At 47.3% G+C, this 72,089-nt stretch overlaps 2 long non-coding RNA genes and 1 pseudogene across 3 annotated transcripts in view; 1 reads left to right on the forward strand and 2 right to left on the reverse strand.

Annotated features, from left to right (window-relative positions):
- LOC143663967 (uncharacterized) overlaps positions 1-6,518 on the reverse strand; it is a 9,955-nt gene extending 3,437 nt beyond the window's left edge. The window contains exon 1 of the long non-coding RNA XR_013166258.1: positions 6,398-6,518. This is a non-coding gene — a long non-coding RNA (uncharacterized LOC143663967). The remainder of the gene's footprint in view (positions 1-6,397) is intronic.
- Positions 4,112-6,879, forward strand: LOC143663970 (uncharacterized). 2 transcript variants are annotated; one of them, XR_013166262.1, is made up of 4 exons: positions 4,112-4,560; positions 4,672-4,763; positions 5,716-5,925; positions 6,668-6,879. It is a non-coding gene; the product is annotated as an uncharacterized LOC143663970 (long non-coding RNA). The 2 variants fall into 2 exon arrangements; XR_013166260.1 differs by having other exon boundaries at positions 4,112-4,763.
- Positions 6,880-40,669: 33,790 nt separating this feature from the next.
- On the reverse strand, positions 40,670-50,833 carry LOC143658468 (integrin alpha-9 pseudogene; annotated as a pseudogene).
- Positions 50,834-72,089: the final 21,256 nt, after the last annotated feature.

Raw genomic sequence — 72,089 nt, forward strand, 5'->3', positions numbered from 1 at the left:
TTAGTTCCCACATCTGTAACTAGGGCAACAGTCCCAGTGACACCAGCCTCGCAGGGATTAAATGAGAATAAAATGATGTAAACTCTGCAAACGCTTCTCTCCTAAGATGAAAGGAGGGCGAATACTGGTCCTGAACTCTTATTGGTCATCAGTGTTACCTTGGAAGAATCGTAACCTCTTTTTGGTCTCATTTTTAAATGGGGGAAACTAACTTATCTTGCAAAAGGTAAGACTGTTCACAGGAAAGACATTCATGTGTGAGTACAGGATGATGGGTAGTCTATACCAGGGACACTGATGATCACAGCCCCCAGCACGTGAAGCCAGCAAGGCCCAGTGCTGTTGTGGGGAGAGCTTTATATTGGGAGCCTTTCACCTGGAACACTCTGCCTGCCTTGGAAAGGCCCTTCCTTCCATGGGCCTCAGTTTCCCCCTCCCTTGTAAAAGGCAGGGTTTTGACCAAATGACCAGGAAGGGTCACACCATCTTTCCTACTCTTACAGTTGTTTCTCTTTTCACAGACCCACATAAAGGAGGAAGTGGGTGGCAGAGATTAGCGCCAGCCATAAGATTGGAGCATGAGGTGTGAAGGATCACCGCATTTTACCAGGGAGGTCACCAGGCAGGCCCAGCTGTGGACATCAGCTGAGACAGTATCTACCAGTGTTGGGGAGAGGGCACAGATGAGGACAGGGCAGTGATGAGGACATGGTCCCCTTTCCCTTCTACCCAGGCAGGTGGACTCTGGCCCAAGCAGTACTTGCCTGGGCTTGAAGAGGGCAAGGCTCACCCTGTAGGGAGTTCAGTGTAATTCAAAACAGCCCTGACAAAATAAACACCCACTGGAATGAGCTCTGTCTGGGAAGACCCAGGTCTTCCACTAAGAGCTCTGTGACCTTGAGACAGTCACTTAACCCCTCTGGGTCTCTAATGCTTTATCTGTAAATGTGAAGGTATCAGACCAGGTACTTTTGAAGGTCCTTCTGACGCTAAGATCTAGGATTCTAAACTTTAGGATAATAGTTGCAATCTCATTAGATTATTGGGAAGATGAAATTAACCATGTTCCATGGATATCAGGATTTTCTCTTCCCTCTGTCCCTTGGTTTCTGCTAACATATCTGCTTTTCTTGTCCTCCACCCCAACCCCCAGTAGAGGATATCCATGGGTTTTTACTGCTCAATTCCCATGCATCCTTTTACTGGTAAAGCTGAGCCCAGAATTTCTCACTGCCCTTCTCTCAGCCCACTTCTGGTTTAAACTGGGTGACCCTCCCTTGTTCCCACCAGATTTCCAGGATTGGTCCTGACTGAATTAATCAAGCAGTACATTCCATCACATTGGCCTTCACAATTGTTTTAGTGGTGGCAATTTGACCCTTAGAGCCAATAGGAGTTAGCCCAGGACATTTATTATTATTATTATTATTATTATTATTATTATTATTATTATTATACTGAACTTGTGGGTTATAGAACAATCATGCATAAAATACAGGATTTCCATACACCGCCTGTACCAGTTTGAAAAGATTAAGTGCCCTAGAAAAACCATGTTTTAATCCTGATCCATCTTGTAGAGACAGCTTCTTTTAATCCCTATTCAGTACTGTAGGTTGGAAACTTGATTAGGTTATCTCCACAGAGATGTCATGCCCAATTGTGGGGTCCATTTGATTAGAGGGAGATGTGACTCCACATTCCAGGTGGGTCTTGATTTGCTTACTGAAATCCTTTAAAGGAGGAAACATTTTGGAAAGAGCCATGAGAATCACAAGAGCCCACACAGCCAGACCTTTGGGGAGGAAGAAGGAAAATGCCCCTGTGGGAGCTTCACAAAACAAGAAACCTGGAGAGAAAGCTAGCAGACTTCGCCATGTTCACCATGTGGCTTGAGAGAGAAACCCTGAACATCATTGGCCTTCTTGAGCCAAGGTATCTTTCCCTGGATGCCTTAGATTGGACATTTCTGTAGCCTTGCTTTAGTTGGGATATTTTCACAACCTTAGAACTCTGGACTTGCAACTTAATAAATTCCCTGTTTTAATAGCCATTCTGCTTCTGGTATATCACATTCTGGAAGCTAGCAAACTAGAACACCACCCAATTATTAACATGCTGCATTGGTGTGATACATTTGCTACAACTGATGAAAGAATTTTTATGATTTTTTTTATGACTATTAACAATAGTCCATGGGTTTTTTATTAGCTATTGGGGAACAGAAGCTCTCTTTTCTCTGTTGGACTTTAGTCTGGATGGAAACCATCAGGCCACCAAGAATGGGGACCTGAGAGTGGCCTTTCACAGGAGAGAGATGCTAAATGACAGAGAAGGTCTCAGTGGCATCATTTGAGCCTCTGTAACAAACTCTAACTAAAGGCCCCTCCGTCCTTCCTGAGCTTTTCAGTGGCATAAATCAATCAATCCCCTCCTGAGCTCAAGCCAGCTTGGCAGAGTTTTCTGTCACAGGATATGAAAGAGCCCCTGACGGCTCTCCCCGCTTCCTCCCCCACCCCTCTCATCCAACACTGAAGTCTCTAAACTGAAGCCTACATAAACCTTTGCTCTCTCCGCCTTTTCTCTGGGGGTTAGTCACATTCCTCTCCTGTGGCCCCCTTCCCCCTTTTCTTCCCTCCCACAGAGGAAGCCACAGAAACCACCCTGTAATAACATCGCCAAGGGCGAGGGCGCATTAACGCAGCACTCTAATGAACAGAGCAGCTCTGTGGCTGCCAGACCTGGCCCCACACAGCGACAGGGAGAGCTGCTGAGTTAGCACTGTGGGTTCTGGCCTTGACTTGCTTTCCTCCAGCAGGAGGCTGGTTTAGCTGTGAGGCCACTGGCCAGATTTGTAAGGCACTGGAGAGGGGCATTAAGCAAGCAATGCGGAGTCAAGGCCAGATTTAGAAGAGGTCTTAGAGAGAACACATTCTACAGATACGTAGAAAGCCCAGAGAGGGTCAGAGAATTGCCCCAGGCTACACGGTGACTTTGAGCCAGAGTTGGGCCCAGAACTTAGATTCCCAGTTCTGAGTCCAGTTTCTCCTTTTACTCTGCCCATTGGCCTCCAAGGATTAGATCTATTTCTTCCCCAATCCCCTCCTTCTCCTTTCCTTCTTTATGATTCTGAATATAGCTGTAAGCAGCTCCTCCCATAATATGCCTAGAAATCTATGCCACGCTGAACACCCCCCCATCAAGTCTGCTCGGTCCTTCTCCCATTAGCAAGTCCTGCAATGGTAGATGCAGAGAGGATATGTTGGGGCAGTGGCAGCATTGGCTACACTGATTCCCAGGCCCTGGGCCCCTCATTCTGAGCTACCTGGAGCCATGCTCCTTTTCTCATACTTTACAGACCCTGATCCAACCCTATAATGCTAGCCAGGATCCCTCATCAGCACTAGCCCCTGGGTCCCCATGGTGGATGGAGTTTTGCCCGTAGGACACACCCATGTTCTCTCCCTTTCGTTGGCCTGATCTTTCTGGCCATCTCTCACCTGCCCCAAAGTCTCTCTAAATATTGAGTCTTATTTCCCATCATCTAAGGCTGGGGTTGCCCCAAAGCTTTCTTGCCTACTCTGGCAGGAAAGTCTATTGCCCGAACCCCTGATTCTCCACATCTGGCTCACGTCCATCTCCCCATCTTCCTGGTGCCCCGTGGTACCCAAAGCATCTCAAGTGATCAGCAATGGGACAGATGAGGGTCGGAAGGCAGGGGTCTCCACCACTGCCACCAAGCACAGCAAGCCATCTGCATACCCTAAGCAACTCAATGACAACTTGCTTCTTTTAAGCACCTACTGTGTACTAGGTACTGTGCTGGGAGCTACCCGTCAATCCTCCCCTGTGACCCTCACAGCTACCTGGGAGGGAGGGTTTGTCAGGTCTCCTTTCCAAGTGGGGAGACTGAGTTCTGAGAGGTTATGTCACTGGCCCAGGTCACCCACCTGACCCCTGAGGAACTCTGAAGAGGCTCTTATAGAAAAAGAAAGTGAATACACAGTTGCCTCTGCCTGCAGAGATGTGGTTTTCAGTAAGTTGCAGATACAACCCCTTCATAAATCTTTCCTGGCTGTTGTTTGCATGGAATCATTCCAGCGATCCTGGTGAGTAAATGTCAGAGATTGTCTCTTGGAGTCATAGGCCAGTGGCCATCTGGCTGGCAGACACTGTTGGGAAGGCCCAGCTCTGCTCCCCAAGGGGGACTTGTTTAACTGACAGTCATTGGTGCATTGTGTCTCAAGGGAGGCTTGCTTTACTTAGGACTTCCTGATGATCACAAGATGGTTTGTTATCAAAATTGATATATGGAGGTTAAAAGCCTTTGGGTGAAGACCTCAATGTTGGACTGCTGGACTCAGGCAAAAATGCAAGGCCAACAATTAACCATTTGGGTTAAATATAATGACTGTCATGAAATTTTAATTGAGCTCTTATTTGTGTGAATAATTGAGCCAGAATTCAAGTGAGCTGACTTCCTCAGGCCTGCTCTTGAAAGAAAGCTGGAGCCACCACTGCTTCAGGAGCAGCATTGGTGGAAATCTGCAAAGGCTCCAGGTACTGAGGGAACAAAGACGGTCTTCACCCTTGCCAGACCCAGGAGCTACACCATTGTATCTCTTTCCCAGGAGATCATTTTCTCCCCCTTTCCTTCTCTGATTGACCCAGCAGGAAGTGGCAGGTGAGAGGAGGAGATGGAAGGAAGAGATAGAAAAGCATGTGGCTTGGAGGTTGGAGCTTGGAGTCCAGTTGATCCTAAGGTATAAGTCATGACTCCATACCTTGGTACCTGCCTGATCTCAAACAACTTCACTTTGCCTCTTTGGGCTTCAATTTCTTTCTCTGAAAAATAAGGACTAGAGCCAGAGGGTGACCTCTCTGAGAGGAGTGAAACAGGGCAAGGGGCGGGGAGAACGCAGGGCTGGTTGGGGTTGAGGGGCCCCCCGCTATGCAGGGGCTGAGGGGGAGCAGGGCCCGGCCTTTCCCCTCTGCAGCCCCCACCCAGGGCCGGCCTTCATAGAAGCAAGCACAGGGCCTCGCCTCAGTGCCCCCCTCTCTGGAGAGATCCCGCTACACCGACACCCTCCTCTGCACCCCCTTTTTCCCAGTGTCTTGGGGCTCATCCCTCAGTAGATGGCCCGTGAGAGAGGGAGCTGAGGAGAGAGCAGGAGCGTCCCCCCATCCCCCTCCAGGCAAAGCTGTCATCCCCAGGTGGGAGGACAGTAACCCCAACACCAGATCTCCCTGAGAGGGGCAGACGAGGTGGGGACCGGAGCAGGGAAAGCCATATCACGCAGCCCAGAAAATGACCCAGAACCCAGTAGTCCCCTCCAGAAACAAGTGCCCTAGAGAGTAAGAAGATCAAGGCACACGGCCCTCGCTTTGCCCTCCAGTCTGGAGCCCCCAGCCCTTCTTCCCCCCCAGCACGGGTTTCAAGTGCATTGTTTTTCTCTGCTTGATGAAGCGTAATTCATGTAAGGCTCTCTGATGGTTATTTCATGTCTCCAAAGCATACTCTTCATGGGAAGATCAATTCCAAGAAAGCACTTAAAATCTGTGGAAGTCAGACCTGGTAACAAGTGCTAAGTGGCCCATCCCTCACCCAGGGGTCTTTGACTAAGACCAAAAGATGATGAAATCTGAGCAAGCTGCTCTGCAGGGGCGCTGGCATTTACAACAAGGCTTTACAAGTTTTAATTATTTTTCTTCCAGCTGAAATTAAAGTTCATGTACAAGTCCAGAGAGGATGGTTAAGAGGGCAGAGAGCCAGTCAGCTCTAGGCAGTGTAGAGAGGTCACCTCTGGAGAGGGGGCTCCACTCCTCAAAGACGGTGACAGCGTCAGGGATGCCGTGGATCCCAGCGCTGCGTGGGCAGGGGGAATGAGGACTCCCCAAAGGCCACCTCCGTGCCACGTTCACTGGGTAAGTAATGGAAGAACAGGTAGAGGATTCATTCTAAACCCAGAAGCCATTTCTGGGGAAAGAGAGAGGGCCTAGGAGCAAAGCTTGGAGGGGGAGGAACAGACCCCAAATTCTGAAAGATTCATGATGGGGTTGCTAAAAGGAAGCAAAATCCAAATTCTCATCTGATATCAGAATCCCTTCAATGAAAATAAAATGTAACGACATCCTTTTCCAGCCACCAGGATCTTATAGGTTAATGCTTTTTATGTGTTACTTCATTTAAACCTCATCATTACTCAGTGGGTTAGGTGATTATTATAACTCCACATTACAAATGAGGAAACTGAGTCTCAGAAAGGGGAAATCCTTTGCCTTAAAACACATAAGATGTGGTTCAAATCCAGATCTGTCTGAGGCCAGAACCTGAGCATTGCACTGTTATGTCTCCTCCTAACTCATGCTTGCATACCTCCAAGGATGGGGAGCTCACCTCCTCTCAAAGTAGAGGGACTCCATCTTCCAAGAGCCTTGACTGTTGGAAAGTCCCTTCCTTCAGGCTGAGGGCATCTACTTCCTCCTCCACGTGGCAACCCTTTTCTGTATTCAAAGACAACTACCTCATTCTTCCAGAAATGTTCTATTCCCAGGTTCTACAATCCTACCCCTTCAGAGTTCCTTATCAAATAGACCCTTCACCAACCAGCTGGTGTTCCTTTGGCCAAACTCTAGTCTCCTGTCTCCCTTTGACATTGTTTGACAGAACTGGATGCAGTTCTCCAGGGAATGACTGCCTAGGGCTGGGCATAAATGAAGCGCTGTCTGTCCCAAGGATCCAGCAGGGCCCTGGGCCAAGTTCCCCCCTTTTTCTGCAGACTTCCTGAATGAGGATGCCTCTACCCAGTCATGGGGCAGGTTGTAGCCCACTGAATAAACTCTCTGATCCCCTGCCCTGGTCACCTGATTCTTGTTAGTAAGGCCATTGAAATGATTTTTTAAATAATTGACATAAAATAAATGACATGTATTTAAAATGTACAATGTGAGTTTGACGTAAGTGTATGTCCATGAAACCAACACCACAATCAAGATGATCAACATATCCATCACCCCAAAAGTCTCCTCGTGCCCCTCGATAAGCCTCTGTCCTGCCCTCCCCTGGCTTCTCCCTGTTACCACCCCTGGGCAATCCCAATTTGCTCTCTGTCACTAGATGATTTTCCATTTTCTAGAATCTCTTGTAGGTGGAATCGCATGGAAGGTAGCCATTTTGGGGGAGGGGGGGGCATGGGCAGGCACCAGAAATCGAACCCGGGTCTCCGTCACGGCAGCCGAGAACTCTGCCTGCTGAGCTACCGTGGCCCACCCTAGAATGTAGCCTTTTATGTCTGGCTTCAGTGTATTTATTTTGAGTTTCATGCATGTTTTTGCATTAATTTAATTATTGCTGAGCAGTTGCCATTGTATGGATTGACCACAGTTTGCTAATTCCTTCATTTACCGATGGACATTTGGGTTGTTTCTAGTTTGGAGCTATCATGGATAAAGTTGCTATGGACATCCATGTTCCATTGTGCAAACAAGTAGGAGTAGAATGGCTGGACTGTAGGGCATGTGTTTAACTTTTTATGAAATTGCTGAACTGTTCTCTAAAGCATTTGTATAATGTTACATTCCCACTGGCAGAATATGATAGTTCCATTTCCTTCACATCTTTACCAAAACTAAGTGTGATCTATCTTTTTAATTTTCACCATTCTAGTAGATGTATAGAAGTATGTCATTGTGGTTTTAATTTATGTTTTTCTAATACTAAAGGAGCTCAGCGTATTTTCATGTGCTTATTTATTTGCCATTCATACATCTTCTTTGATGAAGTAGTCAAATCCTTTGCCTATTTATTATTGGGTTGTTTGTCTTGAAAATTTTTATATTCCCTAGATATAAGTCTTTTATCAGATGTATGCTTTGTAAATTTTTCTCCTAGTATAGGCTTGTATTTTACTTCAAAAAGAAGTTTTTAATTTTTATAAAGTCCTATTTACCAGTTTTTCTATTATGGATCACGTTTTTGAGTCATATCTAAGAAAGCTTTTCCTAACCCAAGGTTACAGAGGCATTTTATTAATATTGAGTCCTCCAACCATGAATAATGATAATGATTCACGAATATACATGAAAATGTATATCTCTGCATTTATTTGGGTTTTCTATAACGTCTCTCAACAATGTTTTTAGTTCAGAGTGTACATCTTACACATCAGATTTGTCCCTAATTATTTCATATTTTTAAGTTGTTATAAATGGCACTTTTTTCAATCTCTAATATTCATTACTAATATAGAATATAGAACTACAATTGATTTTTCTAAATTGATCTTCTATCCTGAAACTTTGCCCACTTATTAGTTCTAACAACTTATTTTGGATTTTCCAAAGGAAAATGATCGTCATATTGTGTGAAAATTAAGTTCTACGTTTTCCTTATCCAAATACGTTTTATTTATTTTTCTTGCTTTATTGCACTGGCTGGAATTCCCAGAACAATATTCAATAGAAATGTGGAATGCAGACATCCTTGTCTTTCTCTAGATCTTAAGTAGACAATCTTTCACCATTAAATATGTATGATGCTAGCTTTAGGTTTTCATAGATGCTTTTTATCAGTTTGCAGAAGATGCCCTCTTTTCCCAGTTTGCTGAGAGTTTTTATAAGGAATAAATGTTGGATAAAAATGAGATTTCAAAATATGAAAAATATGTTGGAAAAATGACCACAATACTTACCAACTATCTGTATCCCGGTCCTTTGAAATGTGACTTTGGAGCTCCTCCCATCACTGGGTGAGTTCTATTTCTCCAACTCTTAAATCTGGCCTTGTCCTGTGATTTGCTTAGGCCCACAGAATGTGGAAGAAGTGGTGTATCAGTTCCCAGTCTATGCCTTTCTTTTGAACTTTTGTGTGTTTCCACCCTCTCCTTTGAACTTTTGTCTTTACAATGAGGATGCATTTGAGCTGGGCTGCTATAGGATGAGGCCACATGAAACAGAAGTGAGCCATCCCAGCTGAGGCCATTCTAAACCAGCCAGCACCCAGCCAGTCTACCAGCTGGCTGCAGGCACATGAGCACATTCAACCAAGATCAGCCAAACCCTCCCCAATCAGCAAAACCACCTCCAAACTACTGAGCTTAAAAAAAAATACTTCTTATTTTAAGCCAATAGATTTTGGGATGTTTATTATGCAGCAACAACTGATTGATACACTATCTATCTTTCACTGCAAAGCTGTCAGACTCCCTACTCATACATTTCATTTAGTGCCTTAACTCTTCTGAATTCTCTCTTCATCACCGTCTTTGTTTCTGAAATTCCACTGGAGTTTCTCCAACACTTGGAGAAACTATAATTAGGTTGCTAGAACCTATTTCTCCCTTTCATATGTCCTTTATTCAATGTTTAATGTGTACCTACTTTATATGCCAAGCAAAAAGAATAGTGAATGAATATTCACTATTCATTTTGGTGGCCCTGCCACCAAAGAACTTACAGGGAATATGAGAATTAAATAAATAATTGCAGAAATAATTACAGTGAAATTAAATGTAGCTTTTCACCCAGAATTCGTGCTTTTTAGCATGTGAGGTACACCAACCTGAAATTAAGTTGCAGCAACACTGCTCAGCCAGAATGCTAAGAGCCCACTTTATGAAAAAGCAGCTGCTCACAGGAAGGGGAGCTCACCCAGAGAAATAAATAGGTGGGCTCATTCTGCATGGTGGGAAATCAGCTTCAAGAACAGGGGTCATACACAGGGCTATGCCAGGTTCCTTGGGCTTCTGCTGACATATGAGCAAGATTAGGAAGAGTCAAGTCTACTTCATCCCTCCCACCCTGGAGTCATAGCCTGTCTTAGAGTCAAAGCAGGGGGTAGAAGATCTGGCAGCCATTTTCCAGATACCTGTCGCTTGCAGGGAAAACAAATACTGTCCAGTGGGACCTGGTGATGTGAAAGGCAATGTGGCAAGGAGGGAAATCATCATCCTTTGGGCCAGACAGGTCTGGGTGTGAATCTTGGCTCTTATGAGCTGTGTGACCCTGGGACAGCCACTCAGCATCTCTGAGCCTCAGTTTCTTCACTTGACACATGGGGCTAATAATAAGTTATCTCAGGGATAACTTGCAAGAAATAAATGAGATTTTGAACATGAATGTCCATTCCCTTATTAATGAATGGAGTAGCAGACACTGAGATGAGAGTTTGGGGCTATAAATATATGAATTTCCTTTTTTTTTTTTTTCTAATCTTAGTTCAACCTTGGACCAGGCTCCTAGCTGTCCCCAGGAGAAGGCAACTAGCCCAGCACACACAAGTAGAAGTCACCTACTCCATGCCACAACCAAATTGTCTTCTGTGCCTCTCCAGTGGCTCTGCTTCTGTCTCAAATCCTTCCCACTCTTCTCTGTTCCCACTTTTGGACCTGAACTCTCTCCATTGCCCTAAGGTCATCTCCCCCACTTGGCTGTGACCTTTTTTGATGTGGGACACCATGTTGAGGTCACCTTGTATCCTCATGGCACCCAGAACGTGTGTGTGTGGTTGTGGGACCTGGGACTGTCCCTCACTGCTGGTCTGAACATCAAGAAGGGTAAGTCTCCTCTTCCACACCCCACCAGCTCTAATTCAGCCTCTTTCCAAGGACCAAATCCAGCTGGATGGACCAGGAGCCCATGCACAGAAGGAAGGACTCGTGCTTTCTGGGCGCCCACTTGGGAAATGCACCTTGATTGGCTCATTCCATCCTCACAAGAGGAAAGGCCTGTAGGTTGGCAACACACATTTCTGTTTTGTTGTTAAAGACACTGAAACTCAGAGAAGTAACTAGCCCAAGGCTCACGCTAGAATATTTCTGATCCAGGATTTAATTCAAGGTCTCTCTGGCTCCCAAGCCCTGTGATTTGCTTTATACCTTCTGGCTTCTTTGTGTGGTCATGGAGAGAGTTTGTCCCCACACAGTTATAATTAAGATAGCACAGAGTCCTGGAGTGGTGGAGTCGGAGAGCTTTGCAGACAGACCACCCGGAGGGAGGCCACGTGGGGCTGGGCCGAGTCTCAGCACTCCCGCTCCCCAGCGGGGTGATATAGGGAAGACGCCAACCCCCTCTCGGACTCATCTGCGATCCTGAGTCAAAATTCCTATCTACCCAGTTTTGTTTTGTTTTTTTAGGGTCTCGGGAGAATAATAATGGGAAAGCACCAGCATGGTGCTTGGCGCAGTAAGGATGGGCTGAAACTGGACCCAGTCTATGGGATGGGGGTGGGGAGACCTGGGACCAGGGTCTGGTGTCCTGATGCCTAAATACTGACCCTCCGGCGGACCCCAGTGCCCTATTTCAGAGGCTAAAACAAGCTGCTTCATCGGGCCACCAAGAGTGAATCCTATCAAGGCAGCTCTTCCCTGGGCCACATGCTCTTTGACAAACTTTTGCACATGCTGGAATCAGGGCTCCATCCCCTGGGGTAATTGTAGCCCCGCCCCACCCCACCCCCAGCAGCCCAGCAGCAGCCCTTTCTCCACCCACCTCCCTCCTTCCCTCCCTGGAGGATTCCAGACCAAGGCCCTCTGGGGACTATTGCGTGTTCCTCGTGATGACATCCATTAGTCTATCTGGCATCAATACTGTTCTCAGTTTAATACGTTCAACTTAATGCAGCATCTATTTTCTGTTAGAAAACTCCTGAAGAAGCATGTTTTCTCCTGAGAAGCTAAACTGATGAATAGGTTAATCCTAGGCTTGAAAAGCTGACCAAGAAAATGAATCTAACAGGCTCCTTCTTCTTCAGATATGGGCTGAGCTTGAATTGATGTGAGTTAAACTTGTCATTTCTTAGAGAAGAAGCGGGAAGAAGCTCCCACTTGGGTGTGTGATTTATCCTCATTCACCTGCTCACTTCCCTCTCCCTCTCCCCATCCCACCTCCAGCTCCAAGTCCAAGATGAGAACAGGCCGAGGACCAGTGAACAAGGAGGGAGAAAGCCCCTGATACTGAGCAGCCAGAAAGTCTAGAACAGAAAAGGGGTGCCCTCACGTGACAGCAGAGTCAGCAACCCCAGTAACCCAGCTCTGTGGGGTTCACTGTTGCAGCCACAGTGCCTGGTACCTGGTGGGCATTCCATGGATATTTCTTGAATGAATGAAATTGATGCACCACCCATGGTGATTCTTACTGTTATTCAAGGAATCCCATAACCCTAAGAAAGAGGAGATGCCCAGTGTCCCAGACACAGCTATGGGATGAGCCAGCATTCGGTGACTCGTGGACCAAGGGCCAAGGATGACCCAAAGGCCAATTTTCCTTGGTGGCTGACCAGTGGCTACACCCACATCCCTCTCCCTGAAGCCTCTGGGAACCACTGCAGCCATAAGAGATGGCAGCCAGCACACACTACCCTTCCTCCCAGAAATTGTCCTCAGGCCATGCTGATTTGATGTCAATCCCTACCTAGAAGTCAGGCAGCGAGAAGGGGCTCAGCACCCTGCCTGTACCCACTGTACTTACTCATGGACCAAAACTCACTCAGGGCAAGTCGAGCTCTGTTCTCGATGCATTCATAGTCAGGGGTGGGGTAGTTTGCCAACTCTCACAGAGCATTGAAATGGTCTTCAGGTTAAGAAAACTGCTCCCACAGTCTGAGAATGTTCTAAATGAAGTACTTTGGCAATTGTTTCATCCAAACTCCTGCATTTTACAGATGAGGAAACTTGGCCCAAGGATAGGAAATGACCTGCGCAGGGTCCGTTTGAGAGTTTACTGGCAGAACTGGGACCAGAACCAAGATCAGTCAGCTCTAGGCCCCCAGCCAATGGCCATGTCCACTTCCCTCTGACAGTGCTGGAGAAATCAGCCCAAAGCATTCCAGTCCCATCCCTGGGCTGAAGACCCTAAAAATAAGTCTTCCTATGGTGTTAGCAAATAGCAGCACAGATGCTGCCTTTAATTGAGAATCACTATATAGTATCCACTTTGCACTCATCATCCAATTGACTCCGAAAACAGACTTTATGATCTAGGCCCCAGTGTTAAGACCATTTTAAAAAGAAGGAAATTGAGGGTAAAATGACCTTGGGCTGGTTGGTGGGAGATATGAAATCCATAACCGAATCCTCCTTGCATCAAACCCTGAACTCTTAACCACTCTGCTCTTCATTCCTCTAAGGCCCTCCATGCCAAATCTTGCTTTACCCTCACTCCACCCCCTGACGTCACCATAACCCTCACCAACCCCCAAATCTCTTCTTCTCCAGTTGGTAGAGTCCCAGGCACAGCACTTCTTTGAACCATATGCCACCCTTCCTAGAACATAAATATTACTCAAAGATTTGGTGCAAGGTTTTTTTTTTAATCCAAGTAAATACAAACATATTGTGGAATGGAATGCAAAGATAACATGGCTTTTTAAATAGAAGTAAGCATCCCTCAAAATGTTCTAGCTTGCAGTGGCTCATTTCTGGCAATGCCCGCAGCCTCCCAAAGCCTGCCCTAAGGGGATTTACAGGAAAAGTTTCAGGAGTGCTGCTCTGAACACCAGCCAGCAGTCCAAAGCTCCACCAAGCCCTCTGGAACCCTGATCACTAGAAGTCAGCATCATCATAAAAGGTGTAATCCGTGTGTAACCCTGGGGAAAGCATTCCAGACAGAAGGAACCAAAAGTGCCAAAGCCCAGGGGTGGGTCACCCTTGAGGATCAACCAAGAGCCCATGTGGCTTGAGCTGATTTAAGGGAGTTAGAGAAGGTAAGAGGAGAGGTCACAGGGCCAATAAAGGACTCTGGCTTTACTTTGGGGGAGACGGAAGCCATGGAGGGTGTGAGGAGAAGAGCCTGGTCAAGCTGGCATTTTTGCAGGTTCTCTCCTGCTGCTCCATGGAAAAGAGATGAGCAGGGCAAAAGTGGAAGTAGGGAGATGGGTCAGGAAACTCTTGGAACAATCCAGGCACATGGTTGCTGTGATTAGGGTGGGAGTTTAGTAAAGGTTGTGGATAATGAATAATAGTTGAAGTAAAACAACACACCAGCTCAGCACATGGCACATAGTAGGTTCCCAGTGATGGCAGCTACTATTATCAGTATTTGGAAGGTGCTGATAAATCTGAAATCAAATCTTGTAGCTGCCTGGCCCCTTTCTTCAGAGTCCAGCAGCGTCATGCCAGTTTTTTGGATGGAATTGAAAAAGTCACCCTCAGTCTGTAAAGAGAAACTGTCTGTCACTCTGTGCATATATGCTTGTTTGGGGAGAGAGGATGGTGGTCCCTTGCCAAGATCTTTGTCACAGTGGAGAAAGACTTAGGTAAGTGAAAAAAGACTCTCATTTCATACATTCAACATGTGTTTGAGTGACATGCACTGGAGTATTTTTAAGGGAACAGTAGCCTCTACAAATGATTTGTGCTTTCTTAGTTTCAAAATTAAATAAAATGTTTGGAGGCAAATATAACACATATATATAAACTTGAATCTTCCCTAATTAAACCCCTACCTTTATAATACACTTTTTCGAAAGACTTTTAAAACTGGATATAATTACATCAATAGCATGCTGTGTTCACACGGGTAATAGATCAAGTGTGCTTTCTTTAGAGTGAAACTGAAAACCTATTGAGATCAGAAAATGTGGCTTTTGCTGTACTTGGTGGAGTCTAAAGAGAAAATACAGCCCCAGGGCAAATTGGCCTCAAGCTTTTTCAAAGGCAGTGCTCGCTTGTTGGTTTTTGCTTTTGTTGAGAACCTCCGTCAGAAAATTCCCAGACAAGAGGGAGCATCTCCTTGGAGAGTAGAAAGTAGGAGTCACAGCAGAGCAAAGACATTCATTGTTCTGGGGCTGGCACTCCTGTGTGAAGGTCGGAGCTCAAACAGAGCTGTCTGGTGACCTTGAGCTCCTCCTATCTGGAACTCGGTTCCTCCAGTTTGTAAAATAAGGGGGCTTGAACCCCAAGTTGGTCTTGAGCCAAACATCTGAGTCTAAAATTATAATAAATTAAAGGGAGACCCTGATGAAGGAAGATAAATGAACTGCAAGCAGACAGGAGAAGTATAACCCCGAAAGATAATGCAAAGAACAAAAGGCAGGGTAGCACATCTTCAGTAAGAGTGAGATGACTCGTGCCTGGGCGAGTGAGACATCGATGTGTGTCAAACCCCTTTGCCTCCATTGCCTCGTTTAACCCTCTCTCTTGTCCCAGGAGGTGAATATTATCACTGTCAATTCATAAATATGGAACTCGCGACTCGAAGATGTGACTTTCCCAAGGTCAAGAAGCTGATGAGTCAAAGAAAACAGCAAGTGAAGTGAATTCATCAGGTTAAGCCCCCACAGAGCATCCTCGAGGCAGGACTCCACCCCAGATCTTCCAGCTCCAGTCACAGGGCCCTACCAGTTCTGTATTTCTAATAGCCTGCACATCAGATTCAACATATCTAAAGTCACCATGTTCAGAATTGAACTTAGCAACTTTCCACTCCAGCCTGCACCTCACCTGTGTCCTAATCACCAAGATCAGTGCTCTGTATAACCTGGTTGTCCCCTGACACTTTGGGTATTTGTGTGACACCTGAGATTCAGAGAGCGCTGAAGCTATGGAAGTCAGCAGTACCCCATTCAGCAACTATTTAATAAGTTGAAAAAGTAGACAGACTTCAACTAGAGATATGAATGAAGCTGATCTGGACAAGACTAAGGTAAATCAGAACATAGGGTAAAGGATGATACGGTCCATATTTTAAAATTGCAACTTCTGTTTGAGACCAAAGGGAGAGATTATTATTTGGTGCAAAATTTAAATTTGGAGTAACACATTATCTAATTTAGCTTGTATGTTCGGCTTATTCAAACACCATAATTACCTGGAATCTTGAATAGGATGTGAGAGCTTGTTGGTTTGTACAGGTTGGTGTGGTGCCCTGCTACATCTCAGAGTAATTTGGGCAGAGAATAAAAAAATATTTCAAGTCTCCTTGGGGGTCTGGGGAGAAAGGAGGAAATATTAAACTTCCCCATCTGGGGACTTCCTGTTATTCTTGCAAGCAGTGGGGATAACCAATTCAATAGGCAGAGCAATTTTGGGGGTTGCCCTATGAGACTTGTTCCTGCAGAGAAGAAGCTAAGCCTACTTATAATTATGCCCAAGAGTCATCCCCAGAGAACCTCTTTTGTTGCTCAGAAATGGCCTCTCTCTCTGAGCCAGCTCAGCAAGTGAACTCACTGCTCTCTCCCCTACATGGGACATAACTCCCTGGGATGTAAAATCTCCCTGGCAACATGGGAAAAGACTTCCAGGATGAGCCAGGACATGGCATCATGGGAATGAGAAAGACTTCTTGGCCAAAAGAAGTAAGAGAGAAATGAGACAAAATAAAGAGACCATGACTGAGAGATTTCAAACAAAGTCAAGAGTTATTCTGGTCATTCTCATGCATTATACAAATATTCCATTTTAGCTTGTGGTGTATTGGAGAGGCTGGAGCAAAGTACCTGAAACTGTTGAGCTGTGTTCCAGTAGTCTTGATTCTTGAAGATGATTGTATAATGATATAGAGCTTTTTTACAATGTGAACATGCGATTGTGAAAACGTTGTGTCTGATGCTCCTTTCATCTAGGGAATGGACAGATAAGTAAAAAAAAAAAAAAAAAAAGGATAAAAATAAATAAATAATAGTGGGGATAAAGGTAAAAAAAAAAGTTGGGTAGATTGAAAAACTAGTGTTCAATGAGGAGTAGTAAGGTGTATGGGATGCACTAGTCTTTTTCTTTTTCTTTTTCTTGAGAGATGCAAATGTTCTAAAAAAGGATCATAGTGATGAATGCACAGCTATGTGATGATATTGTGAGCCATTCATTGTATATTTTGGATGAACTGTATATATATGAAGATTTCTCAATAAAAGTACTTTTTAAATAAAGACTGGTAGGCGGTACCACAGTAGCTCAGCAGCAGAATTCTCATCTCCATGCTAGAGACCCAGGTTCAATTTCCAGAGTCTGCCCATGCAAAAAAAAAAAAGACTGGTGCTCTCACCCTCCAATCACACAACTAGAATGGATGACTTGGGATTTGAGTCCAAGTGCAACTGATTGTAAAGTTCAGATCCTTTCTGAGCTATGACATCACCACTCACAGTAAATCAGTTATCAAGGTCCCTGAGTTCTCTCTGTGTAAAGTTCCCTCTGTTTGTCTCTTCCTCTCAGAATCGACTGTTCATCCTTGAATCAGAGAAGGAGAAGCCCAGGCTCCATCTCCAACACCAGTCTGTGAACCCCGTGAGGGCAGGAGCCACCCCTGGTTTATCACTATGATCCCAGCACCTAGCAAAGGGTCTGACTTGTGGGCCAGGTCTCCAGTAAGCCTGTCTCCTTAAAAAGGCTCCCGGGTGAGAAAGGCAGCCAGGCCAGACTAGTCCCAGAGGACATCACCCAAAGTGGCCTGAGGATAGGTCTCCAGAATAGACAGGACCAGGGTCTGGAGGAGCCAAGGTCAATTCCAGGGAGGAGAAACACCTGCACAGAAGCCCAAGGGAGGGCAAAGACTCCAGGAAATCTGAGCATCTAAGCCAGAAAAACCTCCATACAGCCTAGGAAGGCGGGGGTGGGGAGTGGCTCAGGGGCAAGACTGGGGCACAGGGTCCCCTTCCCTGTTAGTGGAAGTATAAATTGAAATACCCACCTCAGAAAACCATTTGGCAGTACCTCCTGAAGCAGAACATATGTATCATCCATGAGCCAGCAATTCCACTCTTAAATGTCTGCACGGCAGAAATTCATCCATATGTTCACCAAAAGATGTGTGCCAGAACTGTATAGCAGCCTGTTTATAATAGCCCCAAACTGGAAACTACTCAAATTTCATCTAGATTTAGATGGGTAAATAGTCACATATTCATACAATAAAACATACATCAAAAAGAATAAACAACTGACAACTTAACACAACAACTTGAGTAAATCACACAAATAGAAAGCTGCACAAAGGCACACATGAAGGAGCACAAGACAGTGTGAATCCATTTGCAGGAAGCTCTGGAGCAGGCAGGCATAGGTGACCCTGACTTGGAGAGACAGTGCAGGCAGCAGAAGCAAGGAGGCTTCTAGGATAGTGGTGATGTTCTCTTGTTTGACTTGGGTGCTAGCCCCATTGGTGTGCTCACTTTAGGAAAGTTCATCTGCCTGCACACCTATGCTTTGTGTACTTTCCTCAAGGTAAATTTTACTTTACATTCTGCTATAATAAAAGCTTGTTTAAAAAAAAATAATAAGCCTAAGGTCTATATTTACCAAAATGCCCAGAATATGCCAGAGAGATGGGTGCAGCTGCAGTCACATCAGACAGACACATCTGACTTATTGTAAATTTGCAAAGCATTCGTTGTTGAATGATGAATGAATGAATGAACTGACAACCACATGTACCGCTAAGTAAACCAAGGAATGACTGAATGAATTAATGAATGAAAGAGCACATTCATGAATGAATGAATGAACTAGTGAAATAAAGGATGAAAGAATGAAGAAATCACTCCTTGCTGAGTGAGAAACAGTGCATAAATGAACAGGAAAAAAAATGAAAGGACAATCAAAGGAAGTAGGCATCATTAAAACAAAGTGGAAATCAAGAGATACATTAATACATGAATGTGTGAATAAATGAATGAAAGAAATAAGAAATCAATGGGGAAAAATTAGTGAAAAATGGGGTGCAAGGGCAGTTCAGTAGTAGAATTCTCATCTGACATGTGGGAGACCTGGGTTTGATTCCCAGTCTATGCACTTCCCAAAAAACAAACAAGCCAAACAAACAAACAAAAATTCAATAAATGTGCTGCAATAACAGAACACTCATATGAAAAAATAATGAAATGTGACCCTGCCATACAGCATACAAAAAAAAAATTGGTGAAAGAAGCAAATGAATGCATGAATAGATTTAAGAACATAAAAAATAAGCAAATGGGGATGACATCATCAACATGACAACATAAGACATCTACTGAAACCTCTCTCCAGAAAATCAGCAAAAATAGGGACAAATCTCATTTGCTCACAACCAAGAAGGAAGACCCCACAAACACTGAATCCAAGAAAGAGAAAAATATCAGGTAGGAAACTTCCATCTCAAAAGATTGGTCCTCTTTCCTCCCCCTCACTCAGGCTCACACAGCTTGGGAAGTGCCCAGAGGCACTTTTCTCGGGGAAATGATTGACACCACAATGCCACAAACATGCATCAGGGGTGTCCTAGAAGGGGAAGAGAAAGGAAAAGGGCCAGGAAGAATATTTGAGAAAGTCAAGGATGAAAATTTCCCAACCTTCATAGAAGTCATAAATATGCAAATTCGAGAAACCCAATGTACCCCAAACAGAATCAATCCAAATAGACCCACTTCAAGACACATACTAATCAGACTGCCAAATGTCAGAGAGAAGGATTAACCATATGCTAGCACAAAACAGGTTTTGATAAATTTTCAAAGATTGAAATTATACAAAGTACTTAAATCATAATGGAATGAAGCTGGAAATTAATAACAACTAGAAAACCAGAAAATTCACAAATGTATGGAGATTAAACACACTCTTAAACAATCAGTGTGTCAAAGAAGAAATTGTAAGAGAAATCAGTAAATATCTCGAGACAAATTAAAATGAAATAGATATATTGATCAATGGAATTGAATTGAGAGTTCAGAAATAGAACCTTAGATTTATGGTTAATCGATTTTTGACAAGGCTCCCATGTCCAAAAGAACGAAAGAAGACCCCTGCCTCACACTCACTGCAAAAATTAACTAAAAATGGATCAAAGACCTAAATATAAGAGCTAGTATCATAAAACTCCTAGAAGAAATGTAGGGCAACTTCTTCAAGATCTAGTGACAGTCCTCTCGCTTCTCTCACCTCTGTCTTTGTGAAAGTGTCCGCATGTCCTCTCACATGTGTTATCAATAAATTTTCTACCTCCTTACTCCAAGAAAAAAAAGATCTAGTGATAGGCAGTTTTTTTCTTAGACCTTACACCCAAAGTACAAGCAACGAAAGAAAAAATACATAAATGGGACCTCCTGAAAACTGAATACTTCTGTGCTTCAAAGGACTTTGTCAAAAGGGTGAAAAGGCAGCTGGCTCAATGGGAGAAAATAATTGGGAACCACATACCTAATAAAGGTTTGATATCCAGACTATAAAAAGAAATTCTAAATCAACAATAAAAAGGCAAACAGCCTAATTGAAAAACGAATATGAATAGACATTTTTCCAAAGAGGAAATACAAATGGCTAAAAAGCACATGAAAATAATGCTCAACATCACTAGCTATTAGGGAAATGCACATCGAAACCACATTAAGATATCATTTCACACCTACTAGAATGGCCACTATTAAAAAGGAAACTCCAATTGTTAGAGAGGATGTGGAGAAATAGGAACGCTATTCCACTGCTGGTGGAAGTATTAAATGGTGCAGCCGCTGTAGAGGATGGTTTAGCCATTCTCAGAAAGCCAAGTGTAGAGTTGCCTTACAACCCAGCAATCTTGCCACTCTATCTATACCCAGGAGATCTGAAAGCAGCGATGAGAACAGACATTTGCACACTAATGTTCATAGCGACATTTTTCACAATTGTCAAAAGATGGAAACAACCCAAGTGTCCATCCATAGATGCATGAATAAACAAAATGTAGTATATACACATGATGGAACATTATTCAGCCATAGGAAGAAATGAAGTCCTGATGCATGCGACCACGTGGATGAAACTTGAGGACATTTATGTTAAGTGAGATAAGCCCTACGCAAAAGGACAAATATTGTATAATCTCCCTAATATGAACTAATTATAAAATGTAAACTGATGAAAATAAAATCTAGAATATCGGTTACTAGGATATAGACTGAGGCTAAAGAATGGAGAGTGGATGCTTAATGTGTGCAGAATGGTTAGCTAGGTTGAACTGAAACGTTTGGAAATGGATGGAGGTGCTGGTAGCACATTACTGTGAGTGTAATTCACAGTGTTAAATTGCAGGTGAAGTGGTTGAAAGGGGAAGTGAAGAGTCATATATGTCGCCAGAAGACAAGCTGGAGATTAAAACATGGGGATGTAGTGGACAATGACTGTGATTAAAAATACAAATATAAAAAATTCTTCCATGAACTAGAGCAAATGTACAATACCATTACAGGGAGTTAATAATAGAGGGGTATTTGGGGAAAAAATGCACCTATCGCAAACTATGAAATATAGTCAATACTAATATCTTAATATTCTTTCATCAACAGTTACAAATATACCACACCTATACTAGGAGTCAATAATAGAAGGGAGATAAGAGATACAGGATGTTTTCAGTTTTCTTTTTATTTCTTTTTCTGGAGTAATGAAAATGCTCTAAAACTGATCATGCTTATGAATGCACAACTATGTGATGATATTGTGAGCCATTGAATGTATCCTTCGGAAGGTTCATACAGTGTGTGAATATATAAAATTACATTTAAAAATAAGTGTATGGGGCGGGCCGCGGTGGCTCAGCGGGCAAAGTGCTTGCCTGCCATGCCGGAGGACCTCGGTTCGATTCCCGGCCCCAGCCCATGTAAAAAACAAACAAATAAACAAAATACAATAAAACAAGAAAATGTTTAAAGATGTTTCCCTTTCTTCCTCCCTTCCTTCCTTCTTTCTCTCTGTCTTTCCTTCCCTTCCTCCCTCTCTCTTTAAAAAAAAAAAAAAAAAAAAAAAATAAGTGTATGAATAATTATACAAATGGACAAATGTGTTCTGGCTGGACTTGATGGGGAGTACATTGTAGAGCAGAAACTCCTCGCTCCAAGGAAAGTCTCCCCATTCAGAACCCTGGGACCAGCCACATTCCTTTCAGGGAAGGTTCCTAAGTGATTTCAATTCAGATGTAATAAGAATATGATTGAACAAATATCACTAATGCCACTGGGCATGCCGATCTCTTGCCAGGATTAAGTCTGGGTTCTGTGGAAATAACCAAATGGAATTGACTGTGTTGTTTTCCCAATGAGGTTGCAGATAATTACCTATTATGCAGCAAAACCTCAGCATGATTTTAATAATCGCTATTTAAATAACACAATTTTCACCATCTCCTGACAAATTAACCTCTGGGAAGTGTAATTAACGTTGGCCTGGGAAGGCTTGCGGGTGGCCTGCAAACGAAGAATGGGGTGGAAGCTGCCCCTGTGATCGCCCTGGGGCTGGGGGAGGCTGTGGGCAGAGCTCAGGTTCACAGACTCAGAAAATGTGGGGCCAGGACCTCAGGCAAGTCCCCATCTGGGCCTCAGTCACCTCCCCTGTAAAATGAGGGTGGCTCCCCAACTATTGGGGGAATACTGGGGAGCTCTCACTCCAGACCTGCATCAGAGTCAGAACTGGTCCTCCCCAACGGTGCCCCCTCATCACAGGGTAACGGGTCTCGTCTTGGAAGAAGAGGAGACTACATCCCATGCCTCAACACGTCCTCAACCCCCAGCTCAATACCTGGCACCTAGTAGGTGCTCAACTAACGTTGGCCAAAGAAATGAATTCACCTTATCATATAGTGTGTATTTTACAAACTGCCTTAAATTCCTTTGTAAACAGACTGACAAAAAACCAGACAGCCAGGCCCCCCTTGTGGTTGCTCAGCTCCCCCTCACTTCCAGGCCACCATTCTCTCTTCCTCCACCAGTGGCTGTCTAACTCGGTCCCTCCCTCACTTCTAGCAGCTGCCTCTAGCATGGGCCTAAAGAGTTTAGGAAAATAACTATCAGTGGGCTTTGAATGAGGGGCCAAGGGGGGGTCTCTTTGGAATAGAAGGGTGATCCTGGCATAGAGCCAGCTGGGACAAGAGGTCAGCCCAGACGTCTAGCAAATAGCCCAGCCCTTGTCTTATACTGCCCACAGGGGGACAGCAACCTACCCTAGTCCCCTGCAATGACTGAAAGAGTTGGGAATGGAAACCAAGTCCCCTGACAACTGACTCAACGACGATGCTGCTGTCCTATCACATGACTTTGGATGCTGGATATCTAATTTATCATTTCTTATTCTAGAATTTCTTGCTGCTTCCAGAAGAGATGGAACCTGCTAGAGAAGGACAGTACAGGAGGAGGCAGGAGATAACCAGTGCTAAGGCAGGTGGACTTTCTCCCATAAGAACCGAGGAGCAGGTGGGGTTTCAGAGGTGGGAGTGCTACAGTCAGACCCACAAGGCAAGTGATGCCTCCACTTGGCAGGGCGGCCAGGAACCCAGAGGGCGCCCCTGGACAGCCCCCACGGGGTATAGCCACGAGTTACCTTGGGGCCTCTCGTCCCAACAACTAGTTGTGGAACCCCCAACTAGTCTCCAAATTTATAGGTCTTCCAACTTCAGCTGATGGACCTGGGCACAGAAATCCAGTGACTATCCCAGCAGTCATCTAGTTGGGCTCTGCCCAGTGGGAATATCCTGACTTGGATCCCTGCCTCCTTCCCCAACCCCCCCCCCCCCCCACCCAGAGCAAGTCCAGCCTTACAGGGGCAGCCCTAGCAGGTGCCCCAGGAGCTGGATCAAGAGATATCTGCTCCCCTTTACAAGCCCCCAAGGACATCTCTGGGCCACCTGAGGGTGGAGGAACCACAGGCAGCCCAGGGACCTCTTCTTAAGTTTGCTACATTGTTCTAATTGTCCTTCATCATTACAAATTGCTCCTAGATATGAGGGGAGGGGGAGTTACAAAAATAAAAGAGGAATAGAAGCATTCCTATGAAATGAGGTCAAATTCCTTTGACAGAATTAAATGTGGGCATTTGGCATGTCATTTTTACGTGACACACTGACTCCTACTATGGTGGATTCTTCAATAATGAAGGGACTGGAGGTTTCTGACTGTTACGGTGGTATCACGATTTTGGCTTCTCAGATGTCTACGTTCAGACGAGTCTCACACCTTCACAGGACAGGAAACAAATCTTCACTGTTGTCAGTGTCACAGGATCCCTTTCAGATCTCTTTCTTAATAAATGTGGAACCTCATGAGAAACTTCGGGAGGGATACAGAGATGGTTAAAGAGGAAGAGCCAATTGGTCCCATGGAGGGAGGATGATGGTGGCATAATAATATTTATTATTCAAATTAATTCACAGTAAATGTCATAGCTCACATCTACTGAGAGGTTCTATGTACCAGGCATTGTTCTGTGTACTAATCTATGTCGTCTTCACAACAAACTCATAAGGTAAGTACCATTATCATCCCCATTTGCAGATGAAAAAACTGAGGCACAGAGGAATCAAGTCAACCAAGGAAAGGCCGATGGGTAGAGTGTGTGGCACAGACTTGGGAGTCAAGTGGGCCAGAGTTTATATTACCATTTGGCCCTTCACCAGCCATGTGACCTTGAAACAAATGACTCCATGTCTCTGAGCCTCAGTTTTCTTTCTGTAAAATGGGAGGATGAGATATGACATGTTCAGGACCTGGGGTGAGGGAGGAGCTGGAAAGATGAGATGCCCATCTCCTTCCCTGAAGCCGGAGTGAGTGACAAGCACCGCGCCAGTTGGCTCCAGGCACATTCAGTTCTGGGGACGCCTAGAGGAAGACACCAGTCTCTTCGCAAGAGATGAATTGTGAGACACCTTCTGGGGACTGCAGAATGACCAGAGACACGTAATCCAGTGTCATTTCCCAGGAACAAACTCCATCCCAGCAGGGAGTGATCGATGCTCAACACCTATTCTGAAAATCTGTTTAGCAGAAGAGTCCACAGTCAAGACAAGAATCTCGGTAAACGCCTAGGAGCAAAAGCAATGGATTGTGTAGGTGTATGTTTCATCACTTAAGAGGCCACCAGACTGTTTCCCATGGTAGTTGTAACATTTTGCATTCCCACCAGCAGTGCCTGAGTGTTCCAGTTTCTCCATATCTTCGCCGATACGTTTTATTTTCAGTCTGTTGCACTTTAGCCGTTCTAGCGGCTGTGTAATGGCGCCACGTTAGGGCTTTAATTTGCATTTCCTTGATGACTAACGATGTTGAGCATCTTTTCTTGTGTTTATTGGCCATTCATATATCTTCTTCTTTGATTACTTTTTAATGAAAACACATTTGCATCCAAACTGAAATTATATTGTCAGCAGTTAATTATCACTTGTCAAACAAGTGTGTGCCCAGATTGTGGGTTTAATTTTCATGTAGGTTTGCAAACGCCTCCTTCTTTATATTTGATGAGAGCGCTCTGAAAAAAGAGACATTTATTGTTGGAAATGGTGCTTTTTTAAAAAGCGGTTTTAAAAATAAATAGGTTTCCTTGGTATTCTGAGTCAGGGCTCTTTGCAAGGAACAGAAAATCATTTAGTTTAGTTTAGGCAAAGAGAAATTGCGTGGAGGGGCATTTTACCAGGTTCCAAAGCGTGTGCTTGTTGGTATAGGGGAAGGTTCTCTTGGAACTTGCAGACAACCGGGCCTCCCCAGAAACTAGAACTGGGAGCTGAAACTTCCAGCGGGACCCCAGGCAGCCACCCACCCACCCAACCTGGGGCTCATTGCAGCTTCTCCCTGTGCATCTGTTTCATTCTTGTTTCTAAGGCCAGCTTTCCCCTGCTGCTCTCCTCTGGGTGCAGGAGTGACTGCCCCTCCTCTCTGACATACACATCCGCAGGTAAAGAACCAGCAGACACTGGCCTGACCGGTGGGTCACAGCCTCGTGGGGCCACCAGCCCCCAGTGCCCTGGCAGGTTCGAGCCTCTCTTGTCCATCTGCCTCCAGGGCCCATCCTTGCCTGGCCGGGTTGCGGAGGCTGTGTCTATGGTGCATGCCCCCACGCAAGCAGAACTCGATGTCCAGAGACCTCTCTGGCCCAGAAGCCCAGAAGGGCAGTGTCTGTGCCTGTCACTCAGCAGCAGGCAGTGGGGAGGGCAGGAGGCCCGCGGCTAGGGGTGATGGGGATGCAGAATCCATTCTCAATGCCTAGAAGACCAGTCAGGTCAGCTCCACCCTCTTGCATCCCCTCTGTCCAAAGGAGAGCTGGGTGGGCAGGGAACAGGGGCCAGGGGTTGAATTGACACTCACACATATACTCCACTCTCCTCTGCCTTACAAGCCTTGAGGCCTCATCGCCCCCCACCCCTCAGAACAGGATTCTAAAGCTCCCTCTGCCTCTGACACAGGAACCTGATCTGTGTGGGGGGTGAGTGCATCTCTGTGCATCAGGAAGGGGGGAGGGTGTTTGTATATGAGTCCCGTGTATCTGCGTGAGTCTGTGGGGGTGGGTAGGCGTGCCTCTCTGTGTGTGCCTGTGTGTGTACTGCACGTCTGCACACCCATATGCACATCTGGAGGGGTTTGGGAGGAACCCACGGGGGACACCAAGATCCAGGACCCAGCAGAGCCAAAGCCTCCGGCCCTCGGTCCAGAGCTCCTTCTCCTGCCCAGCCTGCCGCCCACTACCTAGGAGGATTAGGGACCCCCTGCCCCTCCGGGCCCCTAGACCACCTCTTCCTCCATCTCCAGCTATAATTGATGCAAATGCTGTTCTAATTTCTCATCACTTCCTGTAATTTGCAAAATGGTTTCTTTGGTTCCTGTAAAGGGAGATACAGTCAGCTCTGCTATGTCTCCCCCTCTCCTCTCCCTGGAGACTCTTTATGAAAATGATGTGGCGAAAAGTGTGGTCTTTAGTTAAGCAGAAAGGAAAAATAATAATAATAAAGCATCATGCGAGGGAAGGAGGATGGGGAGAAGAGAAAGGCAACCACGAAGCATGATAGTGATTACAGGATGATGATGTGAGCAAGTCATTGAACCAAATTATTTCCTAACTAAGGATTAGCTCTGTTCATTTCTTAATAGACTAACCTCACCATCCCCTGTGATAGGAATGTTTTTCTTTTCTTTCCTCTATCTAGCCCTGGGGGCTTCAGTTCCCCATAATCCCTGCCTAAGAAAATGAGGCTGATGCCAGCAGAAAACTCAGACTGTTCCGTGGAAAAGCAGAATTGCTCCGAGGAACCTTCCATCGGGCTATGAGCAGAGGCAGAACTTGGCCATGCAGGGGGCAGGGGCCAAATTTGGCCCAGATGTCCCTGGAGATGGTGACGGAGGCCAGAGCAACTCTGTCTGCCTCTGACCCTTCCCTGCCCACGTGCGTGCTCGGCCTCTCCTGTTGGGGACACTGGCGGTTCTCCTACAGCCTCTCCCAGCACAGGGCACCCAGGGTTCTCTTCCTTTTACTATGATTTTTGATCTGGCCTTGCATAAAGATAACTATTTCACGACTTCCCCGGGGTTTGGTGGGCACCTGGGAACTGGTCATGCTTACAACAGCCCCCACCCTTTCCGCTGCTCCTGGGAAGGGTCTGGTCCCCTCCAGGCCCCTGTGGAGCCTCTGATGTGCTGCCCCAAATGAGAGCCCCTGGTGGGAGGGCGAGCTCCGCCCCGCCCTGCCTCCACACTGCAGAGGTCCCAGGCTGTCCCCTGCCCTAATAAAGGGTGGCCCGGCACCGGGTCCTTCGTTTCACCAAACTCCTCACAAATCCCCCTTGCTGAAGAGTGCGTGGGGAAGATGTCACCATGACCACCTGATCACCCTTTAACCAGCAGGGCTCCCAAATAGTGCACCTCGGAGGAAAGGTGAGCGCAAAGCCTGCAGGCGGGACCCTGCGGAGGGCTGTGGGGCAGGAAGGACCCCGCAGGTGGAGCCAGGGCTGAGGGGACGTGGGGTGGGCCGGGAGGTGTGGGGCGGGGACTGCGGGGCCCGAGTCACTGTCGGCGGGACTGTGCCGGGGGGTGGGGGGGTGGGGGGGTGGGGGGGTGGGGGGGTGGGGGGGGTGGGGGGGGGGGGGGGGGGGTGGGGGGGTGGGGGGGTGGGGGGGGTGGGGGGTGGGGGGGGTGGGGCATTGGGAGCAGAGGCAGCTCCGCCCTGAGCCGCACGGGGTCCCCGGGGGCTGCTGAGAGCGGCAGGGGCAGGGCGGGCGGGGCGCGGACCACCCAGGTGGCTGCAGGTGAGGGCGGGGTGACGGCGGCTCGGACCAGGTGGTAGTCAGGAGAGCGCGACAAGAAAGCGGATCCGGGTGAGCTTCAAGGTCGCGCCAGCAGGACTGGAGCATGGCCCAGGGCCTTGGTGTCAGGGGTACCCAAATGACTTGGGGCCAGTGGGATGTGAATAGAGGTGGTGAGGTTGCTTCCAGGAGGGAGCTTTCAAGAGCCAGTGCCCAGTCTCCCGTCCTTTCTTCTTCCGCAGCCGTGCTTGGAGAAGCCCATGTTGAGACGTTGACATTTGGTGGTGGTGGAGGCTCCATCTGCTGAGCCCCTGGGTGTCTGTGATGAACAAGCCCTCCTCTCTTGTTGAATGCTAGACACACGTGGCAAGAGTGAGGAATCACTTTTGCCGTTTCTTAGGGGGTTGTTTGTTACCGCACTGTATCCTAGCTTATTCTGACAGTTACATGGAAATGAAAATGAGCATCGATTATAAAAACATATATGCGTAGACAATGGAATGAAAAAGATAGCAACACTTTAACAGCCAGTATCTTTGGGTTGCCAGGTGATTTATACACCTTCCTGTTTACCTTCCTGCACTTTCTAAATGCTTCACAATAATTATACATGACTTATACTAAGGGGGAAAAGTCAAACTTATTGAAAAGAGTAACTGGGTCCCGGCTGCAATTCTCTCCCTCATCCCTGGCTCTGTCATTGGCATCTGTCCCACCCACTCAGCCCTTTATTACAGATCGTTCTGTTCTCTGATTGTCCACCCTGCATAATTCAGCACAGTCACATACTGTCTTGTTCTCAAACGTGTAATTTAGTGTATTCTGGCCTTGGTTTCTTCATCACTGAGTGCAGTGGCGACAGGGAAGGAATCTTGGGGCCCCTCAACGCCGTCACTCCCCTGGGCTGGAAGCAATAAACGCCAGCTCTGGTTTGGCCCTTACTATGCACCAGACCCTGTGCATTAATTCATTTAAGCATGTCAACACCTCTATTAAAGGATCACTGAAGTTCTCCCCCCATTTTGCCGGTTAAAAAACTGAAGCATGTTGAGGTGTAAAAACTTGTCCTAAGTGACACAGCATGAAAGTGAGGGAGCCGGGCTTTGAACCTGGCGGTCTGCTCCCCACTCCTGCTCTATTGAGTGTGGGGTCTTTGCTCTGTCCAGCCCCGGTGCTGGGGGCTTGGTGCACAAAGACCGGACGGCAATAACAACAACGACAACAATAACAGTACCCCAAGAGTCAACACACGTCAAGAGCTTGTTGAGCTCCATGTACCCAACACACGTCAGGTCCTTGAGTCCCCACTGTGTGCCATGCAGCACAGACCATGGCTGTCACCATTTTACAGATGAGGATCTGAGGCACAGAAAGGCCAAGAGTTTTCCCCAGAGTCCCAACCCCTGGTGCACCCAGGAAGTGCCACTGAGCCCAGGCATCTGCCTCCAGCAGACACAACCTCAGCAAATCCTCACCAGACCCGTCTTGGTCAGTATCATTGTGCCCATTTCACAGAGGGGAAAATCGATGCGGCTCATGGAGGCTAAGCCACTTACCAGTATCCGTAATAATGACAGAGTCCCTCCCTATGCAGCACAGGTAAGTCTAGCATCCCCCCATAAGATAGATGCTATTACTATCAACTCATACTTGAGGGGACAGGGCTCAGAGAGGTAGAATAACATGCCTGGGGTCGCACAGCGAGGAAGTGGTAGGGTGGGACTGCAAACCAAAGTCATCCAAAGCCTGGAGCAGGCTGCTTCTCTCCTCCTGTGCCACTGGGGTTTGGAGGCAGAGGGCAGCTGCCCAGCAGGAGCCCCTCAGGCGTCTGCATTCAGATTCTGTCCCAAGAGCAGGGAGGGGAGGGCTTGTGAGGGCTCAGAGGAGGAAAGGGTGATGGGAGCCTGGGAGAGAAACAGCCAATGCCCAGGGCCTGTGTGGGCTCCCTGCACGGCCGCAGGTGCACAGTCCAGGGCTCTGGAGGGTAGGGGCAGCACCCTCTGCCCACGTGAGCCAGAGCGAGCCCCTTTGAAACTGCGGCCTAAGCTCTCGGCCAACTGGAGGCCTGTGGTGCAGCCGGGGTGACCAGCTGTCCGTCAGTGAGGAGCGCCAACTCACCGTCTAAACCCAGGCTGGGGTTCACCACCCAGCATAATCGTTCTAATTGCCACTATCATGGCTAATAAGGCTCCTGAGGTGACAGCCATAAACTCAGGAAGCCTGAAGTGGCCCTGCAAAGGGACAGGCCTCGGATGGTTTGGATGTGATTGAAAAGGGGAGCAGGACTGTACTGGAAGCTTCAGGTCTGTTCCCGGGGGGGGGGGGGGGGGGGGGGCATTTCACAGGGTCATAGGAGACCACTCTCAGGGAATATTAGAATCAGATCACATTAAAACAAACTTGAATAATAAATATTCTAATCTTTGAAGAGAGAGATGCAGGACATAAAGATAATAAAATAGTCAAAATCTCAAAGTAAAGTTCACAAACAGTGAAACAGTAAGATGTAAGGATGGGACCTACAAGAGCCCTATTACATTAGTATCACAGAACCCCGGAGTCGGGACTTCAGCCCCTTGGACTCAGTGAGGCCAGAGCAGAGTGAGACTGGGAGCCAGGAGCAGGGGTTTCGGGACAGATCAGGATTCAGCCCGTCCATCTATCATCCACTTAAAAATCTATCTTCACCTACTCGTTGGTATCTAAATATCTAACATCTATCCGTCTGTCTGTCCATCCATCTGTTTATCTGTACATCTAGGCATCTAAATGCCTATATATCATCTATCTAATCAGGGCTGGAAGGATGTCACCACGCCCATCTAAATCGGGGGTCCTCATCTCATGCTACACCTTAGAATCATGTGCCTAAAACAACCCTGATATCTGCCCCTCCCTAACCCCCTTTCAACAGACGAGGAAACAGAGGCTCTGAGAGCTGAAGAATGAAGAGGTAGAGTGAGACGTCAACCCAGGCTTGTCAAGGCCAAAGCTCTAACCACTGCCCCGCACTGCCTCCACATCTCCTGCTCCTGGGACACCCCCCATCAGGCACTGACCCCCAGGGACTCTCGTCATTTACTGACCCCACCTTCTGAAGGAGCTATGATACGGACCCCCCCTCCCTCTCTCTGCGTCCCTCGCCCTCAGCTTGGGGACCTCACACATGATGCAGAGACATAAACATCTGCTTGCTGCCCCCGGGGGTGGTGCAGGGACAGCCTCTCTGGGTAAGCTCAGCCTCCGCCCAGCCTCTGCATGTGTGATTCCCAGGTGTCCACAGGACCCCCCATTCCAGTTCTCCTCTCCGTCACCCTCTCAGCGATGTCTTCCCTGACCCCCATAATCCTTCCTACTCCTTCCCTCTCACCCCTCCTACCCACTTTATGGCTCTCCCGGTGCTTATCACTGCCTGGCCCTGTCATCTGCATTTATTTCTCTGTTCTCCATCCCCCACCAGCACACCAGCGGAATCCCCGGTGCCCGGAACAGGGCCTGCACATGTGGGCACTCAGGAAACTGCCGGGTGATAGAATGGGCAAATGGGCCTCAGTTTCCCCACCTGTGAAATGGGGAAGTCACTCTCCATAGTCTCCAGGCCGGCTCGCTGGGAAGCCAGGAGGTCCAGGAAGCCTGGGAAGGGCAGGGGCCGACGCAGGCCTGAGGGGGAGCGGGCAGCAGGGACGGCCGAGGCCTCCCCAGCAGGGCTGCGCGGCAGGTTTCCCCTCACACTCGGTGCCCGGCTTCCAGCGCGGCGCTGGCGCGGAGCCCCGGGTGCGGTTATTAGGCTGTGGTATGCGTGTAGGTGTGTCCCTGTCGGAAGTGGGTTTTGCATATTTTGATGTATCTATAAATACGGGAGGTAATTATCCTCATCATATGCTTCTGTTCTGCACAAGGGTGTGTTTCCCAGAAGAACGCAAGCTGCCAATTCACGACCAGAAACAATGGCAGCCGTCCGACGACCACGCGTCCCGCCCGCTGATGACGTGGGACGTGGCCATTCATGGTCCCAGGATGGGGCAGCGGGCGGTGAGCAGATCTCCCCACACCACAGACATGTTCTGGGGTCCTGGGAGGCCGGGAGGGGCAGGGAACAGGGTCGGGAGAGAGGTCAGCTCCGGCCACCCGCCTGGAACCCGGTGAGGTCAGCAGGGCCGGGAGGGGTGTCTAAGCACTTGCCTTGAGCCGCTGCCCCAGAGATCCTGCAGGGCTGGGAGCCGGGCAGCTGGAATGCACCATCCTGGGCACAAGCCCTGTCTGCCCTCAGTGACGAGGGAGCGCCTCCCTGAGCCTCAGTTTCCCCGCTTGTGCAGTCAAGATGGAACAGCCCCCTCCTTACGGGGTGGTTTAAGGGTTAAACGAGACAGTACACGTCAAGGCTCTCGGGCACACAGAGGAAGTGTCCAAACACGAGAACTGCAGATCAAGTTATCGTCACCCCCAGGACTGTCGATATCCAGTGCCCATTTCACAGACACGGCCTAATGGCTGTGACAGCTGATGGTTATCACCCCCGTGCCCCAGGCAGTACACCCACGATCCCATCCCATCTCACAGTCGCCCGGCCAGGCAGGTGCCGTCATGTCCACTCCACGGAGGGGGAGGCTGTGATGGGCCAAGTACTTCCCCATCACACAGCACGCAGGCACAGAGACTCGGAGCAGGGCCCTCTGTCCCCAGGGCCCGGGCTTGGCCACTACCTGAGTCACCACACTGGCCGGGACAAACAGGATGAGAGGATGGTGGACACATGTGGCTGCCCACTCACAGAGCTGTGGATTCGTTCTGCCACGGGACAGCAACATCCTCAGACCTCGTGGGCCCCTCCTCTAGCCCCAAGGATGAAACCAAACCCCGTGCCCCATTCCCTCTTTTTGGGGTTCACGTGTTTATTTTATTAATTTTTAATATTATTTATTATAGTAAAATACACAAAACAAAAAACATTTTAACTGTTTTTAAGTGGGCAATTCTCTGACATTAACTACATTGAGAATACTGAATAACTTCCACCAATATTCCTAAAACACTTTCATCATCCCAATTAGAAACTCATACCCATTAAACAATAACGCACCCCCTTTCTCCCTTTTTCCCAACCTTGGTAACTACTGTTCTGCCTTCTGTCTCTATGGATTTGCTTATTGTAAGTATTCCATATGAGAGAAATCATTCAGTATTTGTTCCTTTGTGTCTGGCTTATTTCACTCATGTGATGTCTTCAAGTCTCATTCATGTTGTAGCATGACTTTTTTGAAAGAAGTTCAGCACTTCTTTTTTTCTTATGGCTAAATAAATGCTCCACTGTATGTATGGTGGCTTGAAGTTATGTGCCTCAGAAAAATACGTTCTTAATCTTAGCCCATACCAATGGGTAGTGAACCCATTGTAAATAGGTCCTTTTGATGCGTTACTTCAGTTAGGGTGTGGTCCAGCTGAGTTAGGTCGGCCATTAATCCGGGTTACTGATGACCTTTATAAACAGAGTCAGAGAGAGAGAGCCACAAGAACCAAGAAGCTGGAAGTCAATGGGACCTAGAATAGAAAGGAGATGCTGCCATATGTTTTGCATGTGATGGAAAAGCCAAGGTCCAAAGATCCCAGGAAGCCCATCCCAGAAAGTAAACCTCTTCAGGGAGAAGCCATCACCTTACTGACACCTCAACTGTGGACCTGTAACCTCAAAACTGTAAACCAGTAAATTCCCATTGCTTAAACCAACCCATTGCATGGTATTGGTTTTAGCAGCTAGGAAACTAAAACAGTATGCACAAACCACACTTTGTTATTCCATTCATCTGTTGATGGATTGCTTCCACTTGCTAGCTATTTTGAATAATACTGCTATGAGCACTGGTTTACAAATATCCATTTGAGTTTTCAAATCTTTTGGATAGATTCCTAGGAATGGAAATGCTGAGTCATATGGTAATTCAGTGTTTAATTTTCTGATGACCCACCAAACTTCCACAGTAGCTGCACCATTTTACATTCCCACCAACAATGTACAAAAAGTTTCTATTTCTCCACATCCTCACCAATGCTTGTTTTTTTTTTAATAATAATAATCATTTTAGTTGGTGTGAAGTAGTATCTCATTGTGGTTTTTATTTTAATTTCTCTAATGGCCAACAATGTAGAGCACCTTATTGCGTGTTTCTTGGCCACTTGTATATCTTCTTTGGAGAAATGTCTATTCAAATCCTTAGCATATTTTTTAATTGGGTTGTTTATCTTCTTTTGTTCTTGAGTGGTAGGAGTGCTTTAAATATTCTGGATATTAACCCCTTATCAGATAAATGGTTTCCAAATATTTTATCCCATTCTCTAGGTTATCTTTTCACTCTCTTGATAATGTCTTTTGATGCACAAAAGTTTTTGATTTTTATGAAGCCAGATTTATCTAATGTTTTGTTGTTGTTGTTGCTAATGTTTGCTGCAATAGTTGAGAATTTTACAATGTCTAGTACACAATGCTGAAGATGTTCCCCTATTTTCCTATAAGAATTTTACATGAGCTCTTATATTTAGGTCATTGATCCATTTTGAATTAATTTCTGAATATTGGGAGAGATAGAGTGCCACATATATTATTATTATTAATTATTATTATAAAATATAGAGTTCCCATGCACCACCCCACCACCAACACCTTGCATTAGTGTGGCACTTTTCTTACTGTTGATGCTAGCACTTTTTTATATATATTTGCACTATTTTTAAAAGTAGTTCACCTTGTTACAATTGATGAAAGATTATTAAGATAGTTCTGTGTATCATCCCTTACTTACATTATGTGTATTTTCCTATATCCAACCCTATTACTACCACCATGTATTAGTATCATATGTTTGTTATAATGCGTGAAAGAACATTCTTATAATTGTACTATTAACTATAGCCCATTGTCTATAATAGGTTTCACTGTGTGTATAGTCCTTTGTTTTATTTTTATTCTAACAATGTATAAAGATTCCTAAAGTTTCCTGTTTTAACCACATTCATTTATACAGTTTACTACTGTAGATTACACTCCCAATAATGTGCTACTATCACCACCACCCTTTCCAAACATTTACCACCAGCCTAAATAGAAAATTTGTACAAATTAAGCATCAACTCCCCATTATTTAACCCCAATCTATCTCCTGGTAACCAATATTCTAGACTCTAATTTTGTATGAATTTGCTTATTTTAATTAGGTCATAACCGTGAAATCACACAATATTTGTCCTATTGTGTCTGGCTTATTTTACCCAGCATAATGCCCTCCAGGTTCATCGATGTTGTCGCATGCATCAAGACTTCATTCCTTTTTACAGCTGAAGAATATTCCATCATGTGTATGTATCACATTTTGTTATCCATTCATTGATTGATGGACACTTGAGTTGCTTCCATCTTTAGCTACTGTGAACAATGCCACCATGAATCTCTGTTCTAGTTCCTGATTTCAGCTGATCTGTGTATATACCTAGCAGCGGGATTGCTGGATCATATGGTAATTCTATACTTAACTTCCTGAGGAACTACCAAACTATCTTTCACACCAGTTGCACCACATTACATTCCCAGTAGCAGTGAATGGGTGCTCCTGTTTCTGCACATCCTTTACAACACTTAAAGTTTTCTGGGTTTTTTTTTAATGGTGACCATTCTAGCAGGTGGGCAATGATATCTCATTGTGGTTTGATTTTCATTTCCCTAGTAGCTAGTGATGTCGAGCATCTTTTCGTGTACTTTTTAGCCATTTGTATTTCCTCTTTCGAGAAAAGTTTATTCAAGTCTTCTGCCCATTTTTTAATTGAATTACCTGTCTTTTTGTTGTTGTGTTGTAGGATTTCTTTATATATTCTGGATATTAAACCCTTATCAGATATGTGGTTTCCAAATATTTTCTCCAGTTAAGTAAGTTGTTTATTCACTTTCTTGGCAAAGTCATTTGATACACAAAAGTTTTTAATTTTGAGGTGGTCCCATTTATTTTTAATTCTGTTGCTTGTGCTTTGGGTATAAAGTCTAAGAAACCATTGCTTACCACAAGATCTTGAAGATACTTCCCTACATTTCCTTCTAGGAGTTTTATAGTCCAGGTTCTTATGCTTAGGTTTTTGAAATATTTTTAGTTAATTTTTATATAAGTTGTAAGATAGGGATCTTTCATTCTTTCCAGTTCTCCCAGTACCATTTGTAGAAGAGACTATTCTGTCCCAGTTGAGTGGACTTGGCAGCCTTGTCAAATATCAATTGGCCATAGATGTGAGAGTCTATTTCTGAACTCTCAATTTGATTCCATTGGTCAATATATCTATACTTATGCCAGTACTATGCTGTTTTGTTCAATGTAGCTTTGTAATATGCTTTAAAGCCAGGAACTATGGGTCCTCCAACTTCATTCTTCTTTTTCAAAATGTTTTGGCTATTCAGGGCCACTTGCCCTTCCAAATAAATTTGATAATTGGTTTTTCCATTTCTGCAAAGTAGGCTGGTAGAATTCTGATTGGGATAGCATTGAATCTGTAAATCAATTTGGGTAGAATTTACATCTTAATGGAATTCAATTTTCCAATCCATGAACATGAAATGCCCTTCCATTTATTTAGGTCTTCTTTGATTTCTTTTAGCAATGTTTCTAGTTTTTTATGTACAAGTCCTTTAAATCCTTGGTTAAATTTATTCCTAGATATTTTATTATTTTAGTTGCTTTTGTGAATGGAATGGGTCTTGATTTCTTCCTCAGACTATTCATACCTAGGGTATAGAAACACTACTGATTTTTGTATGTTAATCTTGCATCCTGCTGCTTTGCTGAATTCATTTATTAGCTCTAGGAACTTTGTCATAGATTTTGGGGCACTTTCTGTACGTAGATAAGGTCATGTCATACACGAACAGTGAAAGTTTTACTTCTTCCTTTCCAATTTGGATGCATTTTATTCCTTCTCTTGACTCACTTCCCTAGTTAGAACTTGTAGCACAATGTTGAATGACAGTGCTGACAGTGGACATCCTTGTCTTGTTCCAAATATCAGAGGGAAAGCTTTCAGACTTTCACCATTGAGTATGATGTTAGCTGAGAGTTTTCATATATGCCCATTATCATGTTGAAAAGTTTCCTACTGTTCTTATTTTCCAAAGTGTTTTTCTCAAGAAAGTGTGCTGTATATTCTCAAATACCTTTTCTGCATTAATCAAGATGATTATGTACTTTCCCCCCCTTCAATTTGTAAATATGGTGTATTACATTAATTGATTTTCTTATGTTGAACCACCTATGCATACCTGGAATAAAACATACTTGATCATGGTGCATAATTCTTTTAATGTGCTATTGGATTCAATTTGCAAGTATTTTGTTGAGGATTTTTGCACCTGTATTCATGAGATAAATTGATCTGTAATTTTCTTTTCTTGTAATGTCTTTTTCTGGCTTTGGTATTAGGGTGATGTTAGCCTCCTAGAGTGAATTGGGTACTATTTCCTCCTCTACAAATTTTGGAAGAGTTTGAGCAGGACTGAAATTAATACTCCTTGGAATGAATGGTAGAAATCATCTGGGAAGTCATCTGGTCCTGGGCTTTTCTTGGTTGGTAGGTTTTTGATGACTGATTCTATTTCTTTACTTATGATTGGTCTGTTGAGGTCTTCTATTTCTTCTAGAGTCAGTGTAAGTAGTTCGCAGTTTCTAGGGATTTGACCGTTTCATCTAAGTTGTCTAATTTGTTGTCTTGCAGTTGTTCATAGTATCCTCTTATGATCCTTCTTATTTCTGTGGGGTTAGCAGTAATATCCCCTTTCTCACTTCTGAATGTATTTGCATCTTCTCTCTTTTTTTCTTTGTCAGTCTAGCTAAGGGTCTTGTTCCAAATATCCGAGGGAAAGCTTTCAGACTTTCACCATTGAGTATGATGTTAGCTGAGGGTTTTCATATATGCCCATTATCATGTTGAAAAAGTTTCCTACTATTTTTTTGAGAAGATTATTGATCTTCTCAAAGAACCAACTTTTGGTTTTGTTCATTCTCTCTATTTTTTTATTCTCAATGTCATTTTTTTTGCTCTGATCTTTGTTTATTTCCTTCAGCTTGTTTTTGGATTAGTTTGCTGTTCATTTTATAGTTCCTCCTGATGTGCAATTAAATCTTTGATTTTAGCTCTTTCTCTTTTTTAATGTAAGCATTTAGGGCTATAAATTTCCTTCTCATCACTGCCTTTGCTGCATCCCATACATTTTAATATGTTGTGTTCTCATTTTCATTTATCTCAAGATATTTACTGATCTGTCTTGCATTTTCTTCTCTGAGCCACTGATTGTTTAAGAATATATTGTTTAACTTCCATATATTTATTTTAATTTTCCAGTTGTAAACCTGTTATTTGACTTCCCAGCTTCATTTCATTATGGCCAGAGAAAAGGCATTGTATAGTTTCAATCTTTTTAAATTTATTGAGATTTGTTTTGTGACACAACGTGAGGTCTATCCTGGAGAATGACCCATGCGCAGTTGAGAAGACTGTGTATCCTGCTGTTAGGGCATGCAATGTTCTGTATATATCTGTTAAGTCTAATTCATTTATCATATTATTCAAGTTCTCTGTTTCCTTACTGTCCCTCTGTCTAGATGCTCTATCTATTGATGAGAGTGGGGTATTGAAGTCTCCAATTAATATTGTAAAGGTATCTCTTTCTCCCTTCAGTTATTCCAGTGTTTGCTTCATGTATTTTGGGGCTCATGATTAGGTGAATAAATATTTATAATTATTATTTATTCCTGGTGGATTGCCCCTTCTATTAATATATAACTGTCCTTCTTTGTTTCTTATAATAGTTTTCCATTTAAAGTTTATTTTGTCCAATATTAGTAAAGCTACCCAAGCTCTTTTTCCAAACCTTTCCCTTTCAGCCTGTTTTTGTATTTGAGTCTAAGGCGAGTCTCTTGTACACCGCATATAGTTAGAACATACTTTTTTATCCATTCTTCCAATCTCTGCATTTGATTGGGGAGTTTAACCCATTAATAGCCAATGTTATTATTGTAAATGCAGTATTTAATTCAGCCATTTCATCTTTCAGTTTTTGTCATATCTTTTTTGTCTCTTGTTTTACCTTTTTAATTACCCTTACTAATAATCTTCATTTTTTCTTCACTCTACTCCAAGCCTCTCTCTCCTCCTTTCCCCTTGCAGAATTCCCTTTAATATTCCTTGTAGAGCAGACTTCATGCTGATGAACTTGCTCTGTTTCTGTTTCTCTATAAATATGTTTAGTGCTCCCTCATTTTTGAAGGACAGTTTTACTGGATAAAGAATTTGGGGCTACAAGTTTTTCTTTTTCAGTACCTTAAATAAATCATGCCACTGCCTTCTCACATCCATGGTTTCTAGTGAAAAATCAGCACCTAGTCCTATTGAAGATCCTTGTATGTGATGAATTGCTTTTCTCTTGCTGGTTTCAGGATTCTCTCTTTATCTTTGACATTCTGACATCCTGATTAGTATGTGCCTTGGAGTAGATCTATTGGGATTTATTCTGCTTGGAGTATGTGATGCTTCTTGGACATGTATATTTAAGTATTTCATAAGAGTTGGGAATTTTTAGGCCATTATTTCCTCAAATATTCTTTCTGTCCCTTTGCCCTTCTCTTCTCCTTCTGGGACAACACGATGCATATTTTTGTGTCCTTCGTGCTATCATTCATATCCGTGAGACTCTGCTCAATTTTTTTCCCTTCTTTTCTGTATCTGTCCTTCTGTCTGTAAGATTTTGATTGTCCTGTCTTCTAGTTTGCTCATTTTTCTTCTGCCTAGAGGCACACAACAAATCGCTGTGTTTTGTTTCTTTTTAGGCCTTCAAATCCTTCTTTATGCTTACAGTGTCCTTTTAATAGCCTTTATCTCTTTGGCCCATATTTTCCTTCATCTCTTTGAATTGATTTAGGAGATTTGTTTGAATATCTTTCAGTAATTGTTCCAAATTCTGTGTCTCCTCTGAAGTTTTCATTTGTTCCCTTGATTGAGCCATATCTTCTTGTTTCTTAGTATGACCTGTAATTTTTTGCTTAGATGTGTAGACATTTTATTATCTTGATGAGTTTACTCTGAAGATCAGTTTCTCTGTCTTGCCTAGAGTTTTATTGTTGATTGGCTTTGTATTAAGGCTCTTCTTTGACATTTGTTTTAAATTATTCTATACATTTAGAATGGCCTGTGATTAACTGATAAGATTTTTCTCAGCTCTTCTCCATTTGATTCTTGCCCTGGATATGCAGTACAATTTTTTTTCAGTAAAAAAAAAAAAAAAAAAAAAAAGGCTTATACTTGGGTGCACAGGTGGTTCAATTGTAGAATGCTTGTCTTCCATGTGGGAGACCCTGGTTCAATTCCAGGACCATGTACTTTAAAAAAAAAGGCTTATATTTATAAAAACACTTTTAGGTGACAGCTTTCCCCTGAAGGCTGACCATGCATATTGCATCCACAAATATTGCTTGGCTCTGTAGCTCATTTTCCAAAATTCAGAGTTTATCTCTAAAAGAAAGTGAGGGTAGCCCCAGTCATTTGACCTGGCCTACGGTGTTGCCTTAGACTGGCACTGAGGCTTGAAAGAATGAGGAAAGCAGGATCAGTGGGGCGTCTGAAAAATCTGGAGAAGATTCTTCCAAATATGAACGATACAAAGATCTAGGACAACAGGCAAATGATTGAGTTAAGTGCATGGTATAGCAGGTCACTGTTTTTTCTGAACCCAGTCTCAATTGTCTTTATTCTCTTTCTGGTTCTTCTCAGCTATAATAATTTCTTTGAACCTTCCATGAAAGAAGCTCATCTTCCAAGATAACATAGCCAGCAGCAGGAAGACGAGGATTCCCACCAGCAATGCTATGGCAATGAATCACCCTACAACACAGCCACAGGACTCCAGATTGTGCAAGGCCTCAAAGATCATTGTCATCTCTTCTGGGTTCCCATTGGCTATTTCTTCCACCCTTAAGGAGAGGATCCACATTCACCTTGGCTCAGGTCATGAAATGGACAGCAGAAGAATTGGCCTTGATACTTCTGTGTTCAGCAGCATGTAGCTGTCTATGTTACAATTTTCTCCTTTAGTGCATGCACTAATATTACAATGCATTGTGAGGCAAGAAATTCCTGGCTTTTCACAGTCAAATATTTTCTTCCAGACTTTTTCAAAAAGCAAATGTTGTATGGAAGATCTTTTCTTCTTCTTGAGGGATGATGCTGGGATTGGGTTTTTCTGGAAAGAGCAATTTTCCTTCTCCTAGCCCACCACCATCTCTTGGACGTGAAACACTTCCACATTACCAGAGGACCACTGAGTGGAGAAAGAGATGGTAACAAACAACCGAGGGAGGTTGCATGGCCCAGTGTCACAGACCTGAAAAGTGATTTGAGAGACTGGAAATGACACTCAAGTCATCTTACTGAATGAAGATGGATGCAGCCACCACATCATACACAAATGAGGTTGGAGACATGGCTCCAGTGATGGACATGTCCACTTCATACATCAGTGGCACCATCAATATAAGAGTGTTTCCATGCAACATTAACATTAACGGTAACATTGAACCTAAGAAATTCTTCTTCCACACACAGATAGATTGTATCAAAGGTTATATTGAATTCATACTTTGTCTTCAACCTCATGAAAATAATTCCCATGTTGAATTTGAGGCAGTCCATTTCCAGAAGCTCACAGCAATTGCCCTTCTCTTTCTACCACATATTGATGAAGAACTCCCAGGAAACATTGAATGGCACATTGGCATCATGGGCATCATCCCCAAGGCTAGAGAATGGAAATGTTTAAGGAGATATTCTTCATGGTCCCAAAGCTAGATATGGTTTTATCATCAATTCTGGAGAGCAACAGTTTGCCCCAAAGCTGCAGATCAGCAGCACAGCCCTCTGAATGGCAATTCCTTTCAAAAACAGTCTGATTCCTTTGGAGAATATTTTGTCTGTCTTCCAGGGGAGCACTGGTGTCAGTTCCCTCTCCGCTCCCCATTCTGATGCCCACCAGGCTATAGGCTGCTTCAAACACACAGACAACTGATGACATGCTGCACTCCTCACTTCATGTGGGCCACATAGTGGTAGCACATATCCTCCATGTGAGCCAGAAGCAACTTCTCTTAACCCAACACACAGTCTCTGCCAAAAAACATGAAGTAGACTCTGGGCAGCTGACCCTTCTCCTTTTCGGCCACATCAGATATCAGAATGTAATTTAAGGATGATTCCTCCTGGAACATGCTTGCCATGGAAGCTAAAGCAGATGGTGACGTTCAGGCAGTTCACAGGCTGCTGTCGGTTGTCACACTGGGGTGTCATGATGTTGATGGAGTCTGGAAGAAAGATGAAGACATCCACCATGATGACAGGTCTTGCCCTTAGAATAACCACACCGTCATACGTGAAGGCTCCAACAGTTACATTGGGATAGCCAATTCTATCCATATCCATGTCTCCTAATATGGACTGACTAAACATCTGTAGAATTGGATTTATCTTCCACCTGGACAATTTTGTTGAGCACTGAGGGTCTATCCCTCCAGCATCACCATAATAGATATGTACTGCCCCCATGAAGTCATCCCCCTTGGGTGCACCAACGGCCACATCTGGAACCCATGGTCATATGGGTCACTGAGGTTGGCCATGCTGTCTCCAATGGATGCAGATGCCATCCCTCGTCAGGGTCAGCTGTTCCTCAAGGGTTCCATTTCCTCTGTTGATGTAGACAACAACCTGCCCTTCATCCCCGATCTCGGAAAACATAGGGATCTCCACAAGCAGGTCCGAGAAGGCATCAGCATTAAGGTCAACTGCACATAAAGAGGAGCCAAAATAAGAGCACATCTTTTTACCTAATGCCTGAAAAATCTTAATGAAGGTTCCTGACTTTGGTCAGCTCTAAAATTGGAAATTTTTCTAATGCCATCATCCTGTGGGGGCACCTCCTACCACATTGGTGGTGGATGCATGAGAGAAGTTGCCAGCAGTCACTGCATAGCCCAAGTAAGTATACCACCTTTTCATAATCACTTCATCGCTGTGCTTGAAATGGGTGTTGCCCATAAGGTCCAGCACTTTGAGTTTCCCTGGACTGTCCCTGGCCAATAGAATGACTTTGGGGAGCTCCTCAGTGAAGAAGCCCATTATTCCAGACTAGCAGGAACTATGTTCCTCCCCATACTTGTCATATTCTTCAAAGCACGGGATGAGCACCCTGCCATTGGCCAGCAGGTTAGAAGGGATGATGTACAGAAGCCATACAGCAGAATGTGATCTGTTCCATAGCCGATGTTCTTCCAGAGATGGGCATAGGCCAGCACAAAGCCATCAACCTTAGGCTTCCAGGCCAGGCTCACCCCCATCCACTCAGCCCTCTCAGCAGGTGTTTCCACAAGGTGTACCCCAAATCTTTCCTCAAGCCATATTCAGTTTATCCATTTTGGGGCATCTCCAGTCTGGTTTGGTACAATTATAGTGCTTAAACACAGCCCCAGGGGACTTCACTGAAGTGCTGTACTTGGAATCTGCCTTAGGTACACCCACGAGGATCCAGCATGTGTTATTGTGGAAATGCTCCAGCACAGCATAGCTGAAGGGCCAGTGGGACCCTGGAAGCATATAGGGAAACAGGGGTCAAGGTTGTAGGTACCCATGTGAATCCTTGTGGCCACCAGTGCCAGCAGCAGTGCAAGAGAGCTTTCCCAAGTCAGTACTACCCAATCAAAACAGGGCCAAGGACCACGAAGGAGGCATAGACTAGCTCCATAGTGCTATAGGAAGGGAATCAGAACAGATGACAAAAGCCTTTTTGACAGCTCCCTGAAGCTGTGCTTTCCTGGCTGGGGCCCTTCAGCAAACTTTTTCCCACAGCCCTGGGACTTAAAATCTCTGCCACTTCCACCCCTCTCCCCAGGAGGGTTGATACAATGGAACAATGTCTACTGCAGCCTTTGTCCAGGGGGGCTGGTTGAAACAGTGGCTCAGGGCCAGGACTCGTGATCCAAATTCCTAAATCAAAAGGTGTTCAGCTCTGGCCTACCCCCACCCCACAGAACCCCAGTTTGAGGGGAGGAGGATTTTTATGTCCCTTTATGTCAGCAACAGCCAGCCAGGGACTGGATCCCAAGGCAGCCTGATGCAGGAGTTGGGGATGGGCTCCAGCAGTCACCACATGAAGGAAGCTACTCACAGTTCTTTGTATTAGTTTATTAGCCTCTTTCTCCTACTCTTCCTGGATTCTGTGCAGTGTTCTTCTGGCTTCCACAGCCCCAGAACAGTTGTTTCAGACAGTTCCTTCCTATTAACTTAAGCTGTCCTGCAAGAAAGACAGTCTTGGAGCTCCCTACTCCATCATCTTAGCATAATGGAACCTATCCATTAACATGAATTTTAATGATCATGTTATACATTTGCCTTTTAAGTCATTTGGGGGGTGGAAAGCAATAGTGAAATAATATAGGATTTTATGTTTACATATTGTTCTAGTTTGCTAGCTGCTGGAATGCAATATACCAGAAACAGAATAGCTTTTAAAAAGGGAATTTAATAAGTTGCTAGTTTACACTTCTAAGGCTGAGAAATGTCCAATCAAAGGTATCCATCCAGGGAAAGATACCTTGGTTCAAGAAGGCTGATGAAGTTCAGGGTTTCTCTCTCAAGTGAGAAGGCACATGGCGAATGCAATCAGGGTTTCTCTCTTGGCTGGAAGGGCACATGGTGAACACAGCGTCATCTGCTAGCTTTCTCTCCTGGCTTCCTGTTTCATGAAGCCCCCTGGGAGGCGTTTTCCTTCTTCACCTCCAAAGGTCACTGGCTCGTGGACTCTCTGCTTCATGGTGCTGCAGCATTCCCTGCTCTCTCTGAATCTCTTCATTCTCCAAAATGTTTCCTCTTTTATAGGACTCCAGAAACTTATCAAGACCCACCCAAATGGGTGGAGACATGCCGTCACCTAATCCAGTTTAACAATCACTCTTGATTAAATCACATCTCCAGGGAGATGACCTGATTACAGGTTCAAACATACAGTATTGAATAGGGATTATTCTGCCTTCGTGATACGGGATTTAGATTAAAGCGTGTCTTTTCTAGGGGACATACATCCTTTCAAACCAGCATACATATGTAGCTACCTGTGCCAATCTGAAAGGATTATGTACCCCAGAAAAGCTGTATTTTCATCCTAATCCATCTTGTGAAGGCAGCCGTTTCTTTTAATCTCTGTTCAGCACCGAAGGGTGGAAGCTTGATTAGATTATCTTCACAGAGATGTGACGCGTCCAATTCCAGGTGGGTCTTGATTAGTTTACTGGAATCCTTCAAAAGAGGTAACATTTTGGAAAAAACTTCAGAGCCACAAGCACACGAGCCCATGCAGCCAAACACCTTTGGGGATGAAGAAGGAATGTGCCCCAGGGGGGCTACATGAAACGAGAAGCCTGGAGAGAAAGCTAGCAGATGGCGCCATGTTCACCATGTGCTTTTCCAGCTGAGAGAAACTCTGAACTTCTTCAGCCTTTCTTGAGTGAAGGTAACCTCTTAATTTGGACATTTTTATAGAATTGCTTTAATTGGGATATTTTCACAGCCTTATAACTATAAACTTTCAGCTTAATAATTTCCCCCTTTTAAAAGCCATTCCATTTCTAGTGTATCACATTCTGGTGGCTAGCAAACTAGAACTCTCCCTTTTCCAGTGTTCTTTATTTCTTTCTATGGCTTCAAGTTACTGCCTAGTTTCCTTTTATTTCAGCCTGTGGGTCACTTCAGGATTTCTTGTAGGGCAGATTTTCTGGTAATGAACTCCTTCCATTTTTCTTATCTGTAATATCTTAATTTCTTTTTCATTTTTGAAGGATAATTTTGCCAGATATAGAATTCTTGGTGGACAGATTTTTTTTCTTTAAACATTTTGAATATGTCATTCTACTGTCTTCCAGCCTCCATGAAAGAAAAGCCTGTTGTTCATTTTATTGAGACAAATTGCTTCTCTCTTATTGTTTTGCTTTCAGCCCTCTCTTTGTCTTTGGATATTAACAATTTCACTTTACTGTGTCTTGTTTTAGGTATCCTTGAACTTATTTTGCTTGGGGTTCATTCAGCATACTGGATGTGAATATTCAAGACTTTTCTCAATGTGTTAGTTTGCAAGCTGCCAGAATGTGATATACCAGAACTGGAAAAGCTTTTAAAAAGGGGAATTTTATAACTTACAAGTTTATAGTTCTAAAGCCTATAAAATTATCCAAACTAAGGCATCCAGGGAAAGGCACCTAAATTCAAGGAAGGCCGATGGGTCGGGAACACCTCTGCCAGCTGGGGAGTCACTTGCTGGCATCTGCTGGTCCCTTACTCCTGGGCTTTTAGCTTCTGTTGCTGGGGTGGGGGGGGGGGTCCCTCACTTTGCTTTTCTGGGACTGGCTTTTATCTCTTGGCTTTCTTTGGCTCCCTCCAGATTCTGGCTCGCTTAACACCTCACGGCAACGTCTGCAGGGCCCCAAGCATCTCCAAACATCCGTATCTCTTTCCTCCACGTATCAGCACCTGTGTCAGCTCTGCTCTGACGTTTCTGTCAGTTCTATCATTTCCGTCATTTCCCCAAAATGTTTCCTCTTTTAAAGGACTCCAGTAAACTAATCAAGACCCACCTGGAATTGGGTGGGGTCACATCTGCCTCTAATCAAAAAGTCATACCCACAATTGGATGTGTCACATCTCTGTGGAGATAATATAATCAAAAGTTTCCAACCTACAGTATTAAATCAAGATTAAAAGAAATGGCTGCTTTCACAACACGGAATCAGGATTGAAACATGGCTTTTCAGGGGTACATAATGATTTCGAACACACTCAGATTTGGGGAGTTTTTGTCCATTTCTCCTTAAAATACTTTTTCTGCTCCTTCTGGGCCTCCAATGATGCATGTTTTGATATGTCTGATGATGTCCCACTGTTCCTTTTTCTTCACTATTTTTTCTTTCTGCAGCTTCCACTGGATAATTTCAATTGTCTGGTCTTTAGTTTCACTGAATTTTTCTTCAGTGAAAGATCTTTCAGATCTTTCTTCAGATCTGCTGTTGAGCCCCTCTGCAAGGTTTTTCATTTCAATAACTGTAATTTTAAGCTCCAGAATTTCTTTTTGGTTCCTGTTTACAATTTCTATCTCTTTATTTGTTTTCCTAATTTACTTTAGTTCTTTGTCTATGGATTCCTTCAGCTTATGAAACATATTTAAGACAGTTTGATTTACTATCTTCGACTAGTAGATCCAGTATATAAGCATCCTCAGGGATAGATTCTGTCAAATTCTTTTTTTCCTGTGAAGGGGCCATATTTTCCAATAGCTTTGTGCATTTTGTAATTTTTTACAAAAAAAAATTTTTGTTGAGAATTGGACATTGTGAAAAATATATTGTTACAATCGTGGCGATCTAATTCTCCCACTCCTTGAGACTGCTGGCATTTTCCCCCTTTATTGAGGGCTGGAGCCCTCCATGTGTGGCTTTTACAAACTATTTTTGCTCCCAAATGGGGTATGGAAAGGTGTAAAAAAAGAAAAAGAAAAGTGATACTGTCTAGATACCTCTGCTGCCTTTGCCTGAAAGGGAATGAAACAGTGGCTGCCCTCAGTGTTGGCCCCCAAACAAGCTAAAGTAACTGATCAAAGCAGTAATCAGCCATCAGACCCCACATACCTGGATTTCAAAAGACCAGCCCTTAGCGCCTTCCCTGGCATCAGTAAGCTTGACAGGAACTTGGGTTCAGTCTCCACAGCTATGTGTCATGGAGTTCAGGGTTAGGAAATGGTAGCCATTACCTGGAAGATAAAATGTACAGATATTTACTATCAGTCACCAGCCTCATCGTCCAGCTCTTTCCTGGACATTGCAGGTGATCCACTAGACACCAGAGTTCCAAAGTAGTTGATTCAGACATTTCCTGCCAGTTCTGTAGTGGTTGTAGTGAGGGGACTGATTCCTGAGGCTGCTTACAATACCATCACCCCACAGTCCTCTGTCCCCATTCCCTCTTCTCTGGATATTGTTTTAGAGGTGAGCAAATAACTCAAATCTGGCCGTTGATGTATGAGAGGCTATCTCATTATGATAGAGGGTTGCTTCTAAGAAGAATCCTTTCCTGCCCATCCCCACCCCTTCTTTCTGATTTGAATGCTATCATATGGGAGCATGATATTTGGAGCTTTGGCAGCCATCTTGCAACCATGAGATAACAACCGAAGGACTAAAATTCAACATGGCTATGGATGATAAAGAGGAAAGAGGGAAAGAGCCTGGGTACTTGTTGACATCCCTGAGCATCTGATCAAGCTGGAATGTCCTCCCTCCAGATGTCTGGCTATGCAAAAGCATTTCGTGTCTCAATTGCTTGAGCCAATTTTGTTGGGATTTTTATTACCTGCTGCTTGAAATATCTAAACGAAGTGCAGCAACCAACCACGTGCCAAGCACCCAACTATTTGTCTACAGCTTGGCCTCCCTTGAAAATCCCTGAATTTTAGACAGAAGTTGTGTCTTGCTGATCCCTTTATCTTTCAGGGCCTAACACAGGACATGACACATAGTCAACCCCAATTCTAGGTTGAGTAGCATGAATAAATGATGAGCATATGCACAAATAATGAGTAAATAAAAAAGAAATGAATGACTAAACATAATGGGTGTTAAAGTGCTTTGAAAACTACAAATCCTGCTCCAGGACAGGATTAGGAATTGACAGGTGAACAGAGATGGGAGATGGAAGGAGTTGCCGTGGTAGATTGCAAAAATTGAGTAAAAGCAGCATCCTCTCTGCTTCCACAAGAATAAAGACATTGCCTTCCTCCCAGACCCGCCTCCCACCTCTGCACCCTACCTTGCAGAAACTCCAGGTCCGTGAAGCCCCATGCACCCTGTGCTCATTCTCCCTGTAAGTGCTGCTACTCCCCTGGACTGAGGAGCCCGTGATAAGGAGCATCTCTCTCCCTCTCTGAAAAAGAACCTGAAAGGCAAGTCTGTGTGCTCTGTCATTTCCCTGCCCTGCAAAATTGTTGTGAAAAAACAAATGGTTATCATCACACCAGCTGCGAATCCTTGCTGCGTTATTTTGTAAGAGATGAAGGTTGGGGTACTAGGAAAGGAGGGGGCAGGAAGAAGAGGAAAGAAGCCATTTAGGGCAAATGGCTTTTACATTTTTAGCTCCAGGTTTTGCAAGGAGACTGTATTCAAGGATCATTTGAAATGAATTTTGCCATGAGAGTAGGAGATCTGTCTCCCCCAAAATGCTTCAGTTTAACCATCAAGTTCAAAGGGTTGGGTAGAGTTTGCTCTGTGAACAAGCAAGAACAAGGCATAAAGCAAAATACATTCCACCATAAGAACTCTGTTAGCCATTTGACATGGTTGTCTTTCATCCAGAGCTGGGTTTTTGGCAAAACTGAGCAGTCATTTTCTACTGATATCCCCCATTTCTGGTGCCTGGAAAAGATCCTGGAAGGGAGAAGTAGACAGGTGGGCAGGGGCTGTCATGGAGGTGGCCAGATCCCCTGCCCTGACCCTCCCTCACCAGCCTCCTGCCCTCAGAGTCAACCTGGAGAGGTCAGGCTCTATCACATGATCTTTCCTTCCAAGTCGGGGTTGCCCAGGGCCTACCAGACTCCCACCTCCGTGCCAACTCAGAGTTAGAGTATGGAGTCCATACAGTTGGGCAGTGGACCCCTTGCCATGGCTCTGGATAATATACCACCCTGGTATATACACATTCAGCATCACCACAGCTGCTTGTGGTATCAAGTGGGGCCACAGGCCCTGGCACAGCCTCCCCTGGCAATGTTTCCAGGCCCATTAAATAGGAAATTTAAGGCCAGACATACAGATTTGTATTAGCTGCACCAGGATCCATTTAATGCCTCCACTTGACTAACAGAGAGACCTGAGTACTCTGCTTTCATCAATTACCCAGTGGCCAAGTTTTCCTAACAGACTGTCACCTCCTACCAGCCTGCCTACCTCCTTCCAATCTATCACCTCCTACCAGCTCACAGAGTGACTGTGTGTTCAGTCATTTATTCATTCATTCATTCGTTTATCAATTATCTTGGAACATACCAAGAATAAAACAAAACCCTCCTCACCTGCCTGGAGGTTTATAGCCTGTTCTTTCCTCTAATGCACCCTGGAGGTCAGGGTGGAAGAATTGGATTAGATCACATGAAGAACTTCTGGACAAGAATGCATTGAGGCTAAAGATTGGGAGCAGCACAATGCAGTGGTTACAGGCTGTGATGGTCAGGTTCATGTATCAACCTGGCTAGGTGGTGGTGCCCAGTTGACTGGTCGGCAGGTGCTGGCCTGTCTGTTGCTGTCAGCACATTTCATGGACTTAAATCATGACCACATTGGCTGCATCCACAGCTGATTGCATTTGCAATCAGCCAAGGGGATTGTCTTCTGCAATAAGTGATGCTTAATCTAATTGCTGAAAGGCTTTTAAGAAGGATTCAGAAGAGACAGTCACTCTTTCTGCTTCAGCCAGCCAGCTTCTCCTGAGGGTCTGTTGAGGACCTTCATCGGAGCTGCCAGCTCGTGGCCTGCCCTACAGCTCTTAGACTTACATTCCCATGGTTGTGTGAGACACTTTTATTAATTTTGTATTTACAGATATCTCCTGCTGATTCTGTTTCTCTAGGTAACCCTACCTAATACACAAGCACAGACTTTAGGCTACAGGCTGAAATTGAATCCCAGTTACCCACATTCACTGGCTGTGTGTCCTCCAGCAAGTCGCTTGCCTCTCTGAGCTTCAGGCTCTTCCTCTGTAAAATGGTGATAACAGTATCTTCCCCATTGGTCCTCATCAGGGCTAAATGAGACACAGCTTGGGAAGAGCTTTGCTCAGAGCCGGGCACAAGGTAAGTGCTCAATTCAGAGTGGCCCTTGTTCTTTCAAATCATTGCTTTACCTCATCTAGCCTCTCTAGGCCTCAATTTCCTCATCTGTGAAATGGGGAAAAACAGCCTAAGTCATAGGATGGGGTTGGGAACAGAATTGGAGGTGGAGGGATGAAATCTTACCTTGAGATTCCCTGCCCTACGCAGTGACCGTGGGACCCCTCCTCCTCCTCGTCCACTTTGGTGTTGGAGATGGGAGGGAAGGCAGGATCAGAAGGCATGCAGAGAATGAAGACCAGTCATGGCCCCAGCCTAGCATTTGATGCCTCTGCTCCCTCCCAGGGAAACACCCCTAGTGACGGGGAGCTCACCACCTCCTGGGCCAGGAGCTCAGAGTGACCAGAGAGGACAAGACCAGAAAGAACAATACCAGGAGCCCCGAGTGACAAGAGCGGACAAGGAAGATGAGCCGTGGCAGCCTCAGCCCCTGGTGCGGTCACCAAGTGAGTCCCTACAGGGTGGTCACCAGCCCAAGGCCACGTCCTAAAAGGTGTCTCAGCACCCCAGGAAAAGTTTTCTTGAGCACTTCAAACTATAATGGGAGAAAAAGTCTGCCTGTTAAAAAACATAAAATAAGCACCAGGAAAAGTTTCATGTGTCAAATTCTCTGAACCCTCTCAAAAAAACAAAGTCAACTGGAAGCACAGGTGGCCCTTAACTACGGTAGCCTGTGTCCGGCCAGGCAGGGCCCGGAGAGAAGTTTCCCAGGGGGCAGCAGGCGACAGGACGTGGTGCGAAGACCCGCCCCTGGGAGCCGCCTCCATCCCTCCTTGTGGCTTTCGGAAACCCAGTTCCTTTTTGGGGCCACCCTTTCTTCTTTGTCCCTAAAGGGGTGGGGTCAGGGGTGGGGTAGGGATAAGAAATGACTGTGGACAAAAAGGCCAGAAGACACCTCATAGGCCAGAAAACGAGAGGAAGGGAAAGGCCAAAGCGACGTGGCCATGATGACCGCAGCCTCTCCTCCCGCACCCTTCAGGGTTCTCCAGAGACCCAGCCAACAGGAGGTATTCTCCCGCAGTTCCCCCCTCACCCCTCAGACCTGCCTGTGAGCGTTCCCTCCCAGGGCAGCCCCCTCCTCACTTTCCTGGCAGCCCCCTCACAGGCTCCCATTGTCCCAGGAACCTCACCCTCAGCACCCTGACCAGAGGGCAGGTTCCAGATTATTCCATGAACATCTGTGTCCCCCACAGGACAGAAAACAACAACACATAGGGAAAGAGGGAAGGCCAGGGGGCCCTGAGCCATCAGTCTGGAGTCAGGGCTCCGTCTGCTGCTATGAGACCCTAAAGCCACACCAGGGGACACAGCATGAGACTCCCTCTGCGAAGCCCCAGGTGGCAGGAGGGACATTGAAACATTTTGTAACAGTCTTCCACTGAAGGCTATCATTGAAGGAAGGACCTACTCCTTGGACCATGTCCCTCCCCTGCTCCCAAACCTTCCACGGCTCCTCAGCACTAATCTGTTAAGTCCAAACTCCAGGATCTCTGTGATCAGTCTCCGCCCACCCCCACCTTCCCTTCCTCACCACCCTCCATTTGTCCCACACACCCTGAGCTTCTGGCCCACCCTGACGTGTCCCCAAGCATCCCTGCCTTTCCCTGCTGCTCCTCTCCTGGAAGGCCCCTCCTTGTACCCTCTGCCTCCTGAAACCCAAATCCCCCTCAAGGCGCAGCTCAAGTGTCACCTCCTCCATGAGGCCTTTTCTGACTCCCGGTAGGGCCAAATTTGCTTATCCCTCTGATTCTCCCAGAAAATACTCCCAGCTTAGGTTTTCCAGAGCTTTTCAGTCCCACTATTCAACTGTGAGCCCAGCAGGTGGGTTTATCCTTCTCTCCCCAATGCCTGGCACCAAGTAGGCACTCAGAGTGGACCAGGTGAAGGAATAAGTGGTTATCAGTCCTCAAGCATCCAGGCACCAGGCTAAACATTTTACAAGCATCGTTTCGTTTAACCCTCTCCACAATCCCTTATAGTATATACTGATGTGTGTGCGTGTTACAGATGGGGAAACTGAGGCTCAGGGAGCTTGGGTCACGTGCCCAAGGTCACGCAGTGAGAACCTCCCTGCTCAGCTTCCTCTGACGCCTCTTGCTCTCCTGAGTTGAGCCAGGGATCACATGTCCATGGCCTCCCTGCAGCCCTGCTCTAACCGGGACCACGGCGGCTCCTTTGGCTGAGAGTCACGTTCGCAAACGTCAGGCCTCGGTTCTGGAGCTACAAAGAAGAGCCCGCCTTTCCCTGTGTGTGTGCGGACATGGGTGTGTCTGCCCGAGAGGGTCTCTGTGTAATGGACCAGTGGGTCCAGAGGAGACATTTCCAACCAGTTCATGGACCCCACTGCTCCCCAAGCAGAGACGCCCCCTCCTCCCCACCGGGGGCTGGGGTCCTCCCAGGCCCACATGGGCACAGATGGGTCCCTTTCCTCAGCCCCAGGAACATCGTTTATTGATCACGAGGACATGAGCTATAAAGTCTGGATGGTATGTGCATCTCGAATGAACAGGTGCCAGAGATTTGGGGAGGGGAGGAAAAACCTCAGAAAATGGAGAGAGCAAAGAGAAAGCAGGGATGTATCAGGGAGATCAATCCGTCACTCAGACATGAAAGAAATATGTTCAATTATTTTTTATTGCATTTCATTTGAATGTACATGTCGTACTTAGCTGCCTGCAAAACCTCAGATTACCCAAAGAGAAAGCACAGTAAAAACAGGAACACACAAACAAAAATGTTGCTGAAATTAGAATCATTAAGAGGGAGATAATAGGTGGGCTTGAGATGAAAGAGGCCACTTGACACCGAGGCCCTCAGTAGCGATACCAGGGCCCGTGGCCCCTCGGTCCAGAACCAGCCACCCTCCATCCAGCTGCCCTGGTCACCGGCACCAGGGAACGTTCCAGACTGGAGACAGGAGGCTGGGACTGTCTTCCTAGAGCTGCCCCCAACTTGCTGTGTGAGAAGCTTGCATCTGATGCCCTCTGAGGTCATGGATGTCAGAGGAGAGGGAGCAGAAATGGGTCACACAGGACCCCAAGACAGGCCAGGGCAAAGGGAAACCCAGAGACATTCCCTGGTGCTCGTGCCCCATTCCCCAGTAGGACCCGTTGGTGAACCTGGGCCTGAGAATACCTGGCAAGTCAGGGCAGCCAGGCCACGGGCAGTGGGAAGGTGGGCAGAGGGGAATCCTAACACCTCCTCCCCCTCCGCTCCCTTCCAGCACCTTCCCTTTCCCCCAGAAGTTCAGCCCCTGTGCTCCTCGCCTCTCCCCCATCACAGCCGCTCTCAGAGAAGACCCTGGAAATCCCTGCCTCCCTGCAGTGTGTTCGGCTGAAGAGGTGGAAAGGGCAAGTGTGTGGCTCCCAGTGCAGCGTTTTTCGTTTTCATAGAAAGAGAAGTTCGTGAAGAGAGAGGGCTTCCCGGAGCCTCCAGATTCCTGCCACCAATTCCACCCACCCTGGAATGCAGGGACCGTAGAGGTGCACCAGGCAGAGAAGGTGCTGTGTGTGTGCGTGTGTGTGTGTGTGTGTGTGTGTGTGTGTGTGTGTGTGTGTGTGTCAGAGGGAGAGAAGGAGCAGGGCCTCCGGAGTAGTGCACAGCAGGAGACGCTCAGATACCCTCTAAAACCAGACACTAGAATGAAGCTCCCTCAGCCGCCAAAAGCAGGAGTCGGGCTCCCAGGCTGCAATCCTGAGACACCGTCGTGAGCCAGACACTGCCCCTGGGCCAGAAGGGCCCACAGCTTGGCCGAGGTCCCACCACATCACGTCACCAGGAAAGCACACCGATGTCTACCCGTGTGGTCATTTAGCAAATACTTGCTGGGCACCTCCCAGCAGCTATGGGCACTTGCAAAGCAGCCATGAACTCAGCCCACGTGTCGGCCTTGGTGGAGCTTCTGTTCAAACTGGTCCCCAAATGGCACACAGTAGGCCATAGGCATGGAGCAGTTGCTGGGTGCCCAGTGCTGTGCCAAGCATGTGGCACGATCCATCGCATGGGTATTGTCACCATGTCCACTTTACAGAGGAGGACACTGAGGCTCAGAGAGGTTAGTCACTTGTCCCACTCACAGCGAGTGAGCCTGGAGGCAGATTTGGCTCCAAGCAGTCTGACCAGGTCTGTTTTCTAAACACTACACTACTAATAATGATAATGTTATTGATCTCACTATGAGACATTGTATCTCATTATCACAACTCCATTGGCCTGCAACCTCTGCAGCCGAGAATCTTGGCCTGGACGGGCCTTCGAAACCATCACCACTGACTTCGCAGCAAGCCTGGCGGATGCAGACTTGATGACCCCATTGCTCAGTCGAGGACACTGAATTCTAGAGTGGCCAAGGGGCCTCGTCAATGGCCATCAGTCAGGAAGTGGGGAGCAGGGATGCAAACGTGGGCTGTTGGCTCCGGAGCCTGTGCCCTTCGCTGCTCTGTGCAGCATCCCCCATCCCACCCAGTCACCTCTGAAACTCAGAAAAGGACCAGGACTGGCCCAAGACACCCGAGGAGCCATCAGCACTCTGCTCACAAGTCCTCTGCCCCATCTTCCTCACTCTGCATCAACCACAGACCCCAGTGAAAGGGCCTCCAGGAAAGGGCTGGAGACCTGGAGGAGAATCAGGGCATATTCGGATTTCCCTGCTGGGCTGGGCCCAGCTTCCCCTGACAGTGACTAAGACCAGAGACCTGGGGGTGGTGCGGGCAACTGGTTAACATGCACCATCCATTCCCCACCCTGCCTCATGCCTGCCCCCCGCAGGCCCAGAGTTGCCTCCCAGACACAGGCTTTTTGGGCTACAGAGAGGGGTCCTCATCTGTTAACCCTGGAAAATAGAGCAGGAATCAGCAGGAAAGAGGGAGAGATGCAGCCTGCCCTGCCTGGCACCCTATAGTGCTCTAGAGATGTCCCCCAGACTCCTGGGGTTGCAGAGGTCCCTGGGGCTGAGGCACTGGCCAGGGAAAGCCTGGCCTGGCTGCCCCTGCCTGGACATGGCACACGTGTGCACACACACAAACAGAGCACAGCCCAAGACTGGTCCAGGCCAGAGGCTGGATTGTCCTTCTTGGTAGGAGTCTGGGCTCCCCCTGCTCCTTGACCTCCTGGGTTTCTCTGCTACAGACAGTTGCCACCCTCTGTGATCTCTTTTATCCACCTCTCACCATCACCATCCAGCCCCTTCTTCAGATGAGCCGCCTGAGGTTGGGAGAGCTGCAATGACCTGCCCAAGGTCACCCCACCAGGAAGGCAGCCAAGCACAGTGGTCTGGAGCAGGGACCCCAGAGCCAGATAGCCAGATTCAAGCCTGGGCCCCGTGGCTCAGAAACCACGTGTCGTTCCTTGGGCAAGTTCGTTCACTGCTCCGGGCCTCAGTTTACCATGTATAAAATGAGGATATTACCTATCCTGATTATTATGAGGAGTTAATATTGGAAAGCCTCCCCAGGGAAGGACTAAAGGGTAGCAGCCAAACCAGTATCTCGGGCTCAGCCCTCCATCTCCAAGCCCAGAGCTCCTTCTGTCTCCTTGGGCTGCATTTTCAACAAATGGAGGGTTTGTCCCTCTGCTGAGCACGCTCAGCACACCCACAGCCGACCTCCTCCCACTGCTCCCTCTGTGCCAATGTCCCCAGCAGCAAGGGAGACTCCTGGGGAGGGAGAGGAGTAGGAGCACCCACCACCCGGCTCCTCCCAACACAATGCTTGGCAGGGCCTTCTCTCATAGTAACAATGCAAAAAAAAAAAAATCTATGATCTTTTTTTCAGTATGAAAATCTATGTTTCAGAGATCCACAAAGAAAAAAGCAAACAGCCCTAAAATGTGTATCACGTTATATAGAAATGACTCTGCCACCTGGTACCTATGGGACTCCCAGCATTCCACCGCTCTGACTCAGGTCCCTTGCAGGTCAAATGAGGACATGGTGGGACCCTCCCCATAGGGCTTCTCAGGTCAAATGAGCCAATGGTTTGTAAGATGCTTAGAAATTAGTCCAGGTCATGGCAAGTCCCGAGAAAGGCTAACCACTATTTATTGAGTGCTTGTTGTATGCCAGGCTCTGAGTGAACACACCATGTATTTTTTCCATATAGCCTGGCATGTGCTGGGGAAAGAGTGCTGCTGGATTTCCCTTCCGAGGAGAAAACGCCATTCAGTGGCAAGGGGTGCAGGCAGCTGTGAGCCCCAGGACAGCAGTGTCTTCAGGATGCTGCTCAGCTTTGGAGCCCCGGCTGAGCACTTCCTGAGCATCCTGGAGTCAATGATGGAGCTCAGGAAGGGTGAGAAGGCCTTTAGATTTCGGCTCTGGGCAAGACTCAGCCACTGACAGGCAACCTTTGATCCAGAGCTCCCCACTGGGCTGGCAGAGGCTCTGACAGAGCCTTGGGCGCTGCCTGCCCAAATCTGCTTCCTCCACCTGTATCACCCTCAGGGATAAGCCTCAAAAACCTCTCACACACATTGCCTTGTCACAGTGTCTACCTTCCAGAAGACCCAGTGGACACAGCATGATTCCTGTGATTGCACAAGTGAGAAAACTGAAGCAGGGCAGTTCTGAAGCTGGGATTCACATGCAGGTCCAGCTAATACCAAAGTTCTCCCAGAGCCCTTTCCAGCCCAAGCAGGGCCCAGTGTCTGTCCTAGGGCCGTGGCACGGTAGGTCTTTAGAGGCAGTCCCTGCAGACAGAGGGCTCTGCTAGCCCAGCCAGGCTGGTCCTTGGGGACCGTTCCCCCCAATCAAGGGATTAAACCAGCCTTGCAGATAAGCTCAGGCTAGAGGCTCATGTCTACTCTGGGTGATGAGATAACAAAGAGAATAAAGGAAGAAAAGGCTGGATGTAAAGGGGGAAAAATAGAGGAAGAAAGGGGTAAGAGGAAAACTGGAAGAAAGGCAGAGAGAGATAGAGGAGAAAAACCAGACGGGGTGGGGTAGTAAAAGAATATGGAGGAAGGAAAGAGAGAGGTAAAGTAGGAAGATGGCTGGCAGGTGACTTCCCCCAACTCTTAACTGGTTTCCTCATCCGTAAAACTGCTGCAGTGCTAGAATCTGCCTCAAGGGGAGGTTCAGTGTTAAACTGGTAAGAAAAAGCTTAGCCCCGGGCCTGGTACACTCAGGAAACTTTTGCCTTCAGGTATAGGAGCTATAAAATCCAGGAAGCATGTGAAGCCCCCACCCAGGGCCTGGCCCGTAGTCGGTGCTCAGCACCCCGCATTGATAATTACATCCCATCACCAGTGGCCACGCTGACCCGGCACCACTGCGGACTGGGCGGTGCTGGCGATGGATTCCAGGTGACTCCATCGATGAGGTCTCCACTCTGGCTCTCACATGCTCCTTCTCTGCCCCCAGAACTCAGAATGCTGCTGGAGGCATGAAAGGACCCGCCTAAGATCACAGGTGTGTGTTCAGAGGGAAGCTGGGACTCCTCCCAGGCCCTCAGCCCTGACCCTGAGGCTCAGCCATTCCAGGAAGGGCTCAGGCCTCCTGCCCACCACCCTGCCTGGTGGAGGGGCCTGGGACACCGCAAGGGAAGTTGCCTTGTTCTTAGAAGTGCTTCCTTTTCCAGAGCTTCAAGGAGGTGTGGCTGAGAGCAAGAGAGTCTCTCCTGCAGGGCAATGCCCGCTGCCCCTCAGCCTCCTGGGGCTCACACAGTCCCCACATTCAGTTAGCACTGTCCAGAGGCCTGGGCTGCAGGTGGGAGATACCCCTTTCATGCAGGGGCTTCCGGAAAGGACTCCTGCACTGGGCCCCTGGAGCAGCCTCTCTGGTTCTCAGCAAAGGAGGAAGACCAAGTCCGGGAGGCTGGGCTGAGCAGAGTGACATCCCCACCCAGGGAGGGCAGAGGCGGCTCAACCTGTGCGAATCTGCACAGGCGCTCGGTCGCGATTTACTCAGTTTCCACATCCACTGCCCCGGCCCATCCCCCACCAACCCCTCGAGGCTGGCACATCAGGAGCATCTGCCCTGGGAAACTGAGGCCCAGAGAAGGAAAACGACAGGCTTTTCCCTCTCACAGACTCGGGATTTGGACCCAGTCCTCAACTCAAACCCCACGCTCTCCCCCAGCACCGGTTCACCCAGTGTGTCGCCAGACCCTGGACCCAGAGGTAGAGGCCGGGGGTGGGGCGGGCTCGTCGTGAACTGTCACATGAGCTGAACAATTTCCTGGACGTGCACCTGACCCTGCCTTTGCACCCAGCACCCGCTCACTCAGTTGGCCCCGGGCGTCCTCCCTTCCTGCAGGCCGAGCGCCCATGAACTTGACTTTGGACTTACAACTCCCTCCTGTGTAGCTCAGGCAAATGGCTCAACCTCTCTGACCCTGTGTCCTCTTTTGTGACATGGGAGTAGCAGTCCTGCCTCAGGGTGCAAAGGGCTGGCACAGAGGAAGCTCTTGGTGCATCTGTTGTTGTTGTTGTTGTTACACAACAGGCAGGGGACTGCCTGCACAACTCTAGGGGGCGCCACTCACATCGTGGCCCAAGTGTGCGCACCACTGAGGTTGTGCAGTGCATGGCCTGTGCAGCAGTGTGCTGTGACCCTGCATCCTGGGAAACTTGCCTGACTGGTCGAACTTTCTCGTCTGGAGACACCTCATCAGCAGACGGTGAGCTCCGGGAGGGCAGGGACCTGGTCCTGCCCCCGCTGTGTCCCCAGGCCCAGCTCAGGTCTGCAGCAGGGCAGGCGCCAGCATCCCTCCCCACAACTAGTGATGGCTGAGCAGGGATCTACATCTAAGTGCTCCAAAGCCCTAACCTGAGGTCCAAGAGGTTAAATAGCTGACATAATTAAACCCACCCTACAGACACTGCAAAGCCAGATATCCTAAGGGGCCAATTAGACATGGCCTCGAGTCAAAACGGACAACCCTGCTTCTTAGCGCTGACAGTGACATTGTAACAGGCCCTGGGCATCCTGGCCTCAACCCCACCCTGAGCTAGCCCGGCTGAGACGCCCTCAGAGATGCAGTGAGGGCATCTGTCAAACATCACCGAGCTCTCTGAAATTGCTCAGCACATAAGGATTTCTTTTTTTAGGCCGTGTCAGCCGTTTCTAATATCACCCAAAATAGCGTGAGCTATTTGCTCACGACGTGCAGACCCAGAGAGGGGAGATCACCCCAAATGTACAGCTCAAACAGCCACAGATCCCTGACCAGCGTGGGGGTAGCTCCGGGCACAGGGGGTCCTACCCTTCCCACCTCCCCCCCCCCACCCAGGGCTGCGCAGAGGACAAGCTGGGCACCTACTTGCCTCGGGTATTTGCCTTTTGCCGGACGCTGGTGTCTGTGAAGCCGGCTGGGAGGCAGGTGGCCCTGGAGGGAGGCATCACGCTCAGGGGCCTTAGGGGGCTGTGGGGTCCTCCACGTCCGGGACCCTGAACTGAGGGGGGCCTTTGCTTTCACCTGCTCTGCGCTGAGCCCTGGGCGGACGCCTGGGGGACCACAGAGACGGTGGTCACGGGCCCTGCCCTGGGGCGGTCTCACCTGGCAGGGATGTGGACAGCGCTGCTCCCCATGTCCCCAGCCCCCTCGTTCCTGACGAACGTCTCGGAAGCCCCTGAGGAGGTGAAGCCGCAGGTGGTCCGGGGAAACCATGAGGAGCAGGGACCCAGCCAAGGCGCTGGAGCATCGGGCAGAAAGAGGTCACTTCTGCGCGCTGAGGACCCTACTTGTTTGTTACAGCAGCATAACCCGGGCTCCCTGACCCCGCCCCTGTGGAACCAGGCACCTCAAGGGTGAGCTCTTCCCTGAGGGGGTGAGGCCGGCACTCCCCAGCCCCAGGGCCCCGGATGCTGCCTCTGTGGATGGGTCACACAAGGCCACCCCTGCCCCAGGCCTGGATGGTCCTGCAGAATCCAGGGGACCGGCCCCTGTGACTGTTCCTTCAGCCAGGAGCTTGGATGGATCTAGACCTGGGGCCAGACCACCTGAGGGACTCCAGGATCTGTATTCCTCTCTGTTATTGGTCCATTCGGGGAACACTCCACTGGGCTTGACTCTGTGCCAGGCGCATGCTGGGTGCTGGGTCCACCCGTGGAAAAGGACCACACGGCCCCTGCCCTCCTCGAGCTCGCAGACCAGGGTGTGTGACCATAAGCACCCCCATAAAATGGCTGCAGAGGGTGGTGGATGCAAGAGGGGGATGCCCAGGGAGGGGAGTCGAGCTGGTAGGAATTGGGGGGATCCAGCAAGGTAACTGAGGAGGTCACATTTAAGCTGAGACCCAAAAGATGGAGGGGCCCACATTGTGAAGGGGGAACAAGAATTGGTGTTCCAGTAGAGGGAACTGCAAATGTAAAGCCCCTGAGGCAAGAAAGGGCTGGGTTGTTTGGGGGAGAGAAAGGTAGCCCAGGTGGACCACAGAGGGCAGGAGAGAGGGGAGGGAGCTGGGGCAGGGTGTGGGCAGGGCCTGGACCATGCATGGCAGGGGGTCATAGCGGGGAGTCGACTGATCTTGGGGTCAAGGAAAAGGAAGTGAAGGGTCCGGGGGGAAAGACACGACCTAGTCACATTCAGAACATTTTCTGAGCTCAGGGCTTAGTGGAGGGCTAGGTATACAGCTGGCGCTCATGAAATGCTTGCTGGTAAGGACATCCTGTGGTGGAAATGGGCTCTGTTCAGGGTAACACTAGCTATCCTGGGGTGTGCTACGTGCACAGGTAAATGCAGGGGGTCTGTCCACTTGAGGACGGAGTGTCCACTCGCAGGAAGGGAGAAGCTGGTGTTGGTGGAGCAGCTGCCTCTGCCTGGCTGGGCTTGGGCTTCTCATTTGTCATCTCACAGTGAGGACCCCAGGAAGAGAAAACACAGGGGTTCGCGGTGAGGTACTGATATTGTTTGTCCAAGAAAAGAAAATGAAAAGCTCTAGCCTGATGCTAAGGAGACATGAAACAGTATTCTCATTACAAAGTGCATCAAGAAATATTTCGATATAGAAATCAATGGAAGCTCATGGAAAGAATTACTAAGTGAATAATAAGAAAGAACAAGTCAATAAAATTGAGTAAGTGGCAGAGGAGAAAATCCACAACTCACCTCAGATTAAAGAGTCTGAGACACGAAATTGATAAAACTGTGACTTTGAAATATGAGAGAACATGTAACTTCTTAACAGAAGAAAAGGAAACTAGCTAATGTGATAACAAACAATACCCAGAGACCATGACAGCCTGCCACCTGGGCTGGGCATTTTCTAACCACATAAGTGACTACTGAAGACCCGGCCTGTAGCTGTTGAAGTGAGCCCTGGAACTGGTCTCAACCAGGCCCTGCTACACTGCACTCACAGACAGGGGCTCTGCTTCCTGCCACACCTTCTCTGGACCAGAGGTCGTCAGTCTCTGCCTACCTCTCCATCCCCAACACATCATCCACCTCTTCCAGGAAGCCTCCCCTGATAACCCCAAGCCCCAAAGTCACACACTCAGCCCACCTTCCACCTAGACCAGGTGGTCAGGGCAGAATGTCCTAAACTGTGTGCTGACATTTAGCAGGAATACGGGCAGCAGCACATTCTTGCAGCCAAAAGCTTGAAAACTGGAGTCAGAGAGCCCAGGGTTCATATCCCATTTTGCTGCATGCCCTTGACCATGCTATTTTACCAGTCTGAGCCTCAATTTCCTCCTCTGTAAAGTGATTTAGAGTTAAATTTAAGCCGATTTAGATTTAAATGAAACACTACCTCAAGTGTGGTCTGATGCCTAGCACGGAGATGGTGCTTAAGAAATGATGGCCTGATGGTTATCATAGCACTTTACAGTTTACAGAGCACAGCTGTCACTGTTGGGTTCACATTCTCTCTCCTGTGGAAGGTAACCACGCCTGGCATTTTAACAGTACTTCATATTTTGCAGAGCCTGTTCATGCCTTTCATCTTAGGGGATTCTCAGATGAAAGGAACAGGCAAGAGCCTAAACCCTGGAGCCAGACTCCCTGGGTTCAAATCCTGCCTCTGCCACTTCCTAGTTGGCCTTGAGCAGGTTGCTTCCCATGATTGAACCTCAGTTTCCTCACCTGTAAAATCAAACTAGCCATGACACCTGCTTTGCAGGATTGTTTTCAGGTTTATAACGTAAAGTGCTGGCATGTAACAATCCTTTCATCTTGTCCATGATCTCTGTTATCCTATCCATTTTACAGATGAGGAGGCCGAGGCCTGGGGAGCAGATGTGTCCTCCCTGAGCCCTCATAGCCAGGGACTTTGCTGGGCCAGACTCTGGGGATTTGACTTCCTCTCCAGGGCTCCCTGTAAGAGAGTTGCTTTATCTCCCTAGCTTTGTGAGACTGCACATGCGGACAGGAATCTGGAATCCTCAGGCTTGCCTGTGCTGACACAGGGCCAGGCCATAACTTCTGCCCATGCCATTCCAGCCCCAGGAGAAGGGGGTCAGTAGGAGCGTCCGGTGAGGACCTAGCACACCCCAACCCTGTGCCAGGCTCTCAGTCCTGCACTGTCCCCTGTAACTGCAACAACGACTCTCTTCCCACTTGACAGAGGAGCCAACTGAGGTTCAGAGAGGCTGAGACATGAGCCCAGGGTCACACAGACAATGGGCATTGGAACCAACACGTTAACTCAGATCCCCCGTGTCTGGGCCCCATAGCCCACCCACCGTGCAGCAATGCTGTGCTGCCCCCTTGACACACAGCATCTCATTCAACCCCGCAGCAGTCCTCAGAGGGAAACCTCCCCACCTCCATTTCACAGGGAGGAAACTGAGGCCTAGGGTGGGCACGGGGCTCGCTCAAGGCCCCACAGCCAGTGAGTGGAAGAACCCCTTCGAACCCCAGGCTGTCTGTCCCTAAACCCATAGCGAAGGTGGTTCTGCCTCCTTCTTTATTCTCAGAACCCACAGGGGCAGAGGAACGGGTAGCCAGCCGGGGCCTGTAGGGAGGGGAGGCTGGGCAGCAGCCCCCAGGTCTCCAGAGCTCACCCTAGTTCTGAAGTTGCCAGTTGCCAAAGAACTTTCCACAGAGTTCAATCTCTTTGCAAGTCCAGGAGGCAGCAAGGGAAGCTCATTTCCTGGGTTTTATGCTTCACACCCCTCTCTCCATGGCATTTGGAGGGTTGTGTGTCTGCATCAAGCCACATCTCTCAGGCCTGGTGATAAACTCTGGGAAGAAGGACGTATCATAAACTCACTATCTTTCACTCCCCCTGGATGAAGTCACATCAATAACTGCCTGCGCTCTGCTGTGTGGAAATCCATGGCAGGATAGCAAGCCTGTCTTAGGAAGTGTAAATCTGTCTCCCCCTTCCCTGGAAATCACTTGGAAACCCAGCTGGTAAACCCACCCTAAATGTAAAAGCTCTTAAACCATAGGCCTTTTTCTGGGCCAACTCTGGACTGGCTAAGGGTGTGCCCTGAGAAGATGCTGACCCTGAGTCTCTGTCTCCTTAGACCTGGGCTCCATCCAGAGTCAGGGGGCAGCAAAGCCCTACCAGGACAAGACCCAGTCAGGGACTCAGAGAGCAAGTGATGGTGGAAAATCTAATTTAGGCAGTACCTTGTAGCTAACACCTCCTTCTCTTCCTATCAGAGGCCTAGTCCCTCCTCAGTGCTCTCCACCAGAGGGGAGAAGATCAGCTCAGAGAGCACAGGGTCCTCACTCCGCCATCTGCAGTGACAAGGCCCAGGCTGGAGGTCGCAGTCCGACTCCTTCATCCAACCTCAGTCTAGGAGACGAAACCTTCTCACTGTCCTGAGCGTGGAATCACAAAGCCAGGCTTTTCTTTAAAATTTCCTGGCTCTGAATTAAACCAACTAAAATGATCCTCATAAGCAGCTCTTGCTTTTGGAGAAGAGAAAATTTTCACATGCAAACAAAGAATTGAGTCCTGTGTTCATGCAAGTGGGGCTGTGGCCACAGGTTACCTTCTTGGGTACTAGAGCAGAAGAGAGCAAGACTTTGTGTGTTCACTAAGTGAACAGATTGATTGATTTGGGTGGGTCAGATCTAAATATGGCCACTAGAATCTCTGACCAGCTTTCTGCAACAGCAGTATTCTCTATCACCAACAGTGGCAATTTTGGGACAAGATTGCAAATTCTTTGGTTTCTCCTCCCATGGAGAGGTGGGTGTCTATGTCCTTTCCGCTGAACATGTGAGTGCTTGCAGATGGTTTGGTCAATACTGCACAGTGGACACCATCTGCCTTCCAGAGCTCAGTCATGAAGGCTACCCTGTGAGAAGTGCAACCACCCGAGGCTGCCAGGCTGGGAGGATGCCCAAGCCATGCAGAAAAGGCCATAGGCAAGGGGTCTGTTGGACAGTCTCAGCTGGTCCAGCCTTCAAGCCCCTCCCAGTCCAAAGATCAGATATGTGAATGAAGCATTCTCTGATGCTTCCAATACCCAGAAGTTCAGGTCACTCCCAGCCATGCACATTTTCCACCTGAGGCCCCAGAGATCAAATCATCCCCATTATACCTTGTCCAAATTCCTGATTCATAGACTCCATGAGCATTTAAAGAAATGGTTATTATTTTATACCACTAAATTCTGGGTGGTTTGTTGTATAACAATAAATAACCAGAAATCCAACCAAGGGTACCAAACCTAGATTTGCCCCAAAGCCTCCCTCTAGAAATTCTTGGGAAGTTCAGTTGCTTATCCTGGAATTGTCCACCATACTGGGTGTTGCAGTTAGCCTTTTCTGTGTAACAAACAAAACTTAGAAACATAAAACTCCAGCAATGTATTATTTCTCACAATTCCATGGTTGACCAGGCCATTAATCTACTGGCTTTGCCTGGACTTGTCTGTGTGCTGCATTCGATCGGCCTGGAAATCCAAACTGGCCTCCCTCACATGGCAAGTAGTTGGCTGTTGGCTGGGGGGCCTCAGTTCTCCTCCGCATGCCTCTCTCCCCCCAGCAAGCCAGGCCAGCTTCCTCACAAGACAGTCCCAGAGTTGCATCTCAAGGGGGCAAAAGAGAAGCTGCAGAGCTGCTTGAGGCCCTAGTCTCAGAAGTCACATAACATCTTTTCCATGACATTCTATGGAAAGAGCATTTCAAAGGCCTACTTAGATTTGAGGGGAGAAGAAATAGACTCTACGTCTTAATGGAATGAGTAGCAAAGTCATGCTTCAAAGGGTGTGCACACCAGGAGGGAAGGAACCTGTGGCTGTGTTTTATAGTCTACTGTACTGAGGAAGCACAGAGCAAGCCTGTGGGCACAGAATGTGTATTCTGTGTATAGGTAGAGGCTCAGAGGCTTCCTCAGTTCCAAGGGGCAAACCCAGGTGACTGCTGCCTCCCTAGAATGAAGTAGGTGGTGGGACACAGACCCTCATCCACCTATTCCCTGAGGAATCCACAATGAATAGCATATGGAATAGGGGTTCATGTCAGTCTTACCTAACTCTTGAGGGTCTGCAAGCTGAGGCACTAGGTGTGATCCAGGTTTGGTCAGTGTGGTAGTTAGGGTCAGGCATCAACTTGGCCGGGTGAAGGTGTCTAGATCTATTGCTGTGGACATAAGCCAATGGTGTGTGACCCTCATCTGTTGCTGATTACATCTGCAGTCGACTAGGAGACGTGCCTGCTGCAATTAATGATGTTTGATTTAATTGGCTGGTGCTTAAATGAGATAGCTCAACGTAGCACAGCCCCAGCAGCTCAGCATACCTCATCTCAGCACTCGCAGCTCAGCCCAGGCCTTTGGAGATGCAGAAAAGAATCACCCTGGGGAAAGTTGTTGGAACCCAGAGGCCTGGACAGAAGGCCAGCAGAGATTACCCTGTGCCTTCCCATGTAAGAAAGAACCCCAGTTGAAAGTTAGCTGCCTTTCCTCTGAAGAACTAACAAAATAAATTGCCTTTTATTAAAAGCCAGTCTGTCTCTGGTGTGTTGCATTCCGGCAGCTAGCAAACTAGAACAGTCAGGTACCTAATTTAGATTAAATAATTGTGGCCAGGGGAGAGGAGCAGGGGCAGGTAAGGTCATGGGAGGTCCCACCATCACCATGAGGAAAGGAATGGGGCATAGATGCCAGGAGGTGGGAGGGGAACTGGGCACATTGCAATCCCCATTTCACAGATGAGGAAACTGAGTCTCAGAGAGCAGAAGGAACTTTCCTGAGGTCACATAGTGAGTAAGGCAGAACTGGGACATGAGCCCCCATCCCTAGGACTCTAGGATCTGTACCCTAGCCATGAGGAGACCCTACAGAGTTTGGAGGAGACTGCAAGGAGGCAGGGAATACTAGGACATCTGGGAAAGGTGGTACTTTGCCTTTGGTGCCCCACAGCCCCTTTCAGATGGCCTGGTTAAGCAGCATATCATAGTGTAGCAGCCAGGGTGAGGTCATGTCTCAAAGCCAAAGCCAGTGCCAGTAAATTACTCCCAATAATGGGGCTGTTTGCCCAGGAAATAGAGGAGGTGGTAAACAGTTGCCAAGGTAATTCCACACGAATGATGGAAATGCCAGATTTTTCAATGCCACCAAGCCACTTTCATAGTAACCTCTCCTCTGCAGGGTGACATAAAACAACTGGACTGCCTTTATCTGTTGAGGTGAGCAAGTGAGGGTCAGAGGATCCCTCCAGAGAGGGATGGCAGGGGGTGCATTGGAAACCACTGAATATAATCCCTAGGTTACAGCTGAGGAAACTGAGCCCCAGACAGGGTGAGAGACCTGCAAAATGACACACAGCAGGCCAGTGACAGAGGTGGGCTGGGTCCCAAGTCTCCTGGGCATATGTGGCTGAGTTCCAGATCAAGGTCCCCAGAGGAGGTAGGTTGGTCACAGGACAAGCAGGTGATGGATAAAGAAACTGAGGTTCAGAGAGGGTAGGTAAAATACCCAAGGATGCACAGAAATTTAAGTGGTGGAACAAGGAGCTGGACCCAGGTCTGTCTGACATCTCTAATTGTGCTCTTCTGCCTGCCTTTCTTCAGCTTCTGGATCATGACTCCAGAGTCCAGGGAAGGGGACCTGATGGGAGCAGGGAACAGTGGGACCAGATCCCAAATTAAGGAGCAAAACCAAAAGCCAACTCAGAGCCCCTTCTGTGTAGGAGGACAGACAGCGTTCCGGACACTGGACAAGCTTATCTCAATTAAACCCCACAGCAACCCGACAGGAAGATGGTGACTCTGCCCCTTTACAGATAAGGAAACCGTGAAGTGACCTACCTTGATCACTCAAGTGTTGAGTGGCACCCAGGGATCTGACTGTAAAGCCACTATGGGCTTTCTGTGTCTCATAATAAATCGGGTAGAATTCTTTGTGGAGTCGACGATTCTGCCACCCGCCCCACCTCAGTCCTTCAGACCCTCCCAGGGAATCCTCGAGTGTGCACGGAGGAGAAGAGGCTTCTCCTCGGCGTCTCCACTCACTCACTCGCTCAGCAGACTGGCTTGAGCCCCTATCTGGGTTGGAGCTGGCTGGGCCCTGCCCCTGGGGAGAAGGTCAGGGTCTATCAGAGACACAGAAGCATTTCCAGCCCAGTGCCCTGAGCACTGTTGGGGGACTGGGAGGCAGGGGGAGCAGCCCCCACCTCTTAAGACACTGTCCCTCTGGCTCCCCTTCCACCTCTCTGAACCACTATAATGTGGGATCCACGAGAGGAGGAACCAAGTCTGTTTTCTTCAACACGGTATTATCAGCCCCTAAAGAGTTGGTTCTCAATAGATAATGATTGAATGAATGAAAGAATAAAAAAAAAAAGCAATGAATTAAGATGGTCACATTTAAGCCAGTCCTTAAAGTTCAAGGGTTGAGGTAGGTCAGGGAGAGTAGGGTTCCAGAGGCAAGGGAAGACATGCCAGGATGAAGGAAAGGCATGAGCTAAGGCACGGAGGTGGGACACTGCTTGGTGTATGTATCAGTTAGGCCTTTATGTGGCAAGTAACAAAAAGTCCCACTCACCCTTGTTTGGATAGCTAAGGAAATGTATTAGATCACATAACTGAGAGGCCCAGGGTTAAGTACTGGATAGCTCCCATTTATCCAGAGCCATCCCTGCCCTGCCCTACACCTCAGAAGGATGACCCATGTGGATTACTCTCACACCCTCTGGCTTATGGACGGTTCAAGCAGTGGGGAGCACCCACAGGAGACTGGAGGAAGGAAGGAGAAGAAGGCCAATGCATTTATTGTCTTGGCTCTCGTGGGACTGCCAGGGGATGGCTGTGCCCCTTGGCCCACATTCCCAGACCCTCCAGAGCAGCCGTCTCTGCATAGCTCTTGTCTCAGGTTCTGCTCATTGCTCACTCCCCTCATCCTTTCTAGGCTCAGGGATAGTAGTGTTCTCTCTGCTACTTGCCCGGAGGTACTGAAGCATCCCTTACATTTCCCTTCACCCTGCCCTCACCTTTGTAAACCATCTATTTATCTAACTCTTCTCAAACTGCCTAATTACAGTGCACCATCGTGTTCCTACTGAGATTCCAATACAGACAATAGGCTTCAGGGATGGGTTGACCCAGGGGCTCAAACGGCATCACCAGAGACCCAAGCTCTTTCCATCTCCCCACTCTGCCTTCCATGATGCCAGTTTCATCCTCAAGCTCCCCGCAGTGGGGCTCATGGCCCCATCTCTTCCCACTCCCATCTCCCCCCCACACTTCACCCCCTTCTACAGTGACCTACATTCTCCAAGTCTCACATCCCCACAGTGCACCAACCAGGGAGAAAAAGAGTCTCTTTTGGTAAGTGAATGGAAAAAATAACTACTTTTCCCCCTACAAGCCAGAGCAGACATCTGTATCTCCTTGGCTCTGATTTCATCACATGCCCACCTGAGCCAAATGGGTGTAAGTGGAAAGGGGGACAGCTCTTCTGTGAAGGGACTCAGGGAGAGACTGGAGGTACCTGGGGTGGGGATGGGGTGTAGTCAGTAGGTCGTTGAAGTGGTCCAGGTGATGGCACCTGGCTTGGGGTAGGGACTAGAGGCAACGAAAAAGAAGAGTGGTCAGGAAAGGAATCATAGACATGCACTGCTAGGTTCCGAGGATCTAGGTAAAGAACCAAATTCTGGAGAAGGCATCTGGCACTCACTGTGTGGCTCAGGGTCTACCTCCCAGGCCTTCCCAGACGGTGTTGGTGAGTAAACAGCAGTTGTGGGAAGTGTATGCACAGAGTTAGGGCCCAGCAACAACCCACTCCCAAAATTCCAGCCATGGTCATCGGGACCAGGCCATGAATGAAATTAAACACACAGATGGGCCTGGGGCAGGGTAAGAGCCTCTAGTTGGGAAGGACCCACAGCCCTGTTGGACATGGGCTGTGGAATCTCATGGACCTGGGTTCAAATCCCAGCCCTGCCACTCACTTGCTGTGTGACCCTAGGGAAATTACTGATCTCTCTGAGCTTCAGGCTTCTCATTACAGAGACCAGTTACCCAAATCAAATTCTAGAAACAATGTGGCAATCTATCCCTCAGACAGCAAAGGAGATGTTACTCACCCTACACCCACCCAACCCCAATTTATTTGAACTGTTTAGGTATCGGAGAAAATATGGGCCTTATCTGGGTATTTTGTTGAGCCCTATGTATAAGTTGACAGAAAATCTGTGCAATGGATCTACTAGGCACCTAAACAGCAGGCGGCACTAGAGGCAGTACAACAGGATGTCCCCTGGCCCTACCCTTGGGTCCTGTGAACCCGAAGCACCATGTAACTCAGGTATCTGTTGCTGGCTGAAGCCTCTGGCCAAGGAAGGCCATCTCCCCTTGGAGTCGCTCCTTGGATTTGGATCCCTGCCTCCCTGACACCTCCTACCCTCCATCTGAGAAACAGCTACTTCTCTGCTCTCAAGCACTTGGGGAGACAAAGCACCTGGTGCAGAACTGCCCCAGGCATTGCACCCAGATCATCCCATCTGGGGCTGGGTCCTCTCGGGTGCCAACGCAGCACTGGAAAGGCCTGGCAGTATTCTCTCATGAAGTGGAAATGGGACATTCAAGAGGGAAACAAGTCTGTCCCACAGGTGTGTCACCCTAGCATGAAAAGGGTGTGACCACAGCTTGAGGGGCAATTGTACCTCCCCTCAATTACCCACAGGGACAGCCGTTAACTCTCTGGAGACCCAGGTTCCAGGAAGTCCCTGAGGGTGCCTGGACTTGGTTTACTGACAGCCAAACTGCAAGCAGGTAGCATCCACCAGGCAGCATCCATCCAGTCCTAACAACAGCTCTGGAAATGTAACTAGAGTAGGAGTTGGTGAGCACAGTGAACCAAGGTGAAAACCTTCACCCTTGTCTGGGACAATACTCCAAAGGACCAGGCATGTTCTATTCTTACCAGCTCTGGGGCTATGGCAATGTCTTCACTCTCTGGTCAGGTAAATGGGTGATGAGCGACTGTATGTTAAAGACCCCTTATCTGGGACAGGAGTCCTGTAAAGCCATCGCTGCAGCCCCAGGGGATGTCTGTAGACCCAGGCAATGGAGCAGTGTGGCCGATCAGGCCCACACAGCCCAAGTGGCCAGCATCGGCCCTGGGTCCCATTGCAGGACTGAGCTCGGCAATCCCACCAACATAACCCAATGGTGCAAAACATGGGTCTCTAACTGCACACCCCAGAAGCTAAAATGGGACCGTGGCATCTATCAGTAGTTAACCCATTTGTCCAAAAGTGAAGATGGACACAGAATTTGAGTGGTGGGGAGGTGGGCCCTGCCTGTTCCTGGCAGACAGACCACATTGCCATCTCACGGCTACCACCAAGGTCTAAGGGCCATGGGTACTGACTCCAGGAGTTTCCAGTCCTATGGGAATGGAAGATTCTGACCTCCCCATTCTGACACTTGAGACCAAGTTTGGCCAGGTTTCTCAGATATTTGAGCCACTTACAATCAGATGGGGACAGGAGGCCACAAAATGTCTATTCTTGGAGGATGGGGTTGTTTTTTGACCCAATTACTGCTTCCTGTTATTATTAGCAATGATGTCACAGATGAGCAGGCCAGTCTAAACTCCCTGGAATGGGTTCTAAGGAATAATAGATTCACCCACCGAACAGGGAAGCTAATGGGCTTGCCAGTCCTCTCTGGTACTCATTCAGCTGGTTGAGTCCAAGGTCCTGGGGTGTCCAGCTGAGGTTGACACCACATGTCCTTTGCATCTTGCTGGTGGGGATTCTGTTGAGAATAACCATAATCAGGTTTTGTATAAGACAAATTGAACTGATTCCCCTGTTAGTGTG

This window comes from Tamandua tetradactyla, chromosome 2, assembly GCF_023851605.1.
Source record: "Tamandua tetradactyla isolate mTamTet1 chromosome 2, mTamTet1.pri, whole genome shotgun sequence".
Lineage (NCBI taxonomy): Eukaryota > Metazoa > Chordata > Mammalia > Pilosa > Myrmecophagidae > Tamandua > Tamandua tetradactyla.